Genomic DNA, 60948 nt, shown 5'->3' on the forward strand with positions numbered 1-60948 from the left:
GTTCCCACCGTCCAAAACCCTAACCCGATCTAGAGGGCGCGCTGCTGCGGCGGGAAGTCCACCGACGCCACCGTCCTCGCCATAGCGAGGACGTCCTCGTCGCCGGACGTCACTGCGCGCCACCGGCGCCGCCCTCCACAACTCTGGCGACCCGCTGCGTCAACAACCCTCACCGACCTCGTCATCGCCTCTGCACCCCGCGTCGCTACCCCAGAGCAATCCTTCCCCGACGAACCAGTGGTGGCCATGTCGAGTTCCTAAGAATCAGTGAGTACTCCCACTCGATCTACTGCTAGTTGATCCAAAAATTATAATAATGGTATCAAGAGCCGATCTAGTGGGTAGATCGAGACGAGAAAGTTTGGATTCGTCATGAATTGAAAGAAATCAAAAGAAAAGATAGAATTTCGATGCAAATCGAAAAACAGAAATGAAAAGATAACCCTAGAAAGAACGGGGAGGCGGCGGAGCTCACCTGGGCCTCACTGCCGGCCGAGGAGGCACAGGAAAGATCACCCAAAAGCGCTCTGTGCACTACCGCCGTTGCGCGGACAGGCGAACTCGAGCCGCTGCTCGGCGCGCGGGCTTGGGCACCGCAGCAAGGCCGCTTGACGGCGGCGCATTCGCACGAGGGCGAATGCGCGGCCCGGCGAGTGGGCCTGCGGCGGCGCCGCCGCCACACCCCTGTCCGGTCGTTCCTGGGGCCGCCCCTCCGTTGCCGCCTCCGTGCGCGCTGTGGTAAAGCAGAGAAGGAAGAGATGGAACGGCGCGGGGGAAAAGGGGGCCGGCTGGACTGGATCCAGCGGCGGCGTCCCTCGCCGACACCGACGCCCAAGGTGGCCGATCGCCATCGGTGGCGGCTGCCGTGCGGCTCAGAGAAAGGGAGGAGAGAAGGGCGAGCTAGGGTTGCGGGGGAGCCGACCGTCGCCGGTTTTGACCCAGCGAAATCAACGGAGAGCCGTCCGATCGAGATCGACGGCTTAGATCGAGGTGGGCTGGGGGGCGCCGCGAGTTGGGCCGCCGGTAGCTGCTGCGCGAGCAGGCCGAGCAGCTGCTGGGCCGCGCGGAGGCAAGCGCGCCTTCGGGCCGCTGCAGGCCAGGCGAGCTGGGCCGCGCGAAGAAAGGGTCGCGAGCCAAATTTGCAGTATGGGCTGCAAAGCACAGCAAAGAAGTTTTACGATTTTCTATTTATCAGAAATCTTTTGAATGGTGATTTGATGATTTTGATTGTAATTTATTCTCTATTCAATTTTGCACCAACGTGTATATTGTTTAGAGAATAAAGAGTACAACAATGTTTCTGAATATAGAATTTTAATGTTTCCGTTGCAAAGTAAAAGTTTCATCCTCTATTTAAATTAGAACCAACGGGAAAAAATTTAAATAGAGGAGAAGAAAGATATTGGTATGAAGTTAATTATAGTATTGTTATTTTCTGACCAACGTTGATGATAACAATATTATAATTTTATTTTGATTTTAAGTTCAATGTTATATCTCTGACTTTTTTGCATCAAAGTGATCAATTTTCCAGAGAATAGAGAAAGACAAAGAAAAGCTTATGAAAGAAAGAAAAGTTTTCCGCTGAAATAAAGAAAGATAAACTCAGATGAGTTCTTCCCTGTGGGAAAAGGCAGCCTGTAAGTTTAAGGTTAAGAAAAGCTTCCGCTGTTGTAAGTCAAAGAAAAGTTGTTTTGGCATATTTTGCCATTGTAAGTGTCAAGTTGAGCATTAGTTTGATCTTAAAAGAAAAGAAATTTTAAAGTTTATTATGATGTTGTAATTTTCTGACCAAAGTTGTTGATGGCAATATTATAATTTTTATTCCAGTCATGTGTTCTATTTCTGCCCAACGGTGATATAGAATTGAAAGTAAAGAAAAGTTGTATGTTTTAATTTTGACCAACGTTAAATTAAGACATACAATTCTTCCCGAGTAGAGAGAAATTAACAAACAAAAGTTGATTCCGATCAACGTTACAGATAAAGTTTGAGGTTACTCAACTGTATAGTTGAGGTTAAGAAAGAAAAGTTTTTGTTCCATTCTGAGTTGATATGAAAAAGACATGCAACTTTTTCGGAAAGGTTTTTGGTTTTTCTCTCACTAAAGTTTTTGTAATATAGAGATTTGTTAAATTTTCTGATTAAATTGGAACCAACGGGAAGATTTAATTAGAAAATAAAGTATATGTGCATGTTTTAGTCATTGTGACCAAAGTTTTATCACTATATTATGTTTTTTCCTTGTCCTTCAATAGTAAAGATAATGGTTGAAAAGAGTTTCACGCACGTTCAATTTGACCAACGTTGAATTAAACATGCTTTTAAAGTTTTATACCGCATGTTGGAAAATTTTTGGCACTTGTGCCATTCATATCCTGCATGGCAGAGAAAGTTTTGTGATGGCTCATGTGCTACTTGAGTATCACATAAAAGTGAAGAAGTCTGGGGGAGCTTTTAAAGCTATTCTAGCAATTCCTATGCACTGTTACAGTGGCATATTGAATAGTGACTTGAAAAAAGTCGAAGGACAAAAGAAAAGTTGTATATGAACCAAGATTGCAAGCATGACTTGCTAAAGTATAGCAAAATGAAGAACTTGATGAGTTCTTGAAAATGTAACAATAGCAAGAACTCTGATTAGCTCTTGAAATGGAACGAGGAAAATGGTACTCCCATTATTTTGCATGACTTGATCATAGAATAAAGTTCAAGTAATGAAAAGGCTCCTCGTTCACAATTACTGAAAATAGTTTCGAAATCATGGCAGCAAAGTCTGTGCCATATTTCGAGGGGGAGAAAGGTTAGAAAGACTAAGATTTACAAAGAAATTCTCCTCAAAATTAAAGCAAGGATGATCTATTAAAGTGAATATGACCGAGAAGGGAGTACAACGGTCATAACATTGATACCCCAACAATAAAAGTAAGCGAAATTCCTGGAGTTTTTCAGCTCCAAATAGGAAGAAAAGATAGTTGAGCCTCAAAGCAACTGAAAAGAAAAGGTGCTTAAAGCACCCTGCGAGGCATGTAAAGTCAAACCCAAACAAAAGCAAAGATATTCCATCTTTACAATAGAATGGGATAATCTGGGGGAGTAAAGTATTCTGATAACTAAGGTTTGAAGAGAAGTGAAACTGTATGTTCACTCCTACGATTCAAGTACTCAATTGTCTCAATATTGTTGGCATTGTATATATGAATGGCAGAAATTGAGTTGTCTCATTCGTCGAAGTGTCAAAAAACTACAAAAGATGTCATGAGACCTGGAAATTCCAAATTTGTTTTGGAACATAGAATAAGTTTCTAATGGAGCCAAGACAGTAGGCTATAATGGGTCTACAAGTGTCGTGGTGCTGCAAACCACAACCGGGTGGCGGAAGGCACCCGCCTAAGCCCAGAGGGTGTGTATTCAGGGTTAGCTTGTCCTAGTTCGATCTCGCTCAAGAACACGATGAACACAGCGGGATTATAGTGGTTCGGGCCGCCGGAGCGTAATACCCTACGTCCACTGTGTGTTGTATTGCCTTGCCTCGAGAGAGTTCGCGAGAGCTTGTGTGTGTCTGGAGAGCTTGTTGTGCACAACGAGCGCCTCCCGTTTATATCTCAAGGGGGCGCGTACATGGCCGTTGGGACCCCGACAGGTGGGCCCAATGATGAAGTACAAGATAACATACTGTTCATAATTATGGCGTTGCAGGCGAAGGAGATCCCTCTCCCGGATTCCATGCCTGCTCCCGGAATCCTCCGTCCGGCGTGTCCAGGCGCTATCTTGTCGGAGTGGCGCCAGGCATAGCTAGCGGCGTTGCCTGCCACGTAGCTGAACGAGCCGCATAGCTTGCGGCGTAGGAAGCATGATGGAAAAGTGCCGTGCCGTCGTATCCAATTAATGCGGCAGACGGGCTCTGCGCGGGTGCGGCACAGGCGGCTGCACTGTGTACCTTGGTAGTACGCGATGCGCAGTGAGGCCTGACAAAGGCTGTCCCGCGTGCTGCGGCGGCAGAGCACGCCTCAACCATCCGCATTAAATGCGGTGGGTGGGCGAGTCTTCTAGCGGAAGACTCGCGCACGAGCCCGCGCCCGTGCCTCCGGGACACGTGGCGGCTCCGGACCCCCACGCGGTAAGGTAGGTCCGGATGGACGCAGGAGGTCCCGGACCCCTATGGGGGTCCGAGGCCTCAGCTGTCAGCTCGGAGCTTCCCTTCCTTAGAGACACGTGGCCTGGTGAGGAAAGAGCCTGACCCATGGGGCCTGGCTACTCCGTCCTTTGCGCGCAGTTACGGATAACTACGCGGGTCCTGCCTTGCCGCAGTAAGAGTGGGTATCCCTGTTACAGGATACCGACAACAAGATTGAAACGTGACTCCGGAGGGAACATGAAAAGTTGCTAAGCACGACTTATGGCAAAAAAGTTTTGTGCAAAGAAAAGAATAAGTTATAATGAGATATTTTATTCAGTCTCATAAAAGGATTCTTTTAGAATCATAATGCAATTGGTGGCATACTGCTTTTTGAATAGCGTTAGATGGATATTGGAGATTTGTACAAGAAAAGTATATACATGACATAAGCAAATGTTTTTTTTTGTTGTGGAAAGAAAAGAACATTGGGATACCATCTGATGGAATCAGATTTTAGTGCAGTGGTATCTAAAGTTTTGTGAGTACAAAGAAAAGTTTTGGGTTTTAAGTAAAGGTCAATGCAAGATGACAAATTGCAAATATGCAAAGTTCAAAGATGGGAAATCCCTTTCCCGCGAAGTTCAAAGAAAGTTATTATGACCTCTAGTTTTGATAAGAGAAATCTCGGTGAAGATCCATTCAGTCAAGGAATGGAAATTTACTGGGATAAAAGAAAAGGGGTATTTGGAATTTCGCAGAGAGCATACTTAGAAAAGAGTTCTAAAAATATATAGTATGCATACGAGTAAGCCTACGCCTATTTTATTGTCAAGGGTAATAGTTTTGGAATTTTCAGGATTCCAGGAACCGTTATATGATCGATCAAAAAGAAAAGGTTCCATGTGCCTCAGCTGTTGGAAGCAAAATTAGTGCTCAAAAGAATTTACCCTGACATAGCGCAAGTATCCGGGATATTTTGACAGAAGTCCAGTCCAGCAATAGATCACTGGAATGGAGTTATAGAATGTTTTGTAATTTTGCAAAATATTGTCAGCCTCGTGCTAAATAAGAAAGAAACATGTACTCTCAAAAAGTTATGAGTAAAAAGAATTAAGTTTTGGCGAGATGTTTAGTGAAGCCCACAGTAGTAGCTAACACTCGCGCTTGGAGTTTTATTGTGGAAAAGCTCCAAAGCAAAATAGTTGTGATTCATGGGTTGTGTACCCAAAGTTGGGTTGTGTACCCAAAGTTTAGCATTATATGAGGCTACAGGACAGGCAAAATGGTTGAGGAAACCGTTAGCCGGAATTGATAATGGTAGACAACAGTAATATACCATTCGAATGTTTTCACTCGTATGGCAACATGTCAAGTGTGCTGCCAAACACTTTGACGGGGAGTTATATATGTTGCAAAGGAGAAAATCCAGAATCATATGAAAGCATTGAGCATCAAAATATCGAGCAAGTGCTTGCAGATCTGCTTATCAAAGGCCTACCACCCAAGTCGACATGAGTTTTACGGAAGGCCTATGATTTCTGGATTACTAAAGGGCCCAAAGAAAGGTTAAAGTCTTGTTTCAATACAGAAAGGTACATTGTGGCTGTTAAGTCTGACGGTAACTAATAACCGTCATGATGAGGTATGTTCTACGTACTGATCTGCAATGAGACGAGGCCAATAGCAAAGCAACTAAAGAGAAAGTAAAAAGGGTTACGTCAAGTTGTAAAGTTTTAAAAGTGTAAGGTGAGATCAAGGGGGAGAATGTTAATATTGATCTCCACCAGTTGGCCCAACGGCAACTGGGCCCTTGACTCGTGTCCTGATCGGGGACGCCCAGCCCAATAGACGGCTGGTGGGCCCCCGTCGCGTAGTGCCATATATAGAGGAGGTAGGGAATGCGGCACATGACACGAGGTTCGCCGCCGCTACCGTTCCCACCGTCCAAAACCCTAACCCGATCTAGAGGGGGCGCTGCTGCGGCGGGAAGTCCACCGACGCCACCGTCCTCGCCATAGCGAGGACGTCCTCGTCGTCGGATGTCACTGCGCGCCACCGGCGCTGCCCTCCACAACTCCGGCGACCCGCTGTGTCAACAACCCTCACCGACCTCGACATTGCCTCTGCACCCCGCGTCGCTGCCCCAGAGCAATCCTTCCCCGACGAACCAGTGGTGGCCAAGTCGAGTTTCTAAGAATCAGTGAGTACTCCCATTCGATCTACTGCTAGTTGATCCAAAAATTATAACAGATCGTTGTTTGGCGGGTACCAGGTCGGCTGGTCGCGCGGGCCGCCGGGATTTTTTTTGTAGGGTTGAGACGTGGGGATCCAAACTCTCAAGCTCATGAGCGCAGTGAGAGTCTCAACCTCATGAGAAAATAGGCCCATAGTTTCTCTCTTGTTCTACATATGGATTTTTGGCCAGCAGACAACAATGACTAGCGAGCCACTCGACTTCGCGTGTAAATTTTGTACTTCAGAGCACCAGAAGTATATTGTCTCGAGGGTCCCATTGCCGCAAGAAAAAAAACCCCACCAAGATTCAGGCACACGCCCCTGGATCTTCAGGTACTCTCGGCCATACTAGGACCCACACATTGCAGGAAGTTTTCACTGTATTGATGATCTTGCTGGTGCGGCGTTACCGCGTCGTCTTTCTCGGTCACGGAAACATTCACTCACAGATAAACATAACTAAACACACCACAGGTGAGAACTTGGTTACTGCTAATGCACAACGAAAATTGATGCGGTCTTGACGAATTGTTTGGTTTATAACACAATGTATTCGAATTGTGTGATGCAATGCTATGCTATGTCATCGGACCACTGTAAAATGTAACACAGCCTGTCGTATGGTATACAATATGCCCAATTAGCCACGATTCATTCAAATTTATTTGTTTCACAAAATTTATTCAAATGCACAATGCTAGAATAATCCTACCATAAGATCTTTCACTACAGTGCATGTGCATCGCCGTACCGATCGGGCAGCTGCAAAATGCGATGCACAAACTAGATCGGGACCTCAGAAGCAACGCAGTACCGATCGAAGCGCGACCAAAAAAATCGAGGAAAATTCGCCACGAGTCTCTGCCTGGTCCAAGCTGCCGCCCACTCGATCCCTCGTCTGACTTCGCACACCGCTGCCCGCGACTGCGAACCCGATCTCGATTCGATCCCCCGCTTCCATGGCGGCCGCCCTCTCCTCCTCGCGGCGCGCCCTCCGCACCCTCCACCGCCGCCTCCTCCTCCACCCCACCACCTCGCCCGCTGCCGCGCGCCTCGCGCCTCCCGCTCCCGTCCCCATCCCCCGCCACTCCCCTACCCCCTCCTTCTCCCCCTCCTCCCGCTTCTTCTCCACCGCGCGCCCAGATGCGAGGCTGGGGCACCGGATGCTGCCTCCGCTGCCGCAGCGGGCGCGGCGGCTCGTGGGCGGGGTCAGGTCGGTGTCGACCCGGGGCGGGTCCAAGCTGGCGCCGCTGGGGCAGGGGGTGAAGGGGCTGGGGCGGCCCGTGGAGGCGGCGAGGAGCGCGGTGGCGCGGTACCGGGAGGCCGTCGGGCTGCAGGTCGAGGCCTTCTGGAGGCGCAACTACATGATCCTCGTCGGCGCCGGGGGCGTCATCGTCTGCATCGCGCTGTGGAGGATCATGTTCGGGGTCGCCAGCACATTCGTCGGCCTCTCCGAGGGCATGGCCAAGTACGGGTTCCTCGCCCTCGCCACCGCCATTGTCGCCTTCGCCGTGAGTACCATTCCCTCGTGTCCGCCTAACTATCATACGCTTGTGTGTATGTGGTGAACTGGGAATGTTGCTCTGTTGATGGTTTCTGGTTGGTTATAATTAGGATATAAATTGCCCTGCTGTTCTGGTGGTTCAGCTTGCTGTACATGAGCACATTACGACTGTTAAGACTATAGTTGTCCTTGTCCCACTGGGTTATATTCATGATAAAAGAATTAGTGAACTGCACTAAGTTACCATTCCTGTTGATCATATGAATGTTGACGGCATCCTTGATAAAAGCAATACATTATATAGATCATATGATTGAGCAACATGGCGGAATGTTACGTACCATGCTAAACACGCTTAGATTCTCTTCTGGCCTTCTGGGATATGCTGTCGCATTTTTGAACTACCTCCGCCAATTACTTTGATTTTGAACTTAATTTGCTTAAGAACCAATTACCCTAGATATGTCTCATATCGCAAGCACCTTGTTTTATTCAATTTTGGTTTGCCAAACAGATCCATAGTGCCTAATTAGCTATGAATATTAGATGGGAATTTACCATGTGGGTATTAATAGAGCTGTTATGCTGACAGCAGCTTATCATGTAGGGAAACAGTTAGAGATCCTATAATCTGCAAGATGATGTTATGAATAGCAGATAATCATGCATCAGGTGTGCTCATATTAGCTCTCTGCCATCATTTTGTGTCATTTTGGTTTCCTGTGGCCTAATCCAATTAATTTATGGAGAAAATGCAGAGTTTGACAGTCTACTCAGCTGCAGCAAACAGAATATGAAATGTCTGAGAAGTGTGAACGTGACTGCAGAGTGCAGAGTTCATGTTAATTGGAATTATTATTTTGGTTTCCTCACAATATAGCCTGTTGCTAATTTTTTCATGACTGATGTTTGGGTTCACTCTCAGCTGTTTTTATCATGTTGAACACTCATGAAATGATGTCATTGGCAATTTAAGGATCTGAGTACAACTTTGCTTTACAGATGATGCCTCATTTTTTGGGGGAGCAAATTATTCTAATGATCTGTCTTTGTCTTATAGGGTATGTATGCACGTGCAAGGTTGACCATAAACCCTGACAAGGTGTATCGGATGGCTATGACAAAGCTCAATACATCTGCTGCAATCCTTGAAGTCATGGGTGCACCCTTAACTGGCACTGATGTCAGAGCATATGTTATGTCTGGAGGAGGCCCTAAATTGAAGGACTTCAAATTTAAGCTGGGTGGCAAACGATGTTTCCTCATATTCCCCATCAAAGGATCAGAAAGAAGGGGTCTCGTAAGTGTTGGGGTCAAGAAGAAAAAGGGACAGGTATTTGAATTATATCTGACTACTTATAGCAACTACTTAAGTGTGCTAGAGAATTTCTGATGCTTATATATGTACAATTATGAGGAGACCTTAGGCCTTTATTGAACAAATAGATTGAAAAATGATCCTGTACAGAAGCAGAGTTAAATGACTCTTTTGTGCTTCTTCCTTAATGATAGAAGTCAAGCTAAACTGCTTTTTCTTCAAATTCACTGGCACTATTTTATGTCTGTGGACAATTGTGGGCAATTCTTTTGTTGAAAACTTGAAATGAATGACAGTAGAGTGACAGGCAAATTTTGCACATGGAGTTTGAGATCTTTAAGCTCTACTTCTAGTATCATTTGAAGAAATCTTATGTATGATCCCAATTTGCTTCAGACAGTAAGCAGATGAGTGGTTTGCTCAATGACGGCTCCTTTTCTTACCTTGTCTTAATCCCTTTGCAGTATGACATGAAGCTCCTAGCTGTTGATATACCAATGGAATCAGGGCCTGACCAACGGCTATTCCTTGTCGGTGACGAACAAGAGTACAAGGTGGGTGGGGGCTTGATATCTGAGCTGCGAGATCCCATCTTAAAAGCTATGGCTGCAGAGAAGGAGTTTGATTATCTCGATGAAAGAGAGGACGCAGAGGATGAACGCAGGGAGCGTGAGGAGGCTGAGAAACGGCAACAAGAAGAGGAGGAGGAAGCATTGAGGCGTGAGGAGGATGCAGAGCGGAGGCGGCGGGAGGCGGAGAATCTGGAGAAAGCTTCTTGACATCACCTGTATCAAATTTTCACCTTGTGCATTGTTTTCTTTCCCCTTCACCCCACAATGTAGCAATCGGCCTTCCCACAGCAAAGAGAAGATTGCATCAGAGTTTTCAGTTTTGGGTTGGCGACCTGACGTCACCATTCACAGCATGTTCAAGAAAGTAATAATTTTGGCTGCTCTGCAACGGATTACGCGGGCAGCAATGTAATTTAGTGGATGATTAGTGGTTGCCTTTTTGCTGCACATCTGGTGCTTTGAGGATTGAGATGACCTTAGGCCCTGAGCCAGTTTACCTGCTTCTAGGCATGTCGCTTGTTCTACTTAAGCGGTTATTAAGCTTCAAGGTCGTTGCTGAATGCCTACGACAGGATGTTTTTTTTTCCTCGTGACATGAAGACAATTTTTCTTTTAAAAATGCGTTGTTTTCCTGAGCGAAATATTGATGTCGCTCTCTGTCGGTACCCCAGGACTGGGGTACCCCCTCTTGCTGTGTCTAGGCAAGGATCTTGTAGTTATCCTTAACTACATCCAAACAGCCGGACCCATGCGGTCCGGAATCCTGTTCTCCCAGCAGCGGCTTGGGCCGATCCTCAGATGGGAAAGGTCCGGAGACACCACGTGTCCCGGAAAAGGCAGGAACTCGAGGAGACCGGACCCCCGCAGGGTCCCGGACCCCTCATGGGGTCCCGGACCCCCTGTATAATAACCGGACCCCTTGCTAAGGGAAGAGATCGACGCCCCGCGTCGGGGTGGTCCGGGGCCGCCACGTGTTTGCAAGACATGGCCGTTTGGGTTTCCACACCAACGTTCACCCACCATTGCATTTATTGCAGTAGGTGAACGTCTGCATTGATATGACAGAAGCTGAGGCGTTTCATTGACCAGGGGATACTATTGATCGCGTATTACCAAGGCAGTGGAGCCGCTGGCGCCGCCCATACTGCGTCTACCAGATGGATACGACGGCTCAGCTTCGCCCATTATGACGCTACATAATAGCCTCAGCAGGCCACGCCGCAAGCTACGCTACTCCAACGGGCGCCTAGTTGACGGGACAAGAAAAGACCCCCTTGAGTCAGGAGAGCAGCAGTAAAGATTCGCTACCACTGTAGCCACAGTCACGTTGGGCCCACCTGTCGGGGCATCAACGCCCTATGTATCCGCTCCCCCTTGATCTATAAAGGGGGGGCGCCGCTAGAAAACCTCAGGCTGAGCAAGGGCCAAGGCCAGCAGAGGATAGGTTCATACACACAACCAAGAACAATACATCTCACAGTGGACATAGGGTATTACGCTCCGGCGGCCCGAACCACTCTAAATCGTGTGTTCTTGAGTCCTAGTCCCAGCGTAGATTCAGCCCCATCGCTTAGTACTTCCCCGAGTACTCCCTCACGGGGAATAGGCGGGTGCGTTCCGCCACCCGGCTGTGGGTACCCCTAGAACCCCCACAACATTTTGGCGCCGTCCGTGGGGAAGTCAGGCGCAGGTTGGATCTTCAGGCCTCTGGGCTGTGTTCTTCCTCTGCAACAACGAACCTGAAGATGAAGGAAGGCAGGGCCACACTCTCTCCACCTGTCTTGGCACCGGCGCAGCAACGCCCTCGGTGCGGCGGCGCACGACAGCGACGCCTGCTGTGCGTCGCCACTGCGACACCTCGGAGCCGGCGTAGCGGCGCACAGCGGAGGCGCTGCTGCCCCTACGTCGACTCAAGGTTTTCTCTCAAGCAACGGCCACACCTCCTCTGCGGTGGCATGGTGTCGGCTCAAGGCTTCCTCTCAACATGGAGCCTGGAGCCGACGGCCATCCCGGAGGAAGTGGACCGTGTCGTCCTGCCGTCTCCAGCACCGGAGATCCACCTCAGCGTTGCTCGGTGCTGCTGCAGACAGGACCCCGCCTCCTCGCGCGGGGGCCCCTGGCGCTAGCACCAAGGACAAGCCGGCAAACGACCGCACTTCTCCACGCGTCGCACCGGTCCATCTGCTGCGCAAGCGCTCTGGTTTCCATCGGCAACGGCGACGGCAGGGGGAGGGGGCCTCTTCCATTCAAAGCCAAAGAATTTGTCTCATGCCATGTAAGCATGTGACGGCTCTTAGGCAAGGAGGGGTCCCCCGAGCTCCCGAGGTGATGCTGGATGATGCGGTTCAGGCACATCCAGGGCGCCTTCACGCGCTGTATAGCATGCAGCCGTAGGTTACTCCTAAGAAAGGAATGAGAGATTTTCTCCTTTGTAATAGCGTGGCGTCTACGTGTGTGTCCAGAGCGGTCAAGGTCCGACCTTGTAAACCCGACCTCTGGCCCTATCACACAAACAGGCAAAAGCGGTCCGGAGCGGTGGAGGTCCGACCTCGTAATCCCGACCTCCGATGTATACCGTGACAACCACAATAATAAAGGAGATTTTCTTCCTCAGTTTTACCTAGGCTCCACCCTGATTACATTTATTCGCCTTGGTTTAACTATTCTTTCCTCTTGACCGGAGTTTCCCTTATTGCTAACAATCCAAGTTAAGTTGCTGGCTTGTGGTCAGGTGAAGACACCCCTTCTAGCTGGAAGACAGTCCGGACCCCTAAGGACCTGCTCTGGAGAAGTGGTATTTGTATCCTGGGGTAGAGAAGCTCCGCGTGGCTTAGCCTGGTAATGTACCCTAAGTTTACGTACTTCACTACCCTGTTACAAGTACTCTAGTATCCAGGACTGCTGTCTTTAGAGGTCCCGGGCTCTCTTCTAGTATAAGGCTTGGTTTCTTTGCACCTTACTGTGAGGTCCGGTAACATGCTTCATCGGATTATCAGCAACGGTCGCTCCAAGTCCACTCCGGTGGCCCGCTCCGGCGGAGACCGCTCGCCACGGTCGCTCCAAGTCCACTCCGGTGGCCCGCTCCGGCGGAGACCGCTCTCCACGGTCGCTCCAAGTCCACTCCGGTGGCCCGCTCCGGCGGAGACCGCTCGCCACGGTCGCTCCAAGTCCACTCCGGTGGCCCGCTCCGGCGGAGACCGCTCGCCACGGTCGCTCCAAGTCCACTCCGGTGGCCCGCTCCGGCGGAGACCGCTCGCCACGGTCGACAAAAGCCAGGTCCGGGAAGCAGTGCTTGCTCCCTGAGCGATCCGAAGTCTGTGTAGCCGCTTAGCTTGGTTCCGTACCCTAAGCCTACACCTTCGTCGCCCCATGGAGAGCACTCTAGTACCTAAACCTAGCAACAGGCATACCGGCCTCAGGGGTCCGGGATGCCCGCTCTCTCTGTGGGCACACCAACGCAATCAACTTGCGTAGGAACTCATCACGATGGTGGCCCCACCTGCGGGTTCGTACCTCACCCGAGGTGGGCCCGGGGGCCACTGTCGGTACCCCAGGACTGGGGTACCCCCTCTTGCTGTGTCTAGGCAAGGATCTTGTAGTTATCCTTAACTACATCCAAACAGCCGGACCCCTGCGGTCCGGAATCCTGTTCTCCCAGCAGCGGCCTGGGCCGATCCTCAGATGGGAAAGGTCCGGAGACACCACGTGTCCCGGAAAAGGCAGGAACTCGAGGAGACCGGACCCCCGCAGGGTCCCGGACCCCTCATGGGGTCCCGGACCCCCTGTATAATAACCGGACCCCTTGCTAAGGGAAGAGATCGACGCCCCGCGTCGGGGTGGTCCGGGGCCGCCACGTGTCTGCAAGACATGGCCGTTTGGGTTTCCACACCAACGTTCACCCACCATTGCATTTATTGCAGTAGGTGAACGTCTGCATTGATATGACAGAAGCTGAGGCGTTTCATTGACCAGGGGATACTATTGATCGCGTATTACCAAGGCAGTGGAGCCGCTGGCGCCGCCCATACTGCGTCTACCAGATGGATACGACGGCTCAGCTTCGCCCATTATGACGCTACATAATAGCCTCAGCAGGCCACGCCGCAAGCTACGCTACTCCAACAGGCGCCTAGTTGACGGGACAAGAAAAGACCCCCCTGAGTCAGGAGAGCAGCAGTAAAGATTCGCTACCACTGTAGCCACAGTCACGTTGGGCCCACCTGTCGGGGCATCAACGCCCTATGTATCCGCTCCCCCTTGATCTATAAAAGGGGGGGCGCCGCTAGAAAACCTCAGGCTGAGCAAGGGCCAAGGCCAACAGAGGATAGGTTCATACACACAACCAAGAACAATACATCTCACAGTGGACGTAGGGTATTACGCTCTGGCGGCCCGAACCACTCTAAATCGTGTGTTCTTGAGTCCTAGTCCCAGCGTAGATTCAGCCCCATCGCTTAGTACTTCCCCGAGTACTCCCTCACGGGGAATAGGCGGGTGCGTTCCGCCACCCGGCTGTGGGTACCCCTAGAACCCCCACAACACTCTCGTTGCAATGCCTGGAAATGCTCAGAATGCAAACGTCAAATCGTGGGCGTGCTAGACCTGTTTTTTCCTTTTTTTTGCTGGTGTGCACAAATATACAATTCAGAACACTCCAAATATCGGTCCAATTCATGAGATTCAAATATAAAACAAACCTGATTAGCAGAAAAAAATGGCTGGAAAAAAAAAGGTGCCGCCGTGCGCCCTCTTCCGGGAGATGACGCCCTCCGCCGTCTGCATGACTGCACCACCGGCCACTCCGCCCCCGTTCGGCCGTTCCTTGGCTGCCCGAGGGCCCGTCCAGTGGCTTCTGTGTTGGAGTGGCGGCGTTGCATTTGTTTTAGATTTAGGTCCTGTTTGGGGAGCTGTAGATTTTTCAAAAGCTGTTGTTGGGAAAAACTGCACCAGCTAGTCCAAAAAGCGCTTCTAGGAGAAGCTAAAGAGTCCTGTTTGGCAACCTCACTTTTAACCAAAGCTTCTGGGAAGAGAAGGTAGGGAGCAGCGGCGCTCATCGAGATGTGGGCACGACGTCGGCAGACCTCGAGGGGTGGAGAGGATGGGACAGCAGCGGCCGTCGAGGGGAGGGCGGACGCGGCGGCGGCGGACCTCGAGGGGTGGAGAGGACGGGGCGGCGGCGGATCTCGAGGGGGTGGGAGGACGCCGCGGCGGCGGCCGTCGAGGGGTGGGGAGGATATGGCGGCGGTGGACGTCGAGGAAAGGACGGGACGCGGCAGTGATGGCCGTCGAGGGGAGGGGAGGATGCAACGGCGATGGCCGTCGAGGGGGGAGGGAGGACTCGGCGGTCGGCGGCCGCCGTCGTGGAGAGGAGGGGCAACGAGGAGCTGAGGGCCGGTGGAAGGGAGGGGCACCGGCGGCCATCATGGAGGGGACAGAGCTCGTTTCTCGAGGGCGACGGGGAGACAAGGGCAGAAGCTCGGGAAGCTGGTCTGGACCAGCTTTTCCACTTGCAGTGCAAATGCGGCTTTTCGAGCTTCTCGATTGTGGGGGCCTCAGTCCAGGAATGCATCAAAAGAATTTGCGGGAAGACGGCAGAAATTTGGCAAGGTACACGACTGGACTCTACTGGCTGTCCGTTTCACCGCCAGCTAACGCACGCTTCTTAAAGAACGTCATCATCGCGCATTGATGACTTGATTATTGCCCGCTAATGCTTCCGCGTGAGCGCATCACGGGGAAGGCCGAGCATGAGGAGACCTTTGCAGCTTTGCTCCAGCCCTGTGTTCGGCTGGTGAAGCGTGTGCTGCTCGCAGCAGCAGCCAGCAGCAGCGCGCAGCAGCCTAGCAGCCACACCTCCCCCTCCTAGCAGCCGAACGGCAGCAGCATCCCGCAGCAGCCGGAAGCAGCCCGGTAGCCGGCAGCCGAACACGCATCTTAGCCGGCAGCCGAACACGCATCTTCCGGCAGCCGGAAGCAGCCGAAGCAGCCCAAAGTATCGGTCACTTTGTTCGGCTGGCTGCTGGAGGCTGGTGCTGGTTTGTTGTGAGAGAAAATTACTGTTAGTTGGTTGGTGGCTGGTAGCTGGTAGCTGGTGCTGGTTTGGTGTGAGAGAAAAATACTGCTGGCTGGTACTGGAGCATAAGAGAATTAGTATAGCTAGCTTTCCCTTGTCCCCCAACTCCGGCGGCGGCGCGGAAGGCTTCCGGTCGGTCTCCGCCTCTCTTTTGGCGCCAAATCCATCCGCCCCTCCGATTCCGGGCCTTCCAGGTAAAGGAATTCAATCCTCTCAATCCTCTCTGGACTCCAGTCCGATCAGATCTATACCTATGTGCTATTCCACGCCCAGTTCCTGGCTTCTTGGGACCTGTTTTTTCCCTTTCTTATTCGTGCAAAAGTTTCATGGATTCGTGATGTTCTCCGTTCCTACTAGATTCGGCGATTCCGCGGATTGGTGGTTTCAGTTTGGGACTTTGGGTGGATTCCGCGATCCTGAATAGTTTTTTTTTAAAAAAAAATCCTGAATAGTAGGCAGGTTAAACCAGTGTCGCGTCTGTCAGATTGTCGTCCTGTACCAGCGTACGGTTGTGGGTTGTAGCATAAAGAAACGGGTAAATATTGAGACTGTTGCCATGAGATGTTTTTTTAGCAACTAGGGGATGATGATGAGAGCTAAATTGTATTTTTCTTCTGGCGTCGGAGGCGATTATATATTTTGGACCTACCACTCTAGCTCAACGTTGGAGGATCCGGTTCCATCAAGGCATCGATGCATCAACCACCACATCAACTAGGACTGAACCACTTTATGTGGTTGATATGTCGGGCCAATTGATTCCGGCAGTCTGGCGGCACTCCGGAGGTCGTGGGTTCGATCCCCGGAAGGGGCGAATTACCGCCTCCGGTTAAAAAAAACCCCTCGCCTGCCTCATGTCCAAAGCACTGTGGAGCCCGACCTAACTCACAAGGCGACGGACCCCCGTGTACGGGTGGGGCAGGGGTTCGGTGGTTTTCTTGGCCTGCTGTGAGAAGGTCATTCTACCTCTCAAACAATGCCGTGGGGGCGGTCTTACCCCCTGTAGGTCAAGTTTTTTTTATGTGGTTGATATGTCAAGTAGTTGGTCACAAAGTTGGTCCTTGGATCCTCACACCAACAGATGTTGGGAGGTTGGATCATGGTTGTGTAAGGATGGTATCTCCAAGTAGGACTGTGGTTTGAGCACTCTGCTGTATATGTTCTCGATCCTGAGAAGCTTTTTTTGTTGATGGTGGCTAGCGCTTATACTGTGAGCATCTCGTTGGTTTTCTGTCACAATTTCCTGTTTGAAAGAGTCTGATGGAGTATGCAGTTTTGTCAGGTGCCAACAGTTGAGAATGGTACTGAAGCGCCTGAGGAGATGCTGCTGTTGCAGTGCAAAGGTCAGCTTTCCTGCAAAAACAAGTTGATTCTCAAATCCACGAATTGTTTTGCTGCTTGATTCTCATGTTTCTCTGCCCGGACTGCAGCACACTGATGGCGAGGACAAGATTGATTATGGGGGTGGCAATGTTCATGTCATTACAAGCAAAGAAAACTGGGACCAAAAAATTGAAGAGGCAAACAAGGATGGGAAAATTGTAAGTAAAACAAACCCGTGGTCATAAGAGAACATATACATGTTCTGAATGGCATACAATGCACCTGAAGTTTCGCATGGTGCATAATCTGATATGTGGGTTCCAGCCATCTAGATCTTATTTTACTTAACAGTAAACTACTTTCTTTTTATCTGGAAATAGGAAACTAGGGCACCACATTTCTTTCTTTGTTTTTTTTTATGATAATGACACAAGCAGCTCCAATGTATGCATATGTGCAGGCTGTATCATTGTTCCTAAATCTGTATCTCAATGGAAACCTGAACTGGTTCAGTGTGTTTTGTGGTCTATGTTTAGGTTTGAATTCCACTTTCGTATGCTGGTATAAAAATAGAGTTGTATGGTAACATTGAGACCATTTTGCATTTAGCCCTTGTTTGCTATCTTGTGCAAATTGGAACATGACATTTTGTATGGAGTCCTTTTCTAGACACATTTAATCCAGACAGTTCAATAATGAGCAGGTCCCATATCAATTACCCTACAAACAACAGGAGTAAGACTTCCCCCTTCGTGTTAGCGCATAGTGGTGCCTACTATTCTTTTACACTTTTACTATGTTACTTTCTGCTAATTAGGTTTTATTGATAAAACCATTATGTACTTATTTTCTATGAACTTCTGGAAAAAATTAACATTGTGGTCAGCCTAGTCACCATCTTGGTCAGGGAGAATACATTAACCTATTGGCATGATGTTTCAAAATATATTTTAGGCAATGAGCAGAACTCATGCTTTTAAACTGAATTATGATATTACTACCATAAGATAAAAGGTGCTATTTTTTCTCCGGATATTTTGCAGGTGGTTGCGAATTTCAGTGCTTCCTGGTGTGGGCCGTGCCGGGTCATCTCAACTGTTTATGCTGAGATGTCGCAGACGTACCCACAGCTCATGTTCTTGGCAGTCGATGTCGACGAGTTAATGGTACCAATGTTTCATCAAACCTTATTCTTCGTTTTCATATGCAAGTGGTGTCAGCTTGTGTGGGCACCCTGTTGTTACAAAGATATAATGCAGTCATGTCTTCTGAGACTGACGTTTTCCCCATCTAGAATGCCGATTCTATGATCCTGAAGTAAACCAAAAGTCAAAATTGTTTCTGCATCACTGCCCGTTGGTGTTCTGTTCAGTTCAGATTGCATCGTCGTACTGACACGGATAATTGGGTTACTCAGAGTCTTACAACATAGGAACAGTTGACAGGCTTTGAAATTCTAGTGCCATTTCTTATCTGAACTGTGTCAGGCCACTTCATACCAGTAGAGAAATCATGAAATGATTCCTACGCCTTTGTTTATTTCGTCTTGCAGGAGTTCAGCTCGTCGTGGGACATCCGGGCGACACCGACGTTCTTCTTCCTGAAGAACGGGCAGCAGGTGGACAAGCTGGTCGGCGCCAACAAGCCCGAGCTTGAGAAGAAAGTCGCCGCGGTCGCCGGTGGCAGCGTGGCACCTGACGCCAAGTGACAGGACGACGGTGTGGGCTGATATCATATCAACATTCATCGACCAGCCCGTGCAAAACTCGTTCTACCCGTGCATGAGCTTGTTTTTCGCCCCGTTGCGTAGCCGCATTGATCTGTGTGATAGCTTCCCCGATGTGTAGACTGTACAGCTCCTTCTTGGTGATGACGTAAGCATGTAAGTATTGGTTTCTGTGGTAGTAAGTTCATTGTGTTGCTATTTTTTGTACTTTTTTTATTTTTGTATTGGTGGTCAAAGAAGCATCATCCAAGCTGCACGAAGGATTTAGTGAGCCGCTGTAATGGTAGGTAATGGGCCAGATTACTAGAAAGAGGCCGTCACGTCTTGGCCCAAGGGTATCCGCATAGCCTTTTCTTTTCTTTTCTTTTCATTTTTGTTGAAATTGCGCCGTAGCCTGCTTTGATTGTCAGAAAAAAAGAACATTTACACGTACATGGTACGTAAATGGCGCCTGTGTGGCGCGTGCTAAATTTTTTGATTTTTTTTTAAAAGCGCGTGCTAAATTTGATGGAGATATGAATGAATGAAAGAATGAAGTGATGGACGCGGTGGGCCCGATAAGCTGCCAACTGCTCCTTCGACGTCTACGAGCCTAGTCCCTTCATTTTAAACTCAATTCAAAATAATGCAACTCTTATTTTAAAGATATCAAATAATTTAAATTTGATATATAAAATGTTACTAATATTTATGATACACAATAAGTATCATTAGATTAATTATGAACTATAATTTTATACTAATCTATTTATAGATATAAAAGTTAGTATTTTTATTAATTTGACCAAATTTAAATTTATTTGAATTATGCGAAGCAAGAGTTAATTCTTTTTAAAACGGACGGAGTACGGAGTACGTGCGAGCAACTCCAAAAAATGTGTATACTACTCATGTGGTGATGATGATTGCCGGCACAGCGGCATCCGTGGTAGCATTCGTCATGGCTTTCTCGATTAGACCTGGGCATGGGACACCCGACTCGAACAACCCGACCCAACCCGCCCGAAAAAACCTGACCCGACCCGACCCGAGCTACGTGGCGGGTGGGCGCGGGCCGTATTTTTTGACCCGCAACAATCAACGGGCCGGGCACGGGCCGTGATTTTTGACCCAAAACCCGACCCAACCCGAAAAAACCCGACCCAAAGGCCAAAAAACCCGACCCAACCCGAAAAAAACCCGACCCGACACGCCCGCGCAGGGTGCACGGGCCAACCCGACCCGACCCGGTGACAGGTACGGGTCGGGCGCGGGCCGTCCTATGCGACCCGTGACCCGACCTTGACCCGACCCGACCCGACGTTTGCCCAGGTCTATTCTCGATCGGCTTGGGACGCTGGCGTCGAGATCCAACCTTGGGGCTGCGCACGCAGGGCATGAGCCTCGGCGCGAACAAGCTCATGTGCGGCATCCCGAGCATGACCTAGACCTGGGCATGGGTCACCCGACCCGAACAACCCGACCCAACCCGCCCGAAAAAAACCCGACCCGACCCGACCCGAGCTACGTGGCGGGTGGGCGCGGGCCGTATTTTTTGACCCGCAACAATCAACGGGCCGGGCACGGGCCGTGATTTTTGACCCAAAACCCGACCCAACCCGAAAAACCCGACCCAAAGGCCAAAAAAACCCGACCCAACCCGAAAAAACCCGACCCGACACGCCCGCGCAGGGTGCACGGGCCAACCCGACCCGACCCGGTGATAGGTACGGGTCGGGCGCGGGCCGTCCTATGCGACCCGTGACCCGACCCGAACCCGACCCAACCCGACGTTTGCCCAGGTCTAGCATGACCTTCATCTCCCTCGCCAATGCACGGGTGTTTCTTCCTGTACGCCAGCACAGCAGTGACGGCGTGGGTGTTCCTCTACGTGCAGCTGCCGAAGATGGAAGGCCGGAACTTGGAGGACATAGGCTTTTTGCCAAGTGATCATGAAATATTGAGTCAAGTGCCAGCCCAACTAGTGGGTCCAATTATGATGACGTGGCTAGTTTTTAAATATTAGCAATATTTATAGGCATTCTGCTGTGGGTTGTTACGTTTTTGGGGGAAGAATATTTTAACATAGCCCCCAATACATTGTTTCGGGAATAACTTTTTAGCAATCTCAACCACGCGCGTAGCCGCAGGTGCAGGCGGGCAGACATAGGACACCAGGACGCGATTGCGTTGCGTTTTCACGGTAGCCATGGTGCCCCGTGGAGGTGGAGCCCCCGACGGGGCATGGGGAATCTCCGAATCTGTTGGGTTGGCCGCTCGCGGAGGCGGACGAGCGGTGTGGGCGTGGCGGCGCCCAGGCAGGCAGATGTGGTCTGTGGACTGTGGGAAGCGTTCGCAGGAAATGAACGGCGCGCACCTCATCCCACACCCGCCGGTGGGGTGACGTGGGGGCTGTGCGCACAGGTCTCGCGCTAGAGATTTCGAAATATCCCGCGCGCTGCCCGGCCTGTCCCACCGGAGCCGTGGGCCCGCAGGGACCTGCCCGTTAGGCGCCAGCGACGCCGCTGCGCTACCCTACCCCCGCGCCCGCCGGGCAGCGCCGGCTCGCGATTCGTGGTTTACCGTTCACATGATCACACCCAGGGTTCACCAAACCGGTGGAAACCCATCCGGTTTGACCGGTTACCGGTCGAACTGGTCCGGCCCGATTTCGGTTTGGGTCGGTACCGAATCGGTCCAAATTCAAAATTTAAATTTAAATTTAAAAAAATAAAAAATTCCTAAAAATACTTCAAGGTGCGACGAATCTAATGGTATCAAATTTTCTCAAAAGTTCGTTCATTTAGTATAGTTTGCGGGGATTTGAAGTTAAACAAAAAATATGCATACAAAAGTATACAAATACAATGTAAAAATAATACAAAAGAGGGTTGGAGGATTCATTTTAGCTAAAATATGTTATACAAATATTTATTTAGTATACTTTGCGGGTATTTAAATTTAAACAAAAAAAATTAAATTTGACCGGTTACCAGTCAAACCGATCGGTGAACCGGTCAAACCGGCCGATATACCGGTACAAACCGGTTGTACTGTGAAATTTGAATTCGAATTTGAATTCCACCGATACCGACCGGTTTCCGGCCAAACCGGACCGGTATACCGGTACCGGACCGCACCGGTTTGGCCAGACTGGTCGGTAAGTAAAACCTGATCACACCCTGCCACCGCTCGGGGGCTTCAAGCCGCACCACCGGCCAGTGTTCCCGAAACTACCCCTGCCGCCCTGCGAACGATCCGTGGTCGGGGGGCACCAGCAGGCACCAGGCACGTAGCGGAATAGCGGTAGCCTTCACGAAATCCCTTTAAAAAAACCTTAAATTAACAAGCGTTGTTGCTAGATCCACTTTTTGTCACGTACGCTCCCGTCCTCCTTTCCGGTACGTACGCCGGTACGCGGCTCGCCTATCGTCCATCAACTGCTCTCTCCGTCTAAGAAAGAATGCAACTTTAGCATTTAAAAATTATTCCAAAAAATATGCAATTTTGATTAAAAAATATAACTATCAGGACCCACTTTGGAGCAGTCGGATGGTGCACATCCTCAGCTAAACCAACGATGACCATGAGCTAAACGAACGATACCTACATGGGTCCCACAAGCTTCGGGCCCACTAGCAGCTCAGAAACATCACGATAACCTCTCAGACTTGTTATAAAAAAAACCTCTCAGACTCCCACCGTCACAGGAGCAAGCCAACAGAGAAAGCCAACAGGGCAAGCCAACAACACACGTCTGCCAGAAAATCACGCGTTAGGATAATATTGAACCAGGGGTATATGCGTTTTTTTACATATTTATTAGTTTACGTGAAAAAAGCTATACTTGCATTCTTTTTGAGACCGCAGAAGTATGTGCTTCGTTCCAAACTCATCCCGAGAAATTTTAGAGAAAATTCTCTCAATGACATTGAAAGTTTAGTTAATCACTACAATACCATTATAATTTAGACCATCTCTTCACTGCCACAGAAATTCTAATCGTATCCCTTCATTGTCATTCCGTACCTGTACTGTTAGAAAGATTGTTAAATAAAGGTAGAAAAGACAATACTGCCGCTAACGATGTTGCTAAGATGTATAAGGAGGTGCGTATCAAGAATCCTAAGACGCGCAGAGGCGCTCACTCCGCGTGCCGCCCGTCGCCGCACGAGGCGATCTGCACCTAAATTTCAATGGCATTGTGTTGAATGCCATATTAGCAAATACCATGGCCGACTGGTCAAATCGATCTAGTCATTTGTAATCTGAGTAGATTTAAATTTGTATTAGGAATCTTTTTGTAAACCAACTCGTGAAGGGGTACGTTTTCTCCGACCTATAAATATAAAGGCTACGGCCGATTGAGAGTAATCACAATCGCTTTCATCAAGTATTGCATTAGTTTTTATCTTATCAAACTCTAGCTCTTTTCCAAACCTAACTGTTGTTCTTGCTGTGTCTCAACGGCGGTTGAAGGCGTTCTAAATGGCCTGACTAATCTTAGAACAACTCTAGTTCTTCGAGCTCCGACAGGATCCCTCCCGAACTCGAGGTGATAGGTTTACGCGAGGCTCTGTCTGCACCGGTATGATCGGTCGGCACTACCTGTCTGAATGCTCTGCTCAGGGTTCCATCGCTGCTGATCTTTTTGACGATCTTCTGCGCATTCTAGCGTATTCAGATGTGTTTGGTCAGATCCTGCGTCAACACTTTGAAAGGATGAGCTAAATTTCTAATAGCATTGAGGGAATTGGCTCTACATGTTAGGACCATTACCAATGGGCAGTTTCGTTTTTCTATTTTCTTGAGTGCCATGTCATATAAAGATGTTTGAGTTAATGGGTGAAACAATGACTCTAATACACAGTTCCATTTTTCCCCAAAAATTCCATCTCACGATTTCATTGGCTATTTATATCATTTAATTGCGATGCATAGGATTGGACGCAGTTGGGTAAAATGAAATTCTGTAGTCCCCAACCCCATGACCCCAATGCCGATTTCAACAGGTATCGTAGTCTTGGAAATATTAAACACCTAGTATCATCATGACGGAAAATATTATATCTATCTCTCTTTGCTTCTATTTTACCATATCATCAAATTTACCAATACGTAGCGGTGGTAATGGACCATGACTCTAATGCTCTCTTCACACTCCAATTTAGTCCTTAATATTTTTAGCTTAAAATTATATAAAATTATCTAGACTAAAAATTAAGACTTTTACCACCCCTACCTCTACCGAAACGTCATATATATTATTTAACGAGAATGAAGCTCTTACGAGGGAAAATGGACTAATATAATATGCAACCAATGTTTCTAGTCGTTGGCAGGTTGGCTTAACGATCACCAAATGTCACTTATTGCGCTTGGAATCAAAACATATCAGCGGCAAATGTGTGTGCCGAGGGTTGTGTACTTGTATTAATTATTCAACCTCATTGATATTGAATTTGCAGATTTTGAAAGCGATCCTCCGGCTCGTGCATTTACACTTGTGGATCTTGAAGCAACAAGCTACACTGCTATATCACTCCTTGTGTGGTGCAGTTTTTTGGTCAACGACTCAATGTGATCGTTTATTATTTTCTGAACAATGATGACTCATCTCAATGTGATAGTGTATGCGTACTATGGACAGTTCACCAACTGACGAACTAAACTGTAGTGGTGGGTGCTTTACTTTAATGCACAAACGAGCTGCATATCATGGGTCACGCACCGGAAGTAGGTACGTTCCGGTAGATTATGAAAAACAAATACACGGCGAGATGCACCTTCGGGATGCATATCATCCTTTAAAATCATAATGCATGTGTCGTAGTGTGGCAAACCATAGTCGGGTGGCGGAATGCACCCGCCTAAGGCCAGAGGGTGAGTTCTCGGGGTTAGCTAGCGCCTAGTTCGATCTCGCTCAAGAATACGATGAACACAGCCGGTTTAGAGTGGTTCGGGCCGCCGGAGCGTAATATCCTACCTCCACTGTGAGTTTGTATTGCTTGTGTCTGGAAGAGCTTGGAGCTGAGTCCAGCGTGTGTCTCCATGTGAGTGTTCTAGCGTGTCTGTTGTGCACAGCGAGCGCATCCCTTTTATATCTCAAGGGAGGCGTATACATGGCCGTTGGGTCCCCGACAGATGGGCCCATCGACATAGTACAAAATAACGTACTGCTCATACATTATGGCGTCGTAGGCGAAGGAGATCTCTCTCCTGGATTTCCTTGCCTGCTCCTGGAATCCCCCGTTCAGCATGCCCAGGCGCTGTCTTGTCGGAACGGCATCAGACGTAGCTAGCGGGGTCGCCTGCCACGCAGTTGAACGGGCCGTGTAGCTTGCGGCGTAGGCGGCATGATGGAAAAGTGCCGTGTCGTCGTATCCAATTAATGCGGCAAACGGGCTCTGCGCGGGTGCGTCGCAGGCGGCTGCACTGTGTACCTTGGTAATACGCGGTCTACAGTGAGACCTGACAAAAACTGCCCCGCGTGCCGCGGCGGCAGGGTACTCCTCATCCACCCGCATTGAATGCAGTGGGTGGGCGAGCCTTCCGGCGCAAGACTCACGCCCGCGCCCACGGAACACGTGGTGGCTCCGGACCCCCCCGGTGGTAGGTTAGCTCTACGCGCACGGGAGGTCCGGACGGGCGTGGGGAGGTCCGGGATCTCGGTGGCTGGCTCGGAGCTTCCTTTCCTCGGGGACACGTGCATCTCCGGACCCATACTAGAGCGGGGAGCGGGTCCGGGGCCGTTGGGCTGGTGAGGTAAGAGCCTGTCCTGTCGGCTCTGGTTGTTCCACTCTTTACCGCGTAGTTACAGATGACTACGCAGGTTCTACCTTGCTGCAGTAGAAGTGAGTATCCCTGCTACAGAGTACCGACGGCATGCAACTTTCTCCAAAGTCCCTTGAACTCAGTGAATTAGACTCAGCGCATGTAATCGTATCTATAATTGAGTATCCTTTTTCTTTCGATGAATCTAAGATTAATTATTCTTTAAGTAAATAGCAATTCCGTTGACAATAAGCCTATCCAGCTCACTTCATCTATGAATCAGGCGGTTTGTCGCCGTTTGGTAGCGCTCCACCGATTCTCCTACTAAGGCCTTGTTTAGTGCGCGTATAAAGTTTTTTAAAATAGAATATTTACATATTTGAAATATCAAATATAGATTAATTACAAAATTAATTACAGAACTCGTATGTAAACTCAAGATAAATTTATTAAAATTAATTAACCTACCATTAGCATATGTGCACTGTAGAAGTTACTATAGCAATCATAACCTGATTATGCTCATTAGATTCGTCTCGCAATTTACAAACAAACTATGCAATTTGTTTTTTATTTCATCTAGATTTAATATTTCATACATATAAAATTCACTTTCAATGTGATAGTTTTGAAATTTTGAATTTTACAACTAAATAAGCACTAAGCGGAGCGGCTAGATCCCGGACTTTGAGTAGAGAACATGAACATGAAAGGATGGGTGTGAAAAAAAATGATTGTGCAACGTACTCCGAGTGCAATGCATTATTACGTTACGGGAGGGCAAGATGCACGCGGTACAAAATTCAAACCTCGCGAGCCCGCCGCGTGGGTCCCATCCCAGGTGTCTTCCACACGGATTAATTAACCACCCCCCGTTTGGCTTACCTCTAACCACCTGCCCCCGGTAGCCTAAACGCGTCCAGTTCATCACCCCACCCCACCCCACCCCTCCGGCCCTCCCCCGTTTCTGGAACCGAAGGCCCACCGGTCACTCACTGCTCCCACCCCATGCCGCTACCCCGCGCCCGAGGGCAGCGCCGTCATTTCGCCCCCCGCCAGGCCCCCGTCATCCCCGCAGTTTAAAGAGGAGCCCAGCGCTCCTCACACCGCTGGGGTTGCTGAGGAGGCCTAATCACTCTCGCTCGCAGGGTGCCGCTCTCGGCTTCGGCTCCGCTTCCTCTCCGGGCGGGGGAAGGGAGAAGGCGACCTGCTCCATCGATCTCCTCCTCGGTATGCTCTCCCGGCCCTCCTCCCCGTCCATCTTCCTTCCTCCCGGTATCGCGCTCCGGTCACGGTGCGGTGCCTCCTCGTTCCATCGCTCCTGGCAAGGAAAAGTGATTTCTGTCCTTGTTTTTGGCCCCCCGGTTCCCGAAAGGAGATGAATTCCGTGCTGAGTGTTTCGCATATGTCCTTGGGATTGTACGTTCCATCGGCAATTTTGTTCTATTTTTCAAAAAAAAAAATCAAACTTTCACATGTACCATGTACTGTCGCTTGTTGTTCACTCCACTCTGACGGTGGCTAGGAGGGGAACAAAAGGCATGATAATTCAGGCTTTTGTGCGCAGGTGTAGTTTGTAGATTCTCCCTGAAGCCGAATTCTTTTTTTTTTTTGAAAAAAGTAGCTCCCCAGTTTAATCTAGATTGACCTCTTAAATCCCCGTCGCTTTCACCTGACCATAAAAGTAGTCGGTTCATTGATTATACCGAGCTTTCGTGATCCGTTCATGAGGAAAATCTGCTTCGACTTACTCAGATGTCACCATTACAAGTCCTCTGTAGTCTGTAGCCTCTACCTGAAGCTGCTAGACTCAAACTCAAGTGTAGCGTTCCTGGTCCGTGCACCCCCTTTGCACTTGTTGTATGATGGGCAGATGGGGACTTTCCATGGGACACCAGTTTGATGAAGGGCAATTTCATTTTTATTTTTTAAAGATCCTTCACGGTACCTTTTGCCAGGTTGGTTCTAGAGCATGCATACATGCATGGTGACCATCTTAGAGGTGCATGTCCCTAGTCACAGCTGTTCGGATTAGGAGACCTGCTAGCTGTTTATCTGATGCAATGATATTAGATCTTTTGTGACAGTTAATTCTGGGTAATTGATTGTATAAAAGAATCTCCTGACAAAAATATGTAACTCGTACTGATAATTGCGCTTCTTGATCGATTGTGTTTGCAAGCTCCATTCGTCACTGGATATTACATAATTCCGTGCAAGTTTGACTTCTTCTAGCAATGTTCATTAATTACTGCCATCTTCACATGCACGGCAAGCTTATCTTCAAGAAATGTATAAATAATACCATTCCAGACAACCAAGATAGGTGTATCATTCCTGGCCTTTCTTGAAAATTACATCTGACATCAGAATGTTGAATGTACTAGATTATTGCTACTGTGATCCCCCCTGGGTCCCTCCTCACCCGATGCCTGCATGTGTCCATCTATTAAGCTGGGGGCCATGTTACGTGGATCACAAACAATTATATTTTATACTGAATTAACTAGTCTAGTTTATCACTCAATTATTGGATGGATGGTTGACAATAACTGATGAGCTTCTGATACTGCAAGTTTCAGCTGGAGCCCTGAACTTCTGATTCCTGTGGGGACAGAGCAAATTCGCTGTCACTTTTCTAGTTTATTCGAATTCATTGAATTACGTTCTTGCTCTTACCTAACAAGGGAGAGGCAGCTGCCACATCTCTTGCGCTGTGGTATGTGATCACCAAATCATAGTCATGCCTGTAAGCCTGTTCCATGGAGTTTCCCATCTAATATTTGGACTTGAGAGGTTTGATGAATTTCATCTTCATCAGTCCATCCCAAACGTGTGAGATATGCAGTCTATGTCAAATTAGATGTTTGTCTAACTGATTTATGCATGGCAGCTAAATGTGTGCTCCCTCTGTTTTTTTTCTCAATATATGACGTTTAGGACAAGCTCAAAAATGAATTAATTAGCTTAAAAACAGAGGGAGTACAATAATCAACAAATAGTCAAAATTCATTAGTCTATAGCTGTCACATTATTCATAAAAGAATGTGCTTGGGTTCATTCGCACATCAAAGGCAATAAGATACTGTCCTACCATCATAGAATTTTTTTTCCATTGCTTCATCAATTCCACCTTAGGTTGCTGATGCTAATCAGTTTTCTGGTCCTGGGTTTTCTGAAAAATGATTGCTGATTGATTAGCTGATAAAATCATAATTGCTGAAGGATATGTTAGTTCTCATCTTTTTGCTAGCCAATCAATGTTCTGGTCCCTGCATTTTGAAGGTTGAGATGACGAGTCCTTTTCATGACCCTCTGTATATATGCAAATGGTACCTCTCTATAGGTAGGCAGCTCAAGACCTGCTTCCTACCTATATGATTGCGAGTTCATCACAAATAAACCTCATAACATGCATGGATTTTCTGCATTTTGTGTCTTCTTTTTAATATCTTTGAGATTTGAGATTCCTGCAGATGTTATTGCCTGCTGTTTCTTGTTTGCTGCCTCCAATATTCTAACAGTTCTCTAGTTGTGACATTGAAAGATTATCTGTTTCCTAAATGTACTCTCAATATATTGAGTCTAACACTAGTCACTTGTAGTTTCATATTCTTATTGTGTGCTCTCTGTCAATCATGACCAGGTCTACTAAGCGGAATTTCTTATTTTTGGTGAGAATGAAGCGCATGAACAGAATGCCAACGAGGAAGTCCCATTCGTGGTGGTGGGACAGTCACATTAGCCCCAAGAACTCCAAATGGCTAGCTGAGAATTTGGAAGGTAACAACTCTGTTTTTATTGAATGACAGTATGTACTGAAGCACTTATGTTATTTACCAAGCAGAGTAGTCTGCAGTAACTTGCTCAATGTTCATGTATCTTGTATATGTTCTATTCCGTAATACAATTAAACATAGCACAGTTTCCTTGACTTTTTTTTTCTGAACAAACAGAGATGGATAAGCAAGTTAAAGAGATGCTGAAGCTCATTGAGGATGAAGGTGATTCTTTTGCAAAGAAGGCTGAGATGTATTACCAAAGACGGCCTTTGCTTGTAACCCATGTCGAGAATTTCTATCGCATGTACCGTGCTCTTGCTGAGCGTTATGACAATGTGACTGGGGAATTGCGCAAGAATCTTCCATCATCTCTGCAGTCTCAAGGCTCTGGTATATCCGAAACTGATTCCGAGACACAATCAATTTCCCCATCTCCAGAGCCTAACATGGAACAGAAGACACCGAAACAGAAGCGCAAAACAAGAGCAGTTGGCTTTGATGTGTTCCTTGGTTCTGGTGGAAGCTCAGACATTTCGAAGAAGGGTAGTGATGGATCATCGTCTTCTTCTTCAGATTCAGATTCAGAGGTTGATGAAGGAAGTGAAGAAAATGGCAATGGAATTTCTTTTATAATGAATGGACGGATTAATGAGCTAGAAGAGGAGCTTCAGGAAGCAAGGCAACAAATTGAGGCACTTGAGGAAAAGAACATGCACTGCCAATGTGAAAAACTTGAGGAGAGTCTAAAACAAGTTAGCAGTGAAAAGGAAGATTTGGTAGCTGCAGTTCTGGCAAACAAGAACGAGCTTGAGGGTCTAAAAGGAGACCTAGCAAAAGTTACAGGAGAGAAATTGCAGCTCGAAGCCCAGGTAAAGGAGCTTGAACAAGCATCTCAGAGCTTAGAAGATTCTTCTGCAGAGATTATGAAGTTACAAGATATAATCAAGAATCTGCAAGCAAGATTGCAAAATGATTCAAATGAGAAAAGTATACTTGAGGAACGTGCTAAGGAGTTTGAGCAAGTTCGTAAGCAGTTGGGGGATTCAAGGACTGAGGTCAGGGAGCTACAGGCTACAATCAAGAACCTGAAAGATGACTTAGGAAAAAGTCTGCAAGAGAAAGCACTGCTTCAGGACCATGTGAAGGATCTGGAACAAGCAAGTAGTGACTTAAATGCCTCGGTGGCTTCTCTTGAGGACAAATTAACCACCACAGAGGCACAGCTTGAACAACTTCGTGCCGAGAAGGCAGAAACTTCCCTCAAGAGCGAGGAACAAATATCTGAACTGAATGAAACCATCGCCGATCTTGAGAAAAAGCTTGAGCTGCTGTCCTCAGAGAAATCTGCAGTTGACAACAAGATGTCCATTCTGCTGATTGATGTCACTACTCGTGATGAAAAGCTGAAGGAGATGGACAGCCACTTGCATCAGCTGCACCTGGAGCATGTCAAGCTGCTCGAAGAGGCAGATGTCGCACGGAAGGCTGTCTCAGACCTGCGAGCAAGGGTGTGCGAGCTCGAGGAAGAGGTTGAGAAGCAGAAGCTTATGATATCCGATAGCGCAGAGGGGAAGCGGGAGGCGATCAGGCAGCTGTGCTTCTCGCTTGATCACTACCGCCATGGGTACGAGCAGCTCCGGCAGCTCCTTCAGGGCCACAAGAGGCCCATGGTGATGGCAACTTGAGTGAGTAGCTTGTGGGATCCTTCCCTCTGGATGTCCTAAATTGGTCCGTCGGCGGCTTATCATGTAATTTGAGTGTCTCCTTCTGCTCCCTCCCCCCTTTTCTGTATAATTTGAGTGAAACTTGTTCTCTGCAGTTACTCCAGCAGTTGAGCTACACTCTGTGGTGTGCAATGTAATGTAATGAGTTATGGATAATGATGGTATTCCCTTCTCTGTTCGTTCTGTCCATTACTCTTTTTCTGATGGTTGATCCGAGCTTGTAAAAATGAATGCGTGCCTGCTCTTTGAGATATTGGTGACCAATGAAGTGATGTGAATTAGGACACAAGTCATTGTTTTTTGCCAGTCTGATGAGTATCTTGTGATCTGACACTGGTTTGCCATTGCATCAATTCGTTGTTTTTTTTACTGACTGCAGTTTCTTGTATGCAATGAACTTTTGATCTTGACTTGACTTCTTAACTGATGCACCTTTTTTCTCAAAAAAAAAAAACTGATGCACCTTTAAGATTCCATTCACAATTTTTCCTAATAAAGCTGATTTAAGGGTTTTACTGGCGGACGACCCAGTTTTCCTAGTAAAAGAGCTTTATGTGATCACACAGAAGGCACTCGGCTGCGTCGTCAATGTCGATCACCTTGACACATCACAATTGTGGACACTTTTCCAAAGCTAGATGAAAAACCCACTGGCCCACTGGAAGGCTCCAACCATTGACTGTTGAATGGGCCGCTTTGGAATGGTTGGAGCTACCTCTATTTTTTTGAATGGGCCGCTTGAAGTTTTCTGGGCCGGTAACAGATATGGGCCATTAATTAAAACCGCCTGTCCCGTCACGTCACAATCTTGCCCGGATCACAAAACTGGCCCAAGTCGCAGCTGGAGCTGGATGATGGAAAAAAAAACCCTGAAGAATGGTTCAGTCTTTCAGAAATAACGGCAGGATTGACGGGAGAGGCAGCAGCCGTCTCAGCCTCTGACCTGGCCACGCCTTGCGCCGCCCATGCTCTCCTCCATGATTTGCTCCCCGACCTGGTCGGTGTTTTTTGCGTCTCAAGGAAAAAAGATTTGCGACCTGATCACAGCTAAGCACGAGCTAATGCTTGCCCGGTCATACCACAGCCACAGGCAGCACGGTGCCCGTTCAGCGCAAGCAGGCAGGCAGACAGAGCATCCAGTAAATTACAAGGAGATATGTGCCGGGTCTGGAGTACTTAACATTAATTATTATAATGTAATCACCGGGATTCACGAGCCGTACCTGATGATCGATCGGGTTTTTTTATAATACCGTAGCCTGTAGGGATCGGGAGCTCTGAAAGGCATCACATGGCGGCTGTGTGCCCCCAGCAGCAGTGTGTCCTCTTCGTCTGCAAGCTTTGCTCGGTTACATGGTTCAGGCTTCAGTTTCCTGCCCATTCAATTTGGCAGCAAACCCTCATCCTTGGGAAGATTTAACCATGGCTAACTCTCCCTCATTTATGCCTGTCTAACGTTCGCTTATTAAGCTCCCGTCCCTTCCTGCAGTTCATCCTTCAGTTTGGATGAGTGCTGCTGCTCCTATATAAGGGTCGCGCATGCGTTCCTGGTTTTCACTGATCTGCTGAGTTTCTGAACTTCTGATAGAGATTGTGGAGGATCGCAAGCTTTGCTTCTGTTTTCTGTCAACTCCATGCCCAGAAGCTTTCAGAAAAAAAGGAAGTTTTTCACAAGGTTACCGTATCTATATAGAACTGTAGAAGCAAAAATCATCTTGTTTTACCTAGTCATTTATTCGTACATTTCCGCGGCAACAATTCAATGCAGGCTATTCACACACGCACCTCATCCCCTGTAGGCCTGTATCCCTGATTCCCTGCCATCTTGCAATTGCAAAACATCTTCTTATCTTTTCCCTTCTAAAAACCAAAAGAGAAAAAAAATGCAATCTTGACCACAAACCACAAGTCCACACACCACGAGGCTGGGGACACCATGTGACAATATTAATTCACTGCCCATTTCTCTCCATCCCTCCCCCCTCCCCTCCCCATTCCTGGCCCAGCCAAGAACACCGCGGCTTGCGGCTTGCGGCTTGCGGCTGCGGTTACACTACTCAAGTGTGAACAAAAAGGTCCATGCTTCCTCTCGCTTCCCTTTTCTGCTCCGTAAAGGCACAAGCAGCAGATCTTGGATTCGGCTGCAGGTGGTAGTAACGCACGCAGCAGCAGGAGTAGGTGGGCAGCACCGCGGCAGGCCAGCCCCTCCGCCCTCGTGGTGCCCTGCATGTTTCACAGCTCTCCACGCGTTTGCTTGGAGCATTGACCGGGGAACGAATCCAGCTTGCCGGTTCTTGACCCCTTCTCCTCCTCTCCCATGGCCTGTCCGCCTCTGCAGGAGCTGGCGTTCTGAGCGAGCGGGTGCGTGTGGTGGCCGTCGGCGGCGGCGGGGATCTTGGGCGCGCGCGGGATCCTGGGTTCTGTCTGGCTCTGAAGGCGCCGCCGTCCTGTTCTTCTATCCCTTAGGTGAGATTGGGCTGTTGCCGCTGCTGCTTGCTTATGCAGAATCTGGCATGTTTCTTTTCAGTTTGTACGTTCCGGTTTCTTGATGCATTAAGTTGAGTTTGGAGATGGTCTATCTTCATAGCCATATCTTGCGGCATTTCTTAAGCGATGGTTGATTGCTTATCCTTTGATCTGGTCTTGCTTGGTTTAGTGGCCACCTCCGTTTCTTTCTCAATGCTGCTGTTACCACCGTAATATGCCTATTCTTTCCTGAAACAAATGGATGATCAACTCAAGTTTACTGAATCTCCCTGATGAACTGACTGGTGTATTATTGATTCCTTCTGGATGTCTGGTGTTTGAGATTGGAGCCATCTGTTTCTCTCTTTTGTTTTATTAAGAATAAAGTGAGGCTAATTGCACGTACTATTCTTTTGAATTGGAAAAAATTCTATTATCCAACCGACAAGGACTATACCTCCCAAGGAGTTACACTAATCTCTTGATTTGAACTACCTCGAATAATATGCTGCTGGCACTGTTGTCAATTGCCACACTATTCTAGTTATCCGGGTTCAGTTTATATTAAATAATGTTTCCATTGTGGGGAAAACCATGATCCTGTATACTACATTCATTTGTGCGTATTGTCGTATGGAACATTCAGCTCTGATATTTTTTACTAATATAGTTAATTGTTCCTGATGGTGCACATTGCACTTTCGGTTTTCAGATAGTGCTTCAATCCGACAACGCTTCTAGCTTGCCTGAAAGGTTTGTGAACTATGAAGCCACCTTTGGAGAGGAATCCTACCAAGAAGCGCCATTCGTGGTGGTGGGACAGTCACATTAGCCCCAAAAACTCGAAATGGCTTGCAGAAAATCTGGAAGGTGAGTGGACCATACATGGAAATTTCATCATAGGCTCTTCTCAGTACTTGGGTACTATTCATACATTTCAATGCATGGATAGGTACTGTACCATTTTCTAATGGTCTATGCACTGAGATGAGCATAAGTGAATAATAAAGCAAAGGAAGTGCAATATCTATACTTTCCATAGTACACTGATTCTCTGTATGTACATACTGTATCTTCTGTACAGCAGCAGCATCTGATTATTCCATTGAACCGACGACCAAGAATGGGTAGTTACATATGTACTACAAATATATTTTTTGTTCCTACTAGCTGCTGATCAATTCATATTAGTATAAGTGTAATAGTCTTTTGGGAATGTTCCTGGCGAAATGAAAAAATGGGATGCACAAATTTCATTTTAATCAAAATATTCCAGTGAAGTGAACGTGATGCTGTTAATATTTCCTAATTGCAGTACCTATGTTCTAGTTTTATGTGCATACAACAAATCTTGTATGCTTCCCACTGTACAGTAAATGAGCAGGGGCATTTGTGGTTTTCTCTAGGCTTCCAGCTATTTATTCTGCATATTGCCTCTGTTGTTTATGTTTATCAATCTTTCCCTGAACTGAAACATGCAGAAATGGATAAGCAAGTGAAGGAAATGCTCCAGCTGATCGAGGAGGACGGTGACTCCTTTGCAAAGAAAGCACAGATGTACTACCAGAGGCGCCCAATGCTCATCACTCACGTTGAGAATTTCTACCGGATGTACCGCGCTCTAGCTGAGCGCTATGACAATGTCACCGGTGAATTGCGCAAGAATATCCCAACAAGGCTGCAGTCGATGGGTTCTTTAGCCAGTTCAGAGTGTGGTTCTGAGCTCCAGAGGTCACCCTCACCATCTCCTGAGCCACTACAGAGGTCATGGACAAGAGAGCAGAGTCCTAGAGCTGCGGGCTTTGATTTCTTCCTGAGTAACAAGAACAATGATTCGCCAGCATCAAGGAAGGAGCCTGAGGATCTGGCATCGCAGTCAGAGTCTGATGCGAAATCCGAAGATGGCGATGATGATGGTATTACCTACACATTGCATCAGAGAGTTCTAGAACTTGAGGACGAGCTCAATATGACAAACCAGAAACTGCGTGATGCAAATGAAAAACTTGAGATTTTGGAGAAGAGCTTGAGGTGCCATTGTGATTATAAAGAGAATGGAAATGTTGCTGATCAAATAGCAATTTTGTCCAGAGAGCACTCTAATATGTTGGAACAAAACAAGAAGCTAGAAGCTGACATTATCAAGCTCAAGGAAGAAGTGGATTCAGCAAGAAGGCGATTTGAAGAGGAATTGTCTGAAAGGGATGGAGAAATTAGCAAGTTAAAGCAAGACCTTGCTGATGCTTCGGAGAAATTGCTGCAAGAGAAGTGCAGTAATGGTGCGCGAATATCTGAACTGCAAAAATCGGTTGAAGACATCAGGTCCAAACTAGAGAGAGTTTCTGAAGAGAAATTATTAGTTGAGAAGCAGGTTAAGGAGCTGGAGGAAGCAAATGCTGAAGCTGAAAAGTACAGTCAAGAACTGACTGAAGATGCTGAAAGGCTTTCAGAGGAGAAGTTCAGGCATGAAGCTGAGATTCTCACAATGCAGCAGAGCATTGAAAATCTGAAGTCCAGAATTGAGAGCCTTGCTCAAGAGAAATCATTGATGACAACATGGTTCTCAGACTTGGAGCAAGTTGTGGGGCGGGGAAGGAGCATTTTCGTCGGGTAACCAAATTTTATCGGAAACACCAGTAGCTAGAATTTAGCTAGTTAGCAACATTTTATTTTTTTCCATATACATACCATCATGTGAACTTAAGAAGCCCTACCATACGTAAGTGTACTACCATTGTCCTTGCTTGAATTTTTATGTACGATGTGATGGATGGTGGTGATGTACTATGATACTTGAGATATTGCACTGAACTTACTCCTCGGTAATAAAATGCCCATGGTGCACTTGCTGGTTCAGTCACAATTCATTTGATGTGTGTTGCCATTGTCCGCACTTCACGTTCAGTCCTAATACTGCTACTGGGTGTATCTTTTTTTTTTTTAAATATCGTTGCTCATAGTGCAATATTTTGAATATTCTCAAATCAATTCCATTTACAGTTCATGCTCCTGGCCCTTTCTCTAATTGCCCCACTTCATAGTTTGTCATTATTTTCACCTCCAGGATATCATTGAAACCTCTTAGACGAAAGCGGATTCAGTCCAAGTTCTTAGTTTTAGCTTGAAATGTTAGAAATTCACATGGATTTGTCTCGCCTAAATACCCCTGAAACATTATATTATTTTCGACTAAATATTTGAGTTTAATTGGTTTTACTCTTCCACCTAACCATCCTCTCTTTCTGTCTTTATCATTTTATCTATCGCTCGAGTGATTCAAGCAACCATCACTCATCGGATTGCCATCCATCATTCGCGAAAAAAATGACATCCATCACTCGAGCGAACGGCGAACAATAGCTCATCCTTTTGAGAATCACGGAGGGAGACCCAAATAATATTGATAAACCACTAGCTAGTGACCATATAATGGGATGCGACATGTCTTGTGGTTGAGGACTACAATTTGAATTCTATTACTATAGTTGCATGTAATCATTTGCTATATAATAGTGTTGGCATTTGTCTTTTTTACTTTGTCAACCATAATTTGAGTTCCATCAACTAAATATTATGTGTCTTACAAACTATAAATTTAGGGCTTGTTTGGTTCCCGCCACACATCGCCACGGCTATAGTACCCACGCCACGCTACAACTCCGCCACAAAACAGTCAACAGCAGTGGGAGCGGATGCTGTGGCGCTAATTTTTACCACCACAGTGGCTCGCCATGGCCACACCCGTGGCGTGGCGTGTTGTGGCTGGGAGCTAAACACGCCCTTGTAGATCCTGCTCTTGACACCACGAGAGGTATGATTTATTTATAAACGGTAATTTTATTTTTTTTCTAATAACATAATAATGGTAATCAACTGCGTGTTTCAACCAGATACAAAATTAAGGCGCGTAAAACGTTTTGGTTGAGGTTCAATAGCAGTATTCGCTGAAAGGGCTAGCGTATTACGCCTTCGTGAAGAAGAAACGCTAAACAGGAGTCCGTCTTACCTCTCGACCCAGCCCAAGCCCGCGAAAAAGCAGGAAAGAAAGACCCGATACCCACTCGCCGCCGCCGCCGCGGAATTTCCCCGCGCGCGCCGTCGGTAAGCTCCGCCTTCCCCGAATGGAGAATACCCTCTTGGTTCTCGCTCGCCCCGAGGCTTCGCCGCCCTTCCACGCTAGTTGCTCGCGGCAACGACTCGGGTGGAAAATCCGATTAGAACTTCAGAAGATAGTTTCCGTTCCCCTTAGAATTGTGCCCCGTAGGTGAGGGGTGAGAAGAATGCTAAGCTGCGAGTCGCTCATGGTTCTAGAAACTTATAGCGTGGGTTAGATTGAGGGAAGTCTAGGGTTTCGAACAGTCTCGATGTTGGCGGTGCTTAGGGAGCTAGGACCAAGAAAGCAGATTCTAGCCTAATTGTTTACTGATACTCGATCCTCTGTGTTGATTTCCATTCGAAGGTTGAGTGTATATGCTTTGGTGTGCCATGGCTTGCCTCGTGATTCTTGCTCTATGATTGCTAAAACTAAATGCGGGAGCTGACCTCAAATTGGGGTGCACTCATGTATAGCAGGAACAATGGACAAATTTGTGCACGTTTACAGTGGTGGGGAGCTCGTGAAGGGGCCAAACGGGGTGGACTTTGGGAACCTTCCTGAAGAGGGTATATGGTTCGAGACGGCGCCCACATTCGGTGATCTGATTGACGCTGTGCACAAGAAGCTTGGTTGGCGACAAGAGACACACAACATCCGTGCGCAGGGAAGGATGAATGTTGGTGCGGGTGCTCATCGGCACTTCATCATGGTTCCTATCAATGATGAGATGTCCTGGAGTAGCTATGTCAAGGCAGTTTTCAATGGGACTGAGTGGAATTGTCTGGAGATTTACGTTCAAGCAGAAACACATTCCCCTGCAGAGGTCATTTCCTCAGAGCCAGCACTAATGGCTATTGAACCAGCGGATGTGCAATACCAAAATGCCCAACCTCAACATCCAGGACGGGGTTCTTTTGATATTTCTTTGGTGTCGACTGCTAGTCCACCAAATCAGCATTCTCGACATGGTCGATTGCAAAAACCTAGAAAGCGCACCAGGGCGTGTGCAAACAATGGTGGACGGGTTGGTGCAGAAGTTCAGTCTGGTCAAGATCAGAATGGGGCTTCAGAGACAGTTGATACAACTACCTATACTTTAATTGGGTTGTTTGATGCTGATCATCGTGCTCGAGCTCTAGCATCTGGGCAGGTATATCGAAGAAAGCTTATAGCATTTATGTTGTAAATTATTTTCGTCTAATAACAAACCACTGATACCAATAATTCATTGTTTGGGGCAGAATCTAACTGAGCTCAACCCACGTACCCGTGAGCCTCTCCGGTTTGACAAGCGGTATGAACATTACCTTAGGCAGGCTGGGCTGATGGGGCTGGTGAACATCTGTAAGGCTGGGCTACCCTCCATTGATCGTGCGCTTGTCTCTGCACTAGTTGATAGGTGGAGACCTGAGACCCACACCTTTCACATGCCCTGTGGTGAGGTCACAATCACACTACAGGATGTTGCAATGATTCTTGGACTTCCTATTTCTGGCCGTGCTGTCACTGTAAACGCAACAGAGTCTCAGAATGAATTGGTTGAGCGATACCTTGGGAAGTCACCACCTCCACTGGATAGGCCCCGCCCAGGGCTGAGGGTTTCATGGGTCAGGGCTGAGTTTAATAACTGTCCAGAAGATGCTGATGAAGAAACTGTCAAACAGCATGCTAGGGCATACATCCTTAGCCTGATTAGTGGAGTACTGTTTCCTGATGCATCTGGTGATCTGTACACCTTCTATCCATTTCCGCTGATTGCTGATCTTGATAATATCGGTTCATACAGTTGGGGTTCTGCTACTCTGGCATACCTCTACAGGTCAATGTGTGCTGCTTGCAGGAGGCAGTCGGATCAAAGTAATCTGACTGGTTGTCTTCTGCTCTTGCAACTTTGGTCATGGGAGCGTTTTCCAATTGGCAGGCCTGATATGGTCAAGCTGAAATACCCAAATGTAGAGGAGCTAGAGGATGAAAGGGATAGACCCACAGTTGGTCTCAGATGGGTTGTGGGTATGTGTACGCGTCGTGCAGCTCCAGCACGTTGCTATGAGCACTTCACAAATGAGTTTGACTTGCTAACAGATGACCAGGTTGTGTGGTGCCCATATAGGGAGGAAAGAGTGAAGGAACTGCAGCTTGCCCCAATATGTACCCAGGATTCTCATTTATGGTTAACACAGGCACCTCTAATTTATTTCTATATGGTGGAGGTTTACACACCTGAGAGAGTGATGCACCAATTTGGTCTCTATCAGAGCTGCCCACCTCCATTACGGGACACTAGTGTGGAACTTCATTGGTAGGATCTAAGACAATCTTGTTAGAAAATATTTTCTCCTGCATTCATTGCATGGTTGTGTTACTTCTATTGAGTTATAGATCATTTACCAATTGTCAGTAGGCAGCAGCTGATCCAGGAGTTTCTGATGATTTTTTATCTGTTCAGGTGTCGTCGTGGAAGAGTTCATAATGATTGGGCACAGAAGCATAAGTCTTTTGTGGATACTTGGGAAACAAAGGAGCGACATGTTATCATGGAAGACCGACCATACAACCATGATAACTACATGGATTATTTGAGGTGGTATAAACGATCTACACGCACCCGCCTCTGCACACCAAGGGGAATTAGTAATGGGCACAAGGGTGCGACACCTGGGGGAAGTGTGATTGCTGATTCTGAAGACCCTTTTCATGCTTCTCAGCTTCGGTACACTCCCAGGGCCCATTTGATCCATTCAGTGGTAAGACATCCTACTTGTAAGATATGATATTGTTCAAGATGAAATTTCTTTTAAAAAATAATTGTGCTGGAGCTTCGTGTATAATGCTTATGTATCCATCTTTTGTCCCAGAACGACAAACTCACTATCCTGGCAAAAGATGCAGCTGCTCAAAAAGGATGCCCCAGAGGTCAATGTCATGCATTTATTGAAAGGGTCACAAGAACATGCGTAGATATTAGGGAACTTGGTGGATCGTTGCTTTGTGACATTGCTGATGTGATTGGTTCATCAACGACACCAACAACTGAAGATGGACTGGAGATGGAGAACCAGATGGATAAGGAGGGAGACATAAATCATTCCATGGTGCCTGATCAGGACATCGAGGCAGGACCCCAGTTAGAGAAGCAGTCTGAAAGCCAGGATGGTCACAAACAAGCCAAAAGAACAATCCCCTCAAGTTCTTTGGGCAAGAGGAAGATGAGTAGATCTGTTCCAAGATAACTAGTGCTCAGTAAGTGCTTTATAAATTGTAATTTATTTGTGCTAATTTTTATTAGAAAAAGAAACAATTGTATTTTGCTGCTCGCGTTGGATGGTCATAGTGCATATTTATGTTGTGTTATGAGCTGGTGGATGGGCAAAAGTGTTTTAGAAAAAAATCATTATCAGTGACTGTAGACAAGATGGATAAAATTTATTTTCTTAGATGAGATATATCCAAAAAATCATGTCAGATCAAGCCTCAATAGGTCTAGATTAATTTATTTGCTATGTGTATACTGGACAGTTGCAGATTGTAGACTAATAAATAGTTTGAATTGGCCTGACTGGGTAATCCAAGAATATGTCAATCGAGATCAAAGCTGCTGATGTCAGCCGAGCTATCCAAACATTGTTTGAAGCACGTGAGATTAAAGGTTTAGCATCTGAATACTGCTGCATGATCTATTGCATTTAGTTGCTGCAAAAACATATTTAGTCATGTGGGAAAAATTTCATCTTCAGATGCAGGTTGTGAAATTGGTGCTTGGAACGACCACTGTCCTTTACACCACTGGAACATGACGATGGGTCCAAAACAGTGAATTGTTGCCTCTGGTAGTCTTGTGCAGCAAGATAATCCATATCCACTGCGGACTGTAGACATTGCTGCTCCAGACTCGCCATCTGATGTGTCACAAGAGGAGCCAGTAGCAATGGAAGAGATGACTAAGGAGGAATTCATGGAGAAGCTGCGCGGCTGGATGATGGTGCTCGCGTCTCATTTCGCCTCCATGCCGTTCCAAGCAGGACTCAATCCCCCGGAGTGATTCTGGCCTAATGTCTGCCGTGGAAGCACCATGAGGAAATATGGGCTGTGATAGAAAATGATGATAATCTGCCCCAAGACCTGATGATTGTGCGTGGCAATAATACTGTGGAAGGGGCAAACGAAGCTTCAAAAGATTATAAAACGATGGTGGATCTCTTTTTGTAACGACATCTCCTGTTGTTATCTTCGAGTTTAGGATAACGTCAAGCTTATCTTTAATTGTTTAGGCCCAGATGCATGCACTCGACTGATTTTATCCTGTTCGATTCTTATTTTTGGAGAAGGATTGATGAAGAAACTAAATTAGTTCGGGTTTCTTCTTCATATTCCTCTTTTGCATCTCCCTTTTTTAACCACTAATTGTTGAATAGTTTGAGTGGTTCCCAACTACTTAAACAACAGTAAAGTATGTTCCTAACTTCCATTAATGGATAGTTCCATTTTTCTACTATTGGTGATATGTGGTTTGTGAGTTTGCGTCTGCATCTCCAGCTCTCCATTCCAGGTACCAGGTTCCAACTGGAGAACTGATAGATCAAGCAAAGGTCGTCTTTCTCTCTGAGGAAATGGCATGAGCCTGTACGTCCAAATGTTTGCCATCATCGAATTTCGGACTGAATTTTGCAGTTGCTTGCGCACTGGCTCAAGGAGCGTCGTTGGGAACTTTTTCTCCAAGAATTGGAGTGTTCGTGCCTGGTGTCTCGGATTGAGCTGCGGCGCCCGAATTCCCTTCTGACACTCGGAACCAGGTTCAGGACCTACCTACCGTCTTTACACAGTTGGCAGTCACTCTGAATGATCAGAGAGCAGCAGCCTGCTCAACCCTTGAACTGCAGCAAGGCCCTGAAAGCACTATCTGGTGGCCCTTGAACTGCAGCAACATAGGCGAAGCTACATACAGATTAGGGGAAATTTTGTAAAAAATTAGATCTAGTGCACCCCCACAACTCAACTTTATGCACTCACAAGGCCGCTAGCTCTAGCTGGGAAGATACAGAACGAAAAGTGCTTGCAGATGGTCTCATAGCATTCATCGCCCCGCGCGCGCGGTCAGCTCGAGCTTCATCTCGGACGCGGATGCTGCGCAGCTGCGCCGCCGCGTGCGGCCTCCGGGAGACCCGCTCCCGTTACATTATGTGTTCATAACAACTCTATCATCCCACAAAGTAAATATTTGCCAACACAAATAACTAGTAGCAGCTGGTTCCATTACATCTGAATCACATAGATTAACTGACATCAGTAGTATGAACAAGCATTATTATGAGATTGCTGGATCACACGAGATAGTACTTAAACTCACACACATACATAGAGAGAGAGAGAGACAAAGTTTAGACAGCCTTATATAGAAATAGATTCCTTACTACCAACCAAACCAAGCATCCCTGCTGCAAATAACCCCACGGATCTGATCGGACGCAGTTGTACTACACCTTTGCGTCGTCGAGGAACTTTTCGATCTCGTCGAAGTCATTGTCCTGGACGTCGTCGACCTCCACTTCGAGCTCAGCGAAGCCCTCGTCCTTCAACTGCTTGAGAGCCCTCTTGCGACTTTCAAGCTTAACCTGATAGCGAGCTTTAGCCCCCTCTACAATCTTGCGCAGCCTGTAATCTGTGGAATCATCCAAATAGGTGGAATGAAAGGGCGGGAGAGGGTCGTATCCCTCCAAGAACTTGATATCAGCCCCGGTCAGCTCCAACTTCACCGTCTTCGCCTCCGGCTTCTCCTTCACTTGCAATATCTCTTCGAACCTGCGAATGCGATCCGGCAGTAGCGCCTTCTTCTTCTTCGATCCGGCAGCGGGCGGCTCTTTCTCGTCGTCCTGGAGCTTCGTCAGCACCTTCTTCCTCTTCTTCTCCGTCTTCGATCCGGCGGCGTCCGGCTTCTCCTCGTCGTGCTTGAGATTCATCCTCGATCCGGCGGAATAAGCCTCCATGTCGGGCTCCAGTAGAGAGTAGAGACAGACCGGAACACCACACGTCGGCCGGCCTCGTCTCAACCCTCTCCGTCATCCCTCCCGGAACCCTAGGCACCGAAAGGACCTGATGGGGCCAGAAGCCCAGCTCTTTAAGGCTTCGTTCGGTTTCACCGGAACGAGGCCCAATCCGAACGGGCTCCACAAATCTCTACAGCCCACCTAGTCCCTCAAAAAAAAAAAAAAATCAAAAAAAAATCTCTATAGCCCACCTGCATCGCTAGTTGCTTCAGAATGGACGAGACCTCCTGCGCGCCAATCTTCTAGTTCGATGTTGAAGATACTGCAGCGATTAAAAGAATTTTATGGCGATGTTTTCCGCAGTTTCCATATCGATCATGATTCTGAACCTATACAGAATGAAACCATGTTCTACTTCTTGAGCTTGCCAAAATGGTTCTACGAGAAATTTTTGAAACTACAACATAATGTGTGTGCATATAAGTGGCGCAGTTCAACAACAGAACTGATAACCTAAATAAGAAAGAATAAAATGCACTGGGGGTCCTTAAACTAGTTGACCTATTCTGTTTAGGTCCATGAACTTCGAAAATGCATTTATAGGTCCACAATCTATTCAAGTGTGTCACTTGAGATCCAAAACACCTCTGACCAGCGTTGACCGCCTACGTGGACCGCCACGTCCGATCCAACGTGGCCGCTGGCCGCCACGCGTGCCTCGCCGGCTCCCGCGTGCGCAGTCCTGCTGCATCGCTCGCCGCTCCGCCCTCCCCCCTCTCTCTCTCTTTCTCTCTCTCTCTCCGTAATCCGCCGCCTGCCTATCTTTTTATTCAGCTGTCCACCGCACCCCATCCATATCTCTCTCTTCTCTCTTATCCTATCTCTATCTCACAGCTTCTCTCTCTTCTCCAAGCAGGAGTTTGCGGGGGGGGGGGGGGGGGGGAGTGCGCCGGCGCACCGGCCGGCCTGCAGCGCGGTGGTACGCGGCCTCCCGGCATGGGGCGGGGCTCGCGGCCTCCCCGACGCGGAGGCGCGCGGGCGCCGCCGCCAGGCCATCGGCTGCCAGCACGCAGGCCATGAGGGCCTTCCCCTGCCGCCAGGGAGCAGGAGGCGACGCGCGGGGGGCGAGGAGGCCGCCAAGGAGCAGGGGGGGCGCGCGGGGGGCGCGGAAGCCGCCAGGCACCAAGGGCGCAGTGCCGCTGACTACCATGGGTGCGCAGGGAGGCTCCATGTTGTGTTTTATTTTTTGTTCTTGTGAAACTTTGACTTGTTCATGTGAAGTATGTGAAATCTGTAACTATCTCGTTCATGTGATTGTAACTTTTTTGTGATTTTTGTGGTTCATGTATTCTTGTGAAATCTGTAACTGGTTCATTGATTCATGTGATTGTGAACTTTTTATGATTTTTGTGATTCATGTGATTGTGATTTTTTTTGTGATTCTTGTGATTGTGGCTTGCGCCTTGTGGAAAAGAAAATGAGAAAAGAAAGGAAAAAAAGCTACGGGTGATGCGGTGGGGGAGAAGTTTGTACCGGTCGGTATTATCGACCGGTACAGACACTCCATTTAGTACCGGTCGTTCCGACCGGTACTAAATGCTTGTGTATTTAGTACTGATGGATGGGTACCGGGTGAGCGACCGGTACTAACCAGAGGTTCCTACCCGGTACTAGTGTGGATTTTACTAGCAGTGTTAATACCTTAAATTGAACCCAAACATGCCAAAGGTCAGAAGCTTGGCATCAAATCTTGGATCAGAAAGCTGTGAATCCCCTTCGTCGTGCAGGAATGTCGACGTAACAATCCGACACATCTAGACCTAGTATAGCACTGCTTGCTGTAAACCAAGTTGACGAGAAACTTCGAAAGTGCTAAGCAGCTGAGCACAAACTCCGGGCAAGGTTCATGGAGATTGTAAACCCAACAATGTAGGAGAGAGATGGAAAAGAGGAACCGTCGTCTGGTTAACGTCTTGCCACAGCCGCAGCTTCAGAGTTCACTTTCGCTGCGGGTGCTGCCGGTCCGCTTGGGTAGATTGGACAGGATTCATGTCTTGCGGCCCGCTACAGGATGCCATCTTCGTCTTCCCGCTAGCTCTAGTTGGGAAGATATACAACAAAAAGTGCCTGCAGATGGTCTCATGTCTTTCAGGCTAGAGCATTCATCGCCCCGCGCGCATTCAGCTCGAACTTCGTCTCGGACGCGGGTGCTGCGCCGCCGCGTGCGGCCACTGGGCCACCGTTGTTGAAGGAGAGCGAGAGACATCATAGCATGGAGTGCCGTGCTCTCGTTACATTCGGAGCAACGTGAAGCTGCTGCAGCGGCAGGATCGTCGGGAGGGGAGGAAGGGCAATCCTTACGAAGGAGATGGGTATATTTGTTAATGAACAGGGGTGTTATGCAAAATATCGGATCGCGATTGATAGTCGCAATCTAAATCAGTTGGTTAAGTGCAAAATATTGGATCGCTCGATCACGATCCAAATTAGGGGTTCCTTACAAAATACTAAATCGAGTTGGGGAGTGTATGTAAATTTTTAGGTTAGTTGCCGACGATGATGTGTCGTCGCAACCATGTCTCTGAACACCCGGCACCACCTTCTTTCGACCGTTGACTCCACGATTGCTGCCGAGGGCGGCGCATTCATCTAGACTTGCCGCCGTTCTCGCAACGCCTCAATGGGCCAGACTGCCAGACCGCGAGGAAGAGAAACAGGCTATCCTTGGTGCCCGGGTGAGGGAAACAACACATTCCTTACTCCCGATGCTCACCTATTTACTAGTCAAATAATGCAACTTGCCAGTCTGCCCACAAGGGTTTATACAAAGAGAAAAGTCTATCCCCCCCCCCCAACTTGTCACTGAATCTAAAATACCTTCCCCCACTCAAATACTATAAATTATTCATACATAAACTTTCAATACCAGTCAAATTACCCCCTTTCCAAGTCAAAACTGTTTCACTGATAGTTTTGCTGATGTGGCACTAGGTCCCATATGTCGGAGCCCACATGTGGCAGTGAACCCCACTTGTCATGAACTCATCCCCTCCCCCTCGGCGTGGCGTATTTTACCAGCCTCAGTGGGGTGTGTCATCACATGGTTACCAAAACTGTGAACTTGATGACACTCTTTTCACATTTTATTAAACTCTATCTCCTCTTTCTTCATAATGACTCTAACATATCGGCAAATTTAATGCTAATGACATTCCTATGACATTTCCATTAAAATTGGCCTTAGCATTCAAACCAATCCAGAATACATACTACTAAAATAAAATAAAATAAATGGCCAGCACATCTTCCGAATCTAAAATGTTATTATAGTACAAATTTAATACGGCCCGTTGGCGACACGTCTCGCTCTTTGTCCGTCCTTCCTGTACTTTGTTGCTATATAAATTGGATATGAAGCCTGCCTCAGCCAAACGTAGGTTTTCTCATCCCTCCATATTTTGCCATTGCGGTTGATTTAAAGAGTTAACATTTAATCTTTTATCATGTCTTACAATTGTACAGTTTTTTTTTTCATTCAGAGATGAGTAGATTGTATCTGGGTTGCAACCATACTGGGAAGGGTAACTACAGTTTTGAATCTGGGTTTGCAACCACATTGGCTTAGCTTCCAGATAATAATAGAGTCTACACCATTAATCTGATTTTGAATTTTGTAATCAGTTAAATGGCTATGGTTTTTCTTGGTATTATAGTTTTAATTATCCAATGGAAATAATTATTAACAATTTGTTCTTATAAAATGTCGTCTAAAACTTTACATTGTAATTGCAATTTGATTATCCACCCAAGTTCTCCCCTGGTGTTATAGTGACTTGGATTGGTAATCTGAACATAATTCTTTTGAAGTGCTATGGTATGCATAAATATGCTGTCAACGACATTTCCTGTGCCAAAGCCGTTCTCAAACATAATGAATTCATATTCTTTAATACCAAAAAGAAGACTTGCAGAAGGATGTTGATGGTACGTAGTTCTTTGATTCCTTAATCTTTCACATAAGTGATTTCAATGTTTGCTTGTTATTTCAAAGGCTGCTTACTCTTTGATTCCTCAAACTTTCGCATGGAGCCCATCACTTCACAAAATAAGATAGGTTCTGATCTGAATTTGTTGGTTGTTTGTTTTTTTGTTCTTGTAGTATATATGTAGCAGAGGATCTAGCAGTCTATGCGGGTGGTTATATATGTAGCAGAGGATCTAGCAGTCTATGCGGGTGCTAAGGGTGAGGATAAGTTAAAGGCACAGGGACGATTTGACAAAGTTGCTCAAATAATAAACAGAAGGAGTACCTTAAGGCATGCTAGTGCAAATACAAAAAATTGAAAGGTATCTAATTTGTTTCTAACTTTGATTTTTCTATTTTTTGAACGCATGCAACTACTAATTGAATTTTCCAGCTCTCCGGAACTGTCTAAAGAAACAGGTGAATGATGTAATCAAATATGCGGGTGAACCCTGCTCATGCCAGTCTACCTAAAAGAAGTTGCCCTGTTTTAGTTGAAGAGGAGGAGTAGCAAAAGCGAAAGGAGGAGACAAGTGAAAGGAGAAGAGGAGAAAGGCTGATGATGCTTCATTGGGAGCCAATTTTCTATGTCCTGTGTGATGCATTCTAGTGTCAATTTTCGGTATGCATTCTAATGCTAATTTTTTGTATCCGCCTGCAAAACATTGAATGTCTTTTTTATTACTATTTGCAATCATAACTTTCATATTTTCATTGTTTCTTGTAGGTCTTTGTAGGCATAATAACACACACTTGTGCCTTGTTAAGTATCTTGTTCTTTTTACATGCGGTCGATATTTGACCCACCTAAGAATGAAATTGTGGAGGTGATACAAGTGTCATACAAGGATGAGGAGGATATTGCAACACGTACTACAGCGAGGTGGAGTGATGGTAGTGTAATACCACTTCTTCCGTGGACCCCATACCCACACTATATAAAGAAAACCTTCACCAAGACACCAATACAGAAAACCAACTCTATATGGGGAGTCAACTCTTATTCACGATAACTTAATACAACACAAGATTCTTGCACTCTTTAAGTGGCTATCTTATGACACTAACACTACATGACAAACTTCACATCTCCTACTTGAGACCTCTTCTGTCATGCTATGGCAAGGGGAAGGAGAGCACCCCTATTTATTGGACTCCATGGCTCATATGGTTCTGCCATGTGTCCATCTTCTACACACTTCCTACAAAAAAATCTAACTTTAGAATTTTTCTTATGTTTTTCTAACAATACAAATATCTAGTTTCTAAAGTATTCCAGATTTCACCATAAAGTATGGAAACCATGGTTCATGCATACTCTCCAATCTTCTATAATCTTCTCACAAGCATGCATTGCTATTTTCAACAAGTCTGAATTAACTGCCCCATCTATTTCTCATTTTGATGTGTATATGTATGCCGATTGAGCAATTATTTAACTCGACTTGTTAGTACAAGTTTGAATCAATTGTCCCATTTATGTCTCATTCTGTTATATATTCGTTAATCTACAATGCAACTTTTCTTGTTTCCTTAATTAGTCACCATCTTTCGTCCTGGAGATGGTCCACAGAGTCCGTCTCAATTGTTCATCTGCCTTGGCCGATTGTGTGTCGCGTACGTGACAATATAATAATTCCAGTGGTGTTTATACATAATATACATGTGTAAGTGCATCTAGGCCCTAATGGGTTTTGGTGAGTTGAATGACAACATGATTAAAGGACTAATAATTTTATTAAAGTTGTCATGAGCAGGGATTTGTTTGCAAATCAATTATTGGCATTAGCTCATGTGATAAAGAATCAAATAAAAGAGAAGCTTATTGTTGAAAGTCAAGCATATTGTGAAAGAAAGCAAGAGACAAGTATTCATGAGATATTATCAAATAGTCTCTATTTATGGCTTGGCACATTTGAGGTACAAATTGTTGAAAAACATTATTGCAAGGCTTCATGGGTTGATAAAAATAAAAGGAGACATACACTTGTGAGCAAGATATATTGGTCTTACTTATGGAAGCTTGCAATACGTGAAATATAGTTATCATTCATGATTACAACGCAAGACAAAGAAATGAAGATATGAGAATGGAATGTGGAATTCATTATTGGTGTGCAAAGCTTAACTCAACATGGCAAGGGTAAGTGATGAAGAAACCAACCGAGATGACTAGTGCGAGGGACTAAGCAAGCTTTGGTGGAGTGATGACTCACCATGTGTGCGATTTGCTAAGGTGAAGTGATAGTATCCGTGGCGTGTTCGAAGGATCATATCCAAGTCTTGTTGTGAGAAGCAATGCAATGCATCAAATATCATATTGGAGTGACTTGAAGATCCAAGGATAGTGTTGCAAGATTATTGGGACTCTAAGTCACTAGCTAAAGTATGGATTTGCTCAAAAGAGAAGTTTATGCAATGTTGGAATCCCAAGTTCGAGAAAATCAAAGTATGGCAAAGATGAAGTGATTCAAGACTCAAGTGGATGAAATGTGTTTTAAATTTAATCTTGAGTATAGGTATGCCATACTATCAAGAGGGATGCAACGTTGATTATTTGACTCGGTCAAAAGTGCTCATAGTTGGCCCATAAGAAGATCCTGAGAGAAAACCTTTGAGAACTAACTTAGAAATACTTGAATGATCAAGTGTTGACTTCATGGATCAAGTGGAGTCTTGTAAACAGGGTTTGGGGTTCTCTGGCTCTGATCGGTCAGAAGGATCAGTATGACCGGTCAGGGTCCAACGGCTAATTAATTTGAACCGACCGGTCTGTACTGACAGAGCAACGACTAGTTTTTGGAAGTGGGGTATTTATACCCCTCAGCCCTCTCCTTTGAGGGTTGCTGGTTCCTTGCATTCTCCTGAGCTCCTTGAGTCTTTTTCTTGGCCAGCTAGCTCTCCCCAACACTCTTTGTGAGTTGTGCTAACAAGATTTCATATCTTTGGATTGGGTTGAGAGATTGAGTGTGTGTGAGCAAAGTGACCATTGTGAGAGCTGCATTTCGAGCAGCTGAGAGCATCCATAGCTTGAGCACTATTGCTTCTGTCAAAGATTTCATCTTTGCATTTGTTACTCTTGGAGGTTTGCCTCCTAGACGGCTAGGTGTCACCGACTAGCTCCCGACGGTGTGGTGAGCAGCGACAAGTTTGTGCGGGCATGATCTTGCCCTCTTGGTGGAAATGATCAAGATAGTAGAAAGGAGGAAGTGGTTGAAAAAGACCCAACTCAAGGGATTGAGTTGCAAGAGACTCAAGCCCAACGAGTTCCTCAACGGAGACATAGGATTCACGTTGGTGAATCTGAACTTCGGGAAACAAATCCTTGTGTCTCCTTTGTGGTTTGCCTCACTACTCATTTCTCTAGCTATTACTTTGTGCTTCCGCTTTGATATACTTGGTGGTGTTGTTTTTGTGTGTGCAGGGACTAGAAATATATTTGACATCATCTACAAAGACACTACACCAAGTTACTCTTGTGCTAGAGTTAAAGAGGGGAGAAACTCGCGATGTCGACTACTTGTGAGGTACTGTTTGAACCGCTATCACTAGATGGCTCAAACTACTCTTCTTGGTCAGCTCATGTACTTAATCTCTTAAGGACCATGGGTCCTTCCTTTGAGTAGATTGTTGATGAAAGCATTCTTCCTAATGACTTTGACAATTTGTTCAAATTGTCAAATGAGGAGATGAAATGCTTAATCAACAATCGTCGTGTCTTTAACCTCTTATTTAAGAATATGGACAGAGAACTATCAGATCTTATACACAAGGATGATAAGTTGAAAAAGACATGATGTGATGCCCATCATCTTTGGAAGTTCATTGAGTCAATATGAGAAGAAGATGATGACGTTGAAGATCAAGAAGAAGTAGAGGGGTCACTAGAGGAGTGTACTACAACAGAAATATACACACATCCTCTTGTGACTCCTTCCGAAGAACAAGGAGCAGAATCTACAGAGTCTGCTGGTTCCCAGGTGGTACCGGTCAGACCGGTCTGACCAGGAACCAGAAAAAGAAGAGCAAAAAATGCTCCCGAAGGCGATCAAAACAAGCAAAAGCTTCAGAAATGTCAACGTCTTCTAGTGATGTTGATAACAAGTGTTTGATTGCCAAAATCAATGAAATAACCAAGGAAGATGAATTTCAAGTTAAAGTCATCAAGGCTCTAACTCAAGAACTTGAAATGATCAAACAAGAACAAGCTTCCTTGGCACAAAGGTATAATGAATTGTCCAATGATTATGCTAATGCTACTAACTCATCTATTAGTGTAGCATCATTGGAGAAAGAAAATCAAATGCTCAAAGCTCAAGTTGAAAAGCTCACTAGTGAGCATGTGGCTCTACAAGAAACTCATTTGGAACATGAAAAGTCATATGAGATGCTTGTGGACTCACATGTGTCACTGCAAGTTGCTCATGAGGTTGTAACAACATCGGTAACATCCTACCAATCTCTCACACATAATGCACATGCTCACAAGTTCAAATCATGTTATCTTGTGATAAACCGTGTTGCTCTCAAACAACAAATTCTTGTGTTGAGCATGTTGTTGCAGAGTCATGTGATGACCTCATCGCGGAAGAAAATGATGAACTCAAGCGAGCGGTCGAAGAGCTCAAAATTGAAATGATCAAGTTGAAGAGCAAGGGTCAAGTGCAACCTTCTCAAGATAACCATGATAACATGGTGAAGAAGCTTGAGAAGGGCTCAAACTCCACTATTTTTGCTCCTCAACAAGATCAAGCAAAAGAAGAAAGTCTTGTTCAAGTCAAAAGGTTAAACATGGAGTCCAAGAACAAGACAAAGCTTTCAAGAAAAGAAAAGCAACGTGCAAGAACTAGGGTGTGCTTCAGATGCAAAGAAAAGGGTCATCAAATTGCAGCATGCCCTATTCAGCAAAGTGAGGGCAGGTCTGACCTGACCGGTCAGACCGGTCACCCTAGACCGGTCAGACTGGTTGGTACTCAGAATGCCCAACCTCGTTCCTACAAGCGCAATCAAGATTGCAACTCATGGGTAAAGCCCAAAGGGAAGTAAGTGCAGAATTTCAAGGATAATTCTGAGTCTAGCAAAGTCAAACATCGCACTAGCTACACATGTAGAGAAAAGGGACATTTGGGTAAGGATTGTCCTAAAGGTAAATCACCCAACTCAAACCTTGTTCATTATGATTTCACTAAGCTTAGGAAGGACCAAGCAGGTACTTGTGCTACTAGAGTGATTGACTCTCCTTGAACTAGCATAAGGGCCATTTGGGTTCCTAAGCATCTTGTGTCTAATTTGTATGGACCCAACAAGGTTTGGGTACCAAAATGTAGTTGCTGAGCTTGTAGGATCATGGAGATGCATTGGAGGCTTGGTTTGCAAGAATGAATACCATATCTCAAGATGCAACCAAGTTCAAGTCAACATTGGAGAAATATCTACTTCAATGACATCTCATTAACAAGAGTAAAACTGTCACATCCCTGTTACTTTCAGTTCTTTGTGAACAAAAGTGTGTCACAATCTTTGTAATTGTGAAACACTTGGAAGTAACCTTGTTTCAATTCCTAGCTACCCTTTACTTTATGACATATGATGTTTTTAATGTCTCTCTAGTAGAGAGTTTGTTTTGTGTTGAAATGCATAAAACAAAGAACATATCATTTGGTTTCAACAAGACAAAACCTCAGAAGTAATACCTCATTTGAGATGACATACGTGAGAGACACTCTTTTAGCACTATCTATCTGTTCAGGGTCGGATCATCCTGAGTTACCCCAGATGATCCAAGCAAATAGTGAATTTCAGTACTGAGCAAGTCCAGATGATCTGGTCATACACCGGATGATCTGGACCCTGACCGGTCTGACCGGTCTGGCCCAGAGCAGTACCCCTGAGCATTCTGAAGTAAGAATTTGTTCTATGGGCTTTTATTTGAAGATCTCTCTCACTTAAAGCACAAACTTGGGTATATTCATAGTGACAGTAAGTATTACAAGCACAATTTCAATACTTGTAAATTATTTGTGTGCTTTGACCAAATTTGTAAATGAGTCTCCTTATATTCTTTATTGAATAAGGTGCCTCCTAACTAAGATATTCAAAATCTTAGGCACTGATTAAGGGGAGCTCATTCTCAAATTTGTGTCACCCTTGGGACTAACACTTTCTTCTAGTGAATTTGTAGTGTCATTGAAGAGAGATAGAAAACTCTCAAGAAGGAGTATGCTATCATGTACTAAAGGAAAAGAATGGTAACATGATCATTTCATCTCAATATTTGTGTTACTAATTCTTGCATAGCTACACTCCATAATATAGCTTAAATTCCTTGAGTTGGACTCTTGTGACCAAGTTAGTGCATATGAATTTTCCTACCACATACATTCTCATGTGCACTAATAATTCAGGAATTTAGCCTATATTGTGAAGTTTCATCATTAGTGATCCAAACTCCTTCCACACTAAAAGGATCACTAAAGTGAAACTAGGAGCATGTGCAATTAACTTTGTCTACTCTCTTGTTGCAATAATTGTAAAATCTATTGAGAGCAAAAGGAGTTGGACTTAATGATAAATACTGCACAATGCTTATCTAAATGGCAAAGATATGTTTAGTAAATTCCAGTTTTTACCTTTGTGCATCTAGGCCACATCATCATGCTAGTATGTGCATTTATGTGTCTTGTGTGATATAGGATAGTCATCTTTCAAAATTCCACTAGTATGATAGAAAGTGTGAGTGCTTAGAATAGAATTTGGTTCTTGATCTTTGTGACCCAATTGAGCCACTTGTGACTATAGTTTTCCTTGATTGATTGGTGGCTAGTCACAAGTGGTAAAATTAACTCAAGTCCATAAAATTCAAATCTATCTCTTCTATTCTCTTGGAAGTATCAAGAAAAGTTTGGAATCAAGTATCCTAGCCCAAATTTTATTCCTAAACCTCTTCTAAGAGAAACAGCCTTTGGATATCAATTCTTAGCTGCCAGAGGCCGACCGGTCTGACCGGTCAGCCCGACCGATCTGACCGGTCATGCCTGACAGTTATCTTTTTTACCCCTTCACTGGCCTAACAGTAAAAATCCTATCCCTTTCACCACTCCACCGACACCCCTTCGTCCTTTTCTCTCCCTCACGTGCAAGGGCACCCCCATTGGCGATTTGAAGATTCAACCATGGAAATCGAGTTCCCTTTGTGGGAATTGCATCTCTTCACCAGCCTGACCGACCTCCCAAGCCGGTCCTTCGATTTCTCCTTTGAAATCCCGTTCAAAAGGTACTCTATGGATTGTTTCTCATCGATCTACTTTACTAGGCCATAGATTCGAATTCCCTCTGGAAGAACATCTCCTGCTACATCCTAGAACTTGTTCCTAGAAGATCATTCAATTTCATTGGGTATTTTGGACACATTCATGATCTAGGGTTGGACTGGGTCGACCGGTCTGACCGGTCGCACCGACCGGTCTGACCGGTCCCCCCAGTGGAACCCTAAGTCATGATTTTGTGCAAATTATTCAATACATGTTATCCTAGGATTGTTCCTTATCTCATAAAAGTTATTCTTGATCATATCTTGACAGTAGATTGCTATTGGAGCCATTGGCTCAGTTCTGGGTGCAACCGGTCTGACCGGTTGCTCAGATCGGTCTGACCGGTCAGCCCAGAACAGACCCAATTGCTTCAATCTTGTTCCTAAATGACTCTATCCAAATGCAATCTGTTCCTATGATCTTATATTAGTATCTTTTGAACTCAGGAATATCAGCAAGATGCCGAAGCTGTATGAGAGGAGAACAAAGCGCTGCTATGATCCCACTAGTGATGTGCATATGGCAGATGCTGATGAGGGTGGTTCTAGTCAGCAAAATGTGACCAGTGGGAGGACGCTAAGGCCAAGGCAAAAGAGGTCAGCAGATTATGTTGCTGGAGACAGTGGTGGCACCACATCTAGTGATGAGGATGATGTGGATGATTCACCGTTCTGGATTGAGCCAAGGCATGGCAAGGCACCTGTTCAGGAGAACAGCAGTGAGGATGAGGACGCTGCAGGAGAAGATGAGGAGGAGGATGAGGAAGATGAAAGGCAATAGGAGGAGCTCAGTTTTCCCACCATTAGAGATCCCATCAGATTTGGGCGTGGCAGATGTGTTGACTATTCAGCTAGTGGGATGACTAGAGAGGTTAAGAGATGGAGGAAGATTGATCCATACTCTTTGGAGAGGACCTCGACTGACCCTAGATTTCACACTAAGGAACAACAGGACTTCTATGAGCCAGTCATCATCAGAGATAAGAAAATTACAGTTGATGCACAGTGGGTGGATTGGAACAGCATGGAGACAGCCGATGATCCTCTATTTCAGGAAATCATGAGTGAGTGTGAGACCAAGAACATCAAGGCACTCATGGGATTTCAGAAAGATTGGAACAAAGAGGTTATTGCTGAATTTTATGCCACTGTGTATTTTGGATACATAGGTGATGAGAGAGCCATTTATTAGATGACTGAAGGAAGCTACTACAAAGCCAAATTTACTCAGTTTGTTCGAGTTCTTGGGCTTGATAGAAATGATGCAAATAGGCCCAAGATCCACCTTCATCCAGTGCTCCCAAATGAAGAAATGAGATTCATGTATCCAAGAAATGAAGTTGGGAATGCAGGAAAGGTAACCGGGATGTACACCTACTATTCCATCATGAACCGGTTGCTTAAGAACACCATATCTCAAAGGGGAGGGAATCCAAGTGATATATCCCTTCATGCAAAGAACCTGCTTGCTAGATTGAGGCCTGGGGAAGAAAATTTTTGTGTGGCTGACTATATTTGGGAGGAAATCAAGTATATATCAGAAAATCCCCAAAAGATCTGTGCCTATGCGCCTTACTTGATGGAGTTAATTGAAAAGGCAACAAAAACAAAGTTCCAAAACGATGTAAAGCATGAGCCCATCCGTCCCAAGGTGCCCAAGTAGAGAAGAGAGCCCTCACCTCACAGATATTCAGATAATGAGGGAGGAATAGGAGAAGAGGAGGAGAAGCACCCACAGCAGCAGTCACCAGCTGCACAAACTGGGACTGGTCTGCCCGGTCGGCCCAGAGATAGCACAGCAGCAGGCAGAAGCCCTCCTCTCCCATCAAGAAGTTGATCAATTTGTTTGTTGGCATGTGCAAGAGTCAGAGAGACATAGAGGTTGAGCAGCAGAGGCAATGGAGGGATATTTTTTTATTTTAACCGTTTTTTAATAATATTTTAAGTTTAACCCGTATTGGTTTTTATTTGCAGGGCATAGCCCGTTTGGTCGCGCCAGGCCGCATGGCGTGACAGATAGCCTCTGTCGCGCCATTGCATGTGGCGCGACAGTGTGGCCACGCTGGCGGCCCGAGCCAGCGCAGCGCCGCGACGGCGATGACTTGGCCCTCCCTGTCGCGCCACATGCACTGGCGCGACAAGCCTGTCGCGCCATGTGGGCTGGCGCGACAAGCCTGTCGCGCCATGTGGGCTGGCGCGACAAGGCCAATGTCCTGGGCCGCCAGCCCCTTCTCCCCCACCCTCCCTTTCCTTCCCTCGCTCCACCCCGCCCACAGCGCGTCCAGGGTCGCCGCCGGGCGCCGCCACCCCCCCAGATCCTCCCCCCCAAATCAGATTTTTTAGGGGGAAAAGTACGGGGAATCGTTCCCCACCCTTCCCCGAAGGTATTGCCCCTAATATCTCATCATTTAACCGTGTGCATTAGTAGTTATTGGTGGTTTTTTTTATTAGGGTTAGGTTCTTGATATGAGAAATGGTGTTGTTGTTGATAGTTTTATTATGATTAGGATTTTAGATGATACTTGGATGGTACTCTGCTCTCGATTTGGACGTGAGGTAGTACGTGCATGCATCGATTAATATGATTTCTAGGATTGAGTGGTGGGGATGTTAATATGAGTTACATGTAATTTTATTCCATAGTTTTAGGAATGTACATATTATATTTTGAGCGCTGGTATATTGTGCTTAATTAGTATATACTTTGTTTCCATAATTATTTTGTTTTTGTTTCCATAAGTTTTTTATTTCAGATGGCAATTGAATTTATGTATCTGCAGTGCGATGGCAATGAGCAATGCCCGGTACAAGCTGCTTGGTGGTGGACAGTACCCATCTGAGTGTGATGAGGATGCCCCAGTCCCTCCTGCCCTTCCAGTTCCATTCTGTCGTTGTGAACCGGGCAATCAGCTGGCAGAGGTGAAGCAATCGAGGCATCCCAAGACGGCCGGTAGAGCATTCTACATATGCAAGTGGAATGATTCATTGAATCCTTGCCACTGCTTTTTCTTTCAGTGGATCGATGGTCCGGATAAGTTTGATCCTAGAATTCGGCTATTCCCTTATTATCGGTCAGAGTCGTGGGCGTACAATGAGATTAGACGATGGGTCCCTCCCCCACCAAATCCACCACCTATGATAGAGGAAGAGAAGCAAGAAGTTGCTATATATCGTGTGAACAATCCTCCCAAATGTCATTGCGGTGTTCGTGCCAAACTTCAAAGGCCTAATATTGGTGTCCCTGCAAAGTTCACTCCCTTTTTTAGATGCTCGCTAAAGACTAGAGTAAGTGTCATGTAGCGTAGCATTGATTCTTTAATTTTGCAGGAGTAGATGCTCGCTAATGTTATGTGTCATGCAGGATGGATGGTCGGCATGTGACTTCAATGAGTATATTTATGGTCCTAGATCTCATTGGCCGGCAGAAGAGGAAATGCGAGAATTTGAGAGTGCGAAGAAGCCATGGCCATGTACAACTACTCCTAGTCTTCGATGCAAGTGTGGTATTCTAGCCACAAAAGGCGTAGTTCCTTCTGAGCTTGGCTACGGATATTACTGTGGCAATAGCTACGGAGAGTATTGGGTTCGTATATTAACCACAAAGTTGAAACTCCTTATGATTTTGTCATTGTGGTAGTATTTGGTATCCAAACATTTCTAAATGTTTGGCTCTCAATAATTTTACAGGAGGGAAGGACATGTGATTGGGAGTGGTTCGAAGGCCGGTATGAGCTAATGTTGCAATTGGGTAGAACAAAAGAGCCTTGGAAATCTCGAGACACTTTAAATAGAAAACTGAAGATAAGGAAGGATTACCAAGTTACTTTGCCCCTTGAGTCATTTCTGTCAGGGCCTGTACTCCAAGACCTACGGCGTGAGTATGTAAAGAAGGCAGCAGAAAAGGCGACTCTTGAGGATTGCATTGTTTATTGGAGGAGGAACCGAAGCAAGTACCCATGGCCCCTCACAGATAGGGAGCTTTTGGCAAATTATGAGAAGAGGAGAAGGAGGAGGAGATGGAGAGGCAGAGGTTAAGGGAGGAAAGAACAAAGAAAGGTTTTACTGTTGATCCGGAAGCTAAATACCGAAAGGGTTCATGGGAAGAATATTTTCAGAAATTGGAGGCTAACAAGAGGATGGAAGAAATGGAAAAGATGGAGGATTTAGCTCAGGAGGCTCAGATGGAGGCAATGCAGGCCCTAGTTGCCGATCTGCCACACAAGGTGCCCAACGTTGAGAACGATGTGTCATCCGCGAGCACGGAGGTTTTGGGTGTTAGAGCTACTCAAATGGAGGCAATGAAGGCACTTGTAGGAGACTTACCTGGCCAGGATCACCCGTCTGACAGGAAAGGAAAAGCAGCGGACACACCTGTAGTCGATAACCAAGGGAGTAGTGCAATGCAGGACAAAGGGAAGAGTGCTTCTGAGCATGACCACGTTCCTGATGATGGAGATGATGACGAGTGGTGGTCAATGAATGCAGATGAAGTAGAAGTCATAGTGTCCCAAATTGAGGTAAGACAGGGGAAAGCTATAGTCGAAGATGATGGAGATGATGATGATGATGGTTGGGGAGAGCTTTTGATTGAAGGCGACTCTGATTAGCTTGTTTTATTTATAATTGTATGGACTCTATATATGATTGGACTATGTGTGTGACGGACTTTTTTTATTGCTGAACTATTTATGTGCTTTACCTATTCATGTGGTTGTCGTATATGTATGAGACTTTATTTGTAGTTTCGAACATTGTATGGTTATGAAATTAGGAATTTATTTAGTTTGTATCGTGTGCAATTTAATGATGCATCATCTCCATTATTGAAATACTGTTTTAGATTACAATTGCAACTGCAGATGCAAAAATTGTTGTGGCATGACCCGCGTGTAAACTTAACAATTGCGCACCGTAATCTTATAAATATTTTTTTTATGAAAATGAATGGCAAAGCACGTTGAATTTGAAAGTGGAAAATTTTTAGATCTTTTGAATATTGAGTTCTTTTTTAAGTATATGTTCTGTTCAAATTTGAAAAATTATGCAAGAGAAATAGAAAATTGCATTGAATTGTGTTAGCTGTGTATGAAAGTTATAGATTTCAGAATTTGGAGCAACATTTGTTCAAGACTGCTCTATTGCGAATTTGTTGGTTTTGAAGTTTTGAGCGATGTCCATGCTCAATGTTTTTTAATTAGAATATGTTTCGGTGTCCGAATCATAGGTGCAACAGATGTTGATAAGCATTTATGCGAACAAATTACGAAAATACTTTGAATTTGAAATCTTGTTGTAAATAGCGTGCAGCGAGAGGGTGCTTGTCGCGCCACTCCGGGTGGCGCTACAAAGCTACTCTGTCGCGCCATTGGGAGTGGTGCGACCAAAGGGAGCTGCCACGCCAGCAAGTTAAAAAATGCAGTCCTTACTGGGCTTGGGCACAAAATGGCGCGACAGCGGGCATCTGTCGCACCAGTGGTGTTGGCGCGACAAGCCTACTGCACAACGACTGTTTTGGCACTGACCTGTCATCCCCTATTTAGGGTTTACAAAATCCATTTCAACGAGTTTGTAAACTTGATATCAATTTGTATAAAAATCTAAAAAAATGCAAACTCAAACTTAGGATTTTAGGATTGGCCTTTAGGATTATTACTTCAGATGTTCTTTCAGGATTTTAAAAGGAGGGACTCCTTGGAATTTAAAAAATGCAACTCAAGTTTGAAATTAAAATAGGGAACTTGTAAAATTGATTTAAATTTGTAAATAAATCCTAAAAATGTAAAATAAAATGGTTTGCACTCCTTGGAATAAGTTCTACAACTTTGTCAACATGACCATGGACAGTTCTCGGAAATTTTGAACCTTAGATTTAAATCTAGATTAAATGACACGTAAACGTTCTAGGTGTTCTTGAGCTATACATAGATTCAGGACATGAAATT

At 46.1% G+C, this 60948-nt stretch overlaps 6 protein-coding genes across 11 annotated transcripts; all 6 read left to right on the forward strand.

Annotated features, from left to right (window-relative positions):
- The first annotated feature begins 7170 nt into the window (after positions 1–7170).
- LOC120673118 lies at positions 7171–10296 on the forward strand. Its single transcript, XM_039953813.1, has 3 exons — positions 7171–7866; positions 8920–9192; positions 9642–10296. The coding sequence occupies exons 1-3, from the start codon at positions 7315–7317 to the stop codon at positions 9954–9956; spliced, it is 1140 nt and encodes a 379-aa protein (XP_039809747.1). The 5' UTR covers positions 7171–7314; the 3' UTR covers positions 9957–10296.
- A 5157-nt stretch (positions 10297–15453) lies between these two features.
- LOC120673119 (thioredoxin H4-1-like) lies at positions 15454–19071 on the forward strand. Of its 4 annotated transcripts, none has more exons than XM_039953815.1 (5): positions 15454–16016; positions 17096–17165; positions 17253–17363; positions 18189–18311; positions 18698–19071. In XM_039953815.1, exons 2-5 carry the CDS (start codon positions 17121–17123, stop codon positions 18851–18853), a joined length of 435 nt encoding a protein of 144 aa, XP_039809749.1. In that variant the 5' UTR covers positions 15454–16016; positions 17096–17120; the 3' UTR covers positions 18854–19071. The 4 variants fall into 4 exon arrangements, with proteins under 4 accessions (XP_039809749.1, XP_039809748.1, XP_039809750.1 ...); XM_039953814.1 differs by having other exon boundaries at positions 15555–16016; positions 17105–17165; XM_039953816.1 differs by lacking the exon at positions 15454–16016 and adding an exon at positions 16863–17032.
- A 7627-nt stretch (positions 19072–26698) lies between these two features.
- Positions 26699–31319, forward strand: LOC120672310 (protein NETWORKED 4B-like). Its single transcript, XM_039952637.1, has 3 exons — positions 26699–26854; positions 29271–29407; positions 29581–31319. Exons 2-3 carry the CDS (start codon positions 29305–29307, stop codon positions 31089–31091), a joined length of 1614 nt encoding a protein of 537 aa, XP_039808571.1. The 5' UTR covers positions 26699–26854; positions 29271–29304; the 3' UTR covers positions 31092–31319.
- A 1829-nt stretch (positions 31320–33148) lies between these two features.
- LOC120674204 (protein NETWORKED 4B-like) lies at positions 33149–36463 on the forward strand. Of its 3 annotated transcripts, none has more exons than XM_039955343.1 (4): positions 33149–33308; positions 33469–33596; positions 34309–34466; positions 35078–36463. In XM_039955343.1, exons 3-4 carry the CDS (start codon positions 34361–34363, stop codon positions 36208–36210), a joined length of 1239 nt encoding a protein of 412 aa, XP_039811277.1. In that variant the 5' UTR covers positions 33149–33308; positions 33469–33596; positions 34309–34360; the 3' UTR covers positions 36211–36463. The 3 variants fall into 3 exon arrangements, with proteins under 3 accessions (XP_039811277.1, XP_039811276.1, XP_039811278.1); XM_039955342.1 differs by having other exon boundaries at positions 33158–33348; XM_039955344.1 differs by having other exon boundaries at positions 33174–33205.
- Positions 36464–37603: 1140 nt separating this feature from the next.
- On the forward strand, positions 37604–42161 carry LOC120675188. The gene is made up of 6 exons (XM_039956293.1): positions 37604–37697; positions 38169–38842; positions 38934–39991; positions 40139–40436; positions 40548–40932; positions 41427–42161. Exons 2-5 carry the CDS (start codon positions 38174–38176, stop codon positions 40920–40922), a joined length of 2400 nt encoding a protein of 799 aa, XP_039812227.1. The 5' UTR covers positions 37604–37697; positions 38169–38173; the 3' UTR covers positions 40923–40932; positions 41427–42161.
- A 16298-nt stretch (positions 42162–58459) lies between these two features.
- LOC120675179 lies at positions 58460–59679 on the forward strand. Its single transcript, XM_039956285.1, has 2 exons — positions 58460–58589; positions 58694–59679. The coding sequence occupies exon 2, from the start codon at positions 59023–59025 to the stop codon at positions 59611–59613; it is 591 nt and encodes a 196-aa protein (XP_039812219.1). The 5' UTR covers positions 58460–58589; positions 58694–59022; the 3' UTR covers positions 59614–59679.
- Positions 59680–60948: the final 1269 nt, after the last annotated feature.

The sequence above is a fragment of the Panicum virgatum genome, chromosome 5N (assembly GCF_016808335.1).
Source record: "Panicum virgatum strain AP13 chromosome 5N, P.virgatum_v5, whole genome shotgun sequence".
NCBI lineage: Eukaryota > Viridiplantae > Streptophyta > Magnoliopsida > Poales > Poaceae > Panicum > Panicum virgatum.

Coding starts and splice junctions, on each gene's coding strand:
- LOC120673118 (XM_039953813.1), top strand. CDS start 7,315: ATGGCGGCCGCCCTCTCCTCCTCGCGGCGCGCCCTCCGCACCCTCCAC. Junction 7,867..8,919: donor CCGCCATTGTCGCCTTCGCC/GTGAGTACCATT, acceptor TTTGTCTTATAG/GGTATGTATGCACGTGCAAG. Junction 9,193..9,641: donor TCAAGAAGAAAAAGGGACAG/GTATTTGAATTA, acceptor ATCCCTTTGCAG/TATGACATGAAGCTCCTAGC.
- LOC120673119 (XM_039953815.1), top strand. CDS start 17,121: ATGGTACTGAAGCGCCTGAGGAGATGCTGCTGTTGCAGTGCAAAG. Junction 17,166..17,252: donor GCTGCTGTTGCAGTGCAAAG/GTCAGCTTTCCT, acceptor CCCGGACTGCAG/CACACTGATGGCGAGGACAA. Junction 17,364..18,188: donor CAAACAAGGATGGGAAAATT/GTAAGTAAAACA, acceptor GATATTTTGCAG/GTGGTTGCGAATTTCAGTGC.
- LOC120672310 (XM_039952637.1), top strand. CDS start 29,305: ATGAAGCGCATGAACAGAATGCCAACGAGGAAGTCCCATTCGTGGTGG. Junction 29,408..29,580: donor GCTAGCTGAGAATTTGGAAG/GTAACAACTCTG, acceptor CTGAACAAACAG/AGATGGATAAGCAAGTTAAA.
- LOC120674204 (XM_039955343.1), top strand. CDS start 34,361: ATGAAGCCACCTTTGGAGAGGAATCCTACCAAGAAGCGCCATTCGTGG. Junction 34,467..35,077: donor GCTTGCAGAAAATCTGGAAG/GTGAGTGGACCA, acceptor TGAAACATGCAG/AAATGGATAAGCAAGTGAAG.
- LOC120675188 (XM_039956293.1), top strand. CDS start 38,174: ATGGACAAATTTGTGCACGTTTACAGTGGTGGGGAGCTCGTGAAGGGG. Junction 38,843..38,933: donor GAGCTCTAGCATCTGGGCAG/GTATATCGAAGA, acceptor TGTTTGGGGCAG/AATCTAACTGAGCTCAACCC. Junction 39,992..40,138: donor ACTAGTGTGGAACTTCATTG/GTAGGATCTAAG, acceptor TTATCTGTTCAG/GTGTCGTCGTGGAAGAGTTC.
- LOC120675179 (XM_039956285.1), top strand. CDS start 59,023: ATGGAGAGGCAGAGGTTAAGGGAGGAAAGAACAAAGAAAGGTTTTACT.